The sequence below is a fragment of the Sabethes cyaneus genome, chromosome 2, assembly GCF_943734655.1.
Source record: "Sabethes cyaneus chromosome 2, idSabCyanKW18_F2, whole genome shotgun sequence".
Lineage (NCBI taxonomy): Eukaryota > Metazoa > Arthropoda > Insecta > Diptera > Culicidae > Sabethes > Sabethes cyaneus.
Genome location: NC_071354.1, coordinates 214426181 through 214486212, shown reverse-complemented (window position 1 = coordinate 214486212; position 60032 = coordinate 214426181). Strand labels below are relative to the sequence as shown.

General features: G+C 41.4%; 5 protein-coding genes across 5 annotated transcripts; 2 read left to right on the top strand and 3 right to left on the bottom strand.

Annotated features, from left to right (window-relative positions):
* Positions 1 to 1800: 1800 nt before the first annotated feature.
* On the bottom strand, positions 1801 to 3825 carry LOC128736625 (zinc finger protein 43-like). The gene is made up of 6 exons (XM_053831112.1): positions 3723 to 3825; positions 2753 to 3663; positions 2484 to 2691; positions 2248 to 2417; positions 2040 to 2181; positions 1801 to 1941 (listed from the first exon to the last, which is right to left on the bottom strand). The coding sequence occupies exons 1-6, from the start codon at positions 3804 to 3806 to the stop codon at positions 1801 to 1803; spliced, it is 1656 nt and encodes a 551-aa protein (XP_053687087.1). The 5' UTR covers positions 3807 to 3825.
* Positions 3826 to 4398: 573 nt separating this feature from the next.
* On the top strand, positions 4399 to 5853 carry LOC128734136 (programmed cell death protein 2). Its single transcript, XM_053828170.1, has 5 exons — positions 4399 to 4611; positions 4676 to 4773; positions 4837 to 5137; positions 5196 to 5495; positions 5604 to 5853. The coding sequence occupies exons 1-5, from the start codon at positions 4435 to 4437 to the stop codon at positions 5772 to 5774; spliced, it is 1047 nt and encodes a 348-aa protein (XP_053684145.1). The 5' UTR covers positions 4399 to 4434; the 3' UTR covers positions 5775 to 5853.
* LOC128734137 (probable 3-hydroxyisobutyrate dehydrogenase, mitochondrial) lies at positions 5793 to 12191 on the bottom strand. The gene is made up of 3 exons (XM_053828171.1): positions 11831 to 12191; positions 6304 to 6809; positions 5793 to 6247 (listed from the first exon to the last, which is right to left on the bottom strand). Exons 1-3 carry the CDS (start codon positions 11984 to 11986, stop codon positions 5932 to 5934), a joined length of 978 nt encoding a protein of 325 aa, XP_053684146.1. The 5' UTR covers positions 11987 to 12191; the 3' UTR covers positions 5793 to 5931.
* A 17618-nt stretch (positions 12192 to 29809) lies between these two features.
* On the bottom strand, positions 29810 to 59403 carry LOC128734957 (WD repeat, SAM and U-box domain-containing protein 1-like). Its single transcript, XM_053829375.1, has 8 exons — positions 58858 to 59403; positions 51702 to 51816; positions 39607 to 39806; positions 39302 to 39423; positions 38895 to 38984; positions 38577 to 38814; positions 38124 to 38455; positions 29810 to 30733 (listed from the first exon to the last, which is right to left on the bottom strand). The coding sequence occupies exons 1-8, from the start codon at positions 58959 to 58961 to the stop codon at positions 30564 to 30566; spliced, it is 1371 nt and encodes a 456-aa protein (XP_053685350.1). The 5' UTR covers positions 58962 to 59403; the 3' UTR covers positions 29810 to 30563.
* LOC128734956 (anaphase-promoting complex subunit 5) lies at positions 49124 to 51610 on the top strand. The gene is made up of 3 exons (XM_053829374.1): positions 49124 to 49220; positions 49290 to 49665; positions 49722 to 51610. Exons 2-3 carry the CDS (start codon positions 49330 to 49332, stop codon positions 51600 to 51602), a joined length of 2217 nt encoding a protein of 738 aa, XP_053685349.1. The 5' UTR covers positions 49124 to 49220; positions 49290 to 49329; the 3' UTR covers positions 51603 to 51610.
* Positions 59404 to 60032: the final 629 nt, after the last annotated feature.

Here is a 60032-nt window from a genome sequence, read left to right as displayed (position 1 = left end):
GGAACGATATGAAGTAGTGGAGGAATTTATATACCTTGGTACACTCGTGACGTGTGACAACGATGTAAGCCGCGAAGTGAAACGACGAGTTGCAGCCGCGAATCGGGCTTTCTACGGATTACATAGCCAGCTGAAGTCCCGTAGTTTGCAAATTCGCACAAAACTGGCGCTCTACAGAACACTAATCCTGCCGGTGGCCCTTTACGGACACGAATCATGGACGCTAAAGGAAGCTGATCGGCGAGTGCTTGGGGTTTTTGAGCGTAAAATTCTGCGATCTATACTTGGTGGCAAAATGGAAAATGGAGTGTGGCGCAGACGCATGAATCACGAGCTGTACCAAGTAACAAATATGCTGATATAGTGAAGGTAGTGCAATGTGGCAGGCTGGACACGTGGCCTGAATGCCCGATGAAAGAGTAGCCAAAACTATTTTCAGCAGATAACCAGGAAGAGGCCGTAGACTCCGAGGCAGACCCCGCACCCGGTGGGTGTGTGCTGTCGAAGACGATGCACGTTCAGCTGCTGTTCGTGGGGATTGGACAACGGCAGCCCAGGACCGACGGTACTGGAGGACCATAATTCGTTCGGCGCCGGATCGGTAACGGACCGTTGCCACTAAAGTAAAGTAAGTAATCTTTTTCATCATCGGGCGTCTCTGCTGCGGTTGGCTTCAGTTTGGAGTAGAATTCAATCGTACTCTCCTCTTGAATGCTTTCGGTAGACTCATCGTGGTCGTCTTCAACAAACGTTGCATTGCATCCCTGCTGACGTCGACTTTTCGGCTGATTTTGTCCAGGAAACGATAAGCCTTGTGATCTTGGGAATATCCCACGAACATTACCTCCTCGGATGTAGAAGCTTCTTTTTCTGCTGCTTCCAGATGTATACTTAGGCGCTGGCATAAAAAAATCGAGCATGGCTGACGTCAGGTTTGCGGCCATTCCACAATTCATATGACGTGTCTGAAATCCTCTACCTTCTCGCTGCTGTACTCTCCCCCTTGATTGGAGCGTACTACTTTTGGTTTACGGCTGAACTGGGTTTTGGCCGCCTCGAGATATTCTTGAATTTTGGTCACTGCTTCCGACTTCTCTCTCAACAGAAACAGCGTTTAGTCTCTCGTTTAGTCGTCATGAGGTACCGGAGTCCGGTTACGGATTGTACCTCCACCGGACCGCACACGTCCGTATGAACAAAGTCCATTGGCGCTTTGGTGCTCGATTTCTATTCCTTGGGTAAGGGTGTACGGTTCTCCAACCCGGTGACTAAACCTTCCCTCTCCATTCGAGAAATCCTTTTCAGATCCCGGTGGCCAAATTTCTGGTGCCATTCATCTTTGCAGCCCTTCTTGGGGCTCCCACCAGGCAGCAGGGTAAGCTCCTTCGGTTGTTTTAGGTAGTAGGGGCTTTGTTTGAGCGTTGCTATGGCTGCGGTTTGGTTGACACGCACTACCCGGCAACTACTGAAGTCGAAAAAACAGTTGTATTTTTCTGCATCAGCGACGGAACAGACAATAGGTTCATCGCAGATTCGCAGGTCTATAGAGCTTTCACGCTCATTACCTATATGTTGCAAAATCATATGTTGATGAATCGTAAAATTCATAAATTGATTATTGATTATGAGAAAGCTATTAGAGATGTTTAACTATTAACTGACACAGACTTCAACCTGTAAAAGAATACCACTGAAACACTTAAGTTTTTATACTGGTTCATAAAACTTTTTTTTTCATTTCCAAATATCCAAAAAAACGAAAAATATTCAACTTGTTAACTTATAATTATTTTACAAGAATTACAGATTATCCATCAGATAGTCATCTTCTTCTAGCTTATCAAGGGTCTCAACGGGACCCGTACATTCCTCCATGTGCAACTTTTTTTGATTTCTAGTTGCAAACACAGTCTCACATTTTGGACAGGATTCGATCCGTTTCTGCAAATGTAATAGATTCGATTTTTTAGTTACTGCTTAGCAATAAATTAAAACAACGTAAATAGCCTAGTGGCCATATTCAAACAAATAAGACATACCCGTTTGGCTCTTATCTCTCCAAGCAATACGTTAGGAATTGGCTTGACGCGTACATTGGTTCGAATACCATGCTTAAGTAGCATGTGCTTGTTGTATGCGTAATGATATCGAAAATCCTTTTCACAGCAAATATAGTCATCCCTATGAAATTAAAATTCAGTTTTAAGTTAAATTTACCGCAAGCAATGAACACTAGGACCGACCAACCTGTAGGTAATGCACAGATGAGTTTTCACTTCGTCATCATTTGGAAATCCAGCTAGACACACGCCACACTCCTGATCTGTAGGATTATCATGACGCGCTCTGTGCGCATCTAAGGAACTCTGGTCTCTAAAGATCTGCAGACAAACATCGCAAGGGAACTTGCACTGAATCTGTATGGAGTAAAACAAAAAAGATGTCAATAGTTAACAAAAGTACATCAGTATGTTTTACTTTACCCTATGCACATACTCCATGTGATCCTGAAGTTTCAACTTCCTGACGTAAGATTCATCGCAGAGCTCGCACGTAAAGCGTACCTTATCGTGTACGGTTTGACGATGCAGTTTAAGGGTAGCCGGGCGTACAAAAGCTTTATCGCATTTGTCACACTTGTAATCTCTTCTATTGGAGTGAATTAAAACATGATCATTCAGCACCGATTTTCTGCAAAAAAAAAAAAGAAAAATCTTGCAATTTACGTTGCGTTAAATTTATTATTAGTTACCGCTTGAACTGCAGCCCACATGTTTCACACGAGTAGAAATGAGCTGCGTTGTGACGGTTATTTATGTGAAGTCGAAGATCCTGTTTCGTGTTATGTTTCTTACCGCAGAATGAGCATCCATATTGCAACAGATTTTGATGCCGTTCTCTGTGCGTGGTCAACGAAGCGTTACTCATGAATTGTTTACCGCACGTCTCACAAACTACGGCCTTGTGACACGATGAATAGTGGCTGCTGCGCGACCTACAGCTCAGGAATACTTTCGAACACCCGGGATGTCGACATTCATATCTCAAGCTGTGCGAAAGTTCGTGCTTTTCGAATCTGGCCGGATAGTTTGACTGATAATCACATTGCGAGCATTGCAGAGGCTCAGCCAGTCGTTGGCCTGCATATTTTCGAATACGCTTTCTAACCTTTTTTGGATTTTTGCATTCAACACGATCCGATTCATCCTGATTATATGATTGATCTCCTTCCGGGTGACCTGCGATTTCCACCACAGGTTCAAGTTCATTCTCTACAGGCTCAATTAGCAGCTCAGACAATTCCGTAGTAGTACATTCTTCTGCATAGAAATAGTTATGTTCAAATACTATTTTTTCGAAAGAAATCTCGCTTGTGTCACGCTGGCCCATTTTAGCAATACGGTACTCATGAAACTCATTTATTAAGTCATCCACCAGAGCGTCGTTTTTCGTGCACAGATCGAGATCTTTGAACAGAACTGTTAATTGTTCTGATTTGGTTTGAAATAAGTTTTTGATTGGTTCCGGATTTGATAATTTTAGTTCCACTAGTGAATCCATTAGCAACTGTATGGTGTATAACTTGGAGCGGAATTTGGCAAAAAATTTAAGCAGTTCCAGGCACCTCTGGCATACTTTTCGTGGTAAAAACTTCTCTTTGCTCTTAAAAAACAAAATTAGCGTCGGTCGTTGTAGTTGAAACAATATTTGTATGTACATACCTTTTCGATTTTGAAGGTAATTGATGAAATAAAATCCTGTATGTTTCCATCTAACACGGTATCGACCGTATCCAGTAAAAACATTCTACTTACAGTGGACTCTGTCAGACACAGTCGGCACACAAACGGAAACTTTTGCAAATTAAATATGGTCATTTTCTGTTGAGAAAGCCGCGCGCTGTAGAAGTGTAAATCTCGGCCTCGGGAAAATGTAAACAAAGCGCCCAGCTGCACGGATGCACTAGCTGTCATCAACAGTCAGGTTTACACGCTCATTCATTCTTACTCTAAATGCGGCAAATATACACTCATCAGTTTAGTTAAAATGGTTAAAAGGGTTAAAATCTTAAAATGGTTAAAATTTTAAAATAGCTAAAATTGCAAATCCACATATCATCCCGTATTGAGCTTACGTCGCTTACGTACATTTACGTATTTATCTTACATACCGCTGGTAAAGGTTACGGGTTACAAAATCATGTAAAATTTGCTCGTTTGCCGATCTTTCATTGGTGTAAATTTCACGCAAGTAATATTTTTTGTTCTTTTCATTTTAGCGTGTGATGCGAGTTTATGCTTTGCTTATGTTTATGCTTACGTTATGTTGATTTATTTAGCTCAGCCGAGCAGTTTATCCTGCCACACGTGCTTTTATTTTATAGAACTAAGGCAAATTTTTCAAATAAACTGGATTTTCCGAATACCTAAAATAATGGAGACTGGTGTAGAGTTGGGCTTTGTGGAGCCGTGTGAAGATTGGCTTTTGTCGAACAAGTTCTTCCGAAGTAAAGTTGGCGGTAAACCGGCCTGGCTGGATTTGAAAAATATACCACTTCCGAAGGATTTACTGTGCGAGGAATGCGGAGATCCTTGCGTGTTTTTGTGTCAGGTAAACTGAGAACATTTGCGTTAGCTTCTCAATTGAATGTGGGTAATAATTTTTTATTGCTTAGGTTTATGCTCCATTGGATGAAAGTGAACGTTGCTTTCACCGAATGCTATTTTTATTTGTATGTTTGAGAGCCACCTGCTATAGACCAAATCAGTGCAAGTATGCTAATTTGATGTCTGAAATTTGGTCATTTTTTTAAATAATGCTCTTATATTTTTATAGCAACATCTTGGTATATCGCTCTCAACTTCCTAGAAGAAATGACTATTACGACTTTGATCCTCCTAACGAAGAAACACGCGCGGAACCTGTACCGTCTCCGGTTCCACTGTGCGCCGTTTGTGGCTGTCATGGACCGCAAAAATGTTCCAGATGCAAACAAGCTAACTATTGTGGCGTAGTTCATCAGCGAATCGACTGGAAGCATGGCCATAAAAGCTCCTGCAGCGGAGAAGTGAACCAATCGGAACCGACAAAGATTTTGTTTCCACAAAATGAAATTGTGACAGAGCCGGAAAAGATTGTAAGTTAAACTTTTGGTATTAGAACGATTTTAGCATAAAATTAATTCAAAATTGTAGGAACAAAAATCTAATCTGTCCGAGCAAGAAAATGAGCAGAAGCAAATGGAAGAATACGAGAGATTGTCGAAGCAAGGTAAAACCGGAGAGCTTAGTGAACTGTCGGAAAGCGAGTTGGACAAATACTCTGAGCAAGTGGACGATAAAACGTTTGCCCGGTTTAGAAAAAGAATCGAAGCGGAACCCGAACAGGTTTTACGATACGATCGAAAAGGAAGCCCTCTTTGGATTTCTGATGTGCTGCCCGAGGCAGTTCCAGACTGTGAAAACTGCGGTGCAGCAAGGGTTTTCGAGTTTCAGGTGAGTACACTGTTTGTTTTGTAAAGCATGAAAATCAAAATGCATGGATTGGGTTTTGCTTTTGCAATTCAACCTATAAAAGACGTTTTTAATTAATCTCTGATTCAGATAATGCCTCAACTGCTTAACAATCTCGACAACAGCAACATAGACTGGGGGACACTGGCCGTTTATACATGCGAACAAAGTTGTGATCGACCTGATCATGCATATGCTAAGGAATACGTTTTTAAGCAGGACGTTTCCGACACAAAACCTAGTCAATCATCGGATAATTAAAAGTCAAACTTTTGATAAACATGTGTTGCTGTTTATTACAGTCTATTCGATGAATAAAATGTTTCTCGTATCCTGCCGAAGAGGGATACAGACGATAAATGCACTTTCTGGAAGACGTACAGTTCTGAAGAAAACCGTCAGCATTACCACAGTCGAGTTAAGCTTTGTCGCTGTTTTTAATGAAATCATACACCACGGAGAAGTCTTTGTTGGCAAGTCCTTTGGCCATCAGCGTGCGGTAGATCTGGTGCGTTAGGGCTCCCAACGGGATTGGGGTATTGGAAGTCGTTGCCACGGCTGAGGCAATTCCCAGATCTTTAGTAATCAAACCGGTTGCAAAACCGCCAGCATACTGATTGGCCGCTGGTGCCGTAGCAATCAGTCCAGGGACGGGGTTATTCACTTCGGATGCCCAACACCGACCGGTGGAAGCGTTGATGATGTCGGCAAACACTTTAGCGTCTAATCCGAGTCTGAAATTTTTAGTAAGATTAATAACTGAAGGAACAGAGTTAAAAAAGATTCTTACCTGATAGCTAGGTTCATGCATTCCGCTAAACCGCACATGGAAATACCGAGCATCATATTGTTGCACACCTTGGCAGCTTGGCCCATTCCGTAGCTGCCGCAGTGGGTGATCTTTTTGCCCATACCTTCGAGCAGACCCTTCACGCGGTCGTACTCTTCCTGTGTACCTCCAACCATGAACGTCAGCGTGGCGTTCTTGGCTCCGGGCACACCACCGGAAACGGGAGCATCGACAAAGCTCGCACCAGCCGCTTTGATTTTCTTCTGCACCGCCTTCGCCACGTTGGGATCGATGGTACTGGAATCGATAAACATGGTGCTGGTGTTGATGCCGCCCTTCAGAATACTGTCATAGGTGTCGGCCACGATATCGTTGTTGGGCAGCATGGTTACGACGAAGTCCGAAGCCTTAGCCAAATCCGAAACATTATCGTACGTGGAGGCACCCTTGGCCTTCAAGCCCTCTTTCGCGTCAGCCGAGATGTCGAACACATGCAGCTTGTGGCCCTGAAATGGAAAGCAAAGAATGGTTTGATGAAAGGAGCGATTTGAAAAGGATTTCTTCAATCTATTGGAATCAGAACGATAAATAAGTTCGGTTGAATGGAATTGGTTGGAGAACACGTGGTTGTCAGACGAACGCTAATACGGGATAGAGATATCTTGCTCCGCACAGTTGATCAGCCTAGTCTAGAAGACCGCAGGCGGACGAAAAGATACTCTAAACACCTGTCGGCTTAAAATAATCCCTGGTAGAAAGAAACCATTTTTTTCGTCGATATTGAAATCGCCTAAGGTTGGAAGCAACGAATTGAAATCCTTTTTTGATGGTCTCACTACTGTGGAAAAAAATGATAAAAGTCACCATAGAATAAACGGGAAATAAGTCATGAAGAGTCGACGACGACATTAGAGAGTGGAAGCAAAACTACTCCTGGCAGACAAATTTGTAAACAGATTGCGACTGTTCAGACGGGAAAGTCACGATCAAACAACTACCTCGAAAAAAAAAACAGCATCCATAAGATCAGCTCTTCCAAAACGGAAGTCAGAATCCCTTAAAATCGTTACCTAACAAGACGAATCACAAAACAACAAGATGGAGATGATTAGATGCTCTACTGGGTCTGAAAATAGCCCGACAAGTAAAACTAAAACGCGTTTAGCATACTCCGAAATACTAAGCCAAGTTAATTTGTGTGTATTTCTGGTAGAAAACGACAAATAGCAGTAAACTGAATACTAGCTGCCGTAGTCTTAATGAGAAAGGATATTTGATTGAAAGTAGCACACAAAACTATGGCATTCCCAGATAAGTTTTGGTACTACATCTCTCAAACCGCCTGAGCCGGAAGCGAATATCAGCGGAATCAGGCGGATTCGATCCATCAATCCTCGAAATTGAAAAACATTCAAGGCTTGGAAATGGCTGTTAGCAATTTTTTTCTCTAACATTTTGATACTAATGAAAGGACAAGTTCTAGGACAGGCTCAACTTATAAAGAGTGCCCAAAAAACGACGTGAAAATCAATCACCATCGGAGATGCAAATGCACAGATTGGGAGGTAGGAGCCTTTCCGTCCTGCATTGCAAGACATAGCTTTCATCTTTCGCCCGATGATAACGATCTGAGGTTCGTAAACCTCGCCGCGGCCAGAGGTCGTATGGTCATCTGCCTCGCCTACTTTCCACGTCTGAATATTCGGAAACACACCTGGAGACTCTAGTTCTCAGATCGATATGTTCCAATCGCGGGTCGACATATTAGGACCCGTAAGTAAGACATATTAGGACCCGTGAGTAATATTCGCCGTCACAGAAGAGAGATTCGTCAGTAACAGGACACGCCGAGTTTCTACAAAACAGTGAAGTGCAGGAACTTTGGCATGCCTGTGATGTGCAATGATAGTGTTGGCAATCTGTTTACGGAGATCAGCAGAAACAGGATGAGAATTGAGCGATAGTCATGCTGTGCAGCTACCGAAACGAAAGGACGTTAAAAAGGCAATTAGCGAGCTGAAAAACGATAAGGCTGCTTATGGAGAAGAACGGTATGCCGGCTGAATTTCTAAGCGGGGAGCGACCGGCTGTACGAAACAATCCACCGGATCATTGTCAGGATCCTGGCGAAAGAACAAAGGCCCGAGTGGTTGGATGGCCTCATTTGCCCTAAAAGGTCATCAATTCGACTAAATTCGAAGTCCGGCTGGGAGACGCTGTTAGAGTCAATAGGATCGTAGCACTAGCCTCGCAATTATCCTGTACTCTAACAGCCGGCTGCGAAGTCTGTTGTATAAACTAAACAGAAAGACTAGTTTCGATAATGGAATGTAGCACCCAGTCTTTGCTTTGCTTTGCATCGACTAGACTGTAAAAACTATCGAGGCATTACGTTACTCAATTCTGCCTGTAAGACCTGACCGTCAGCGAAGCCCTTCGTTGGCGAGTACCAAGCTAGTTTTCGTGAGGATCGCTCCACAACGGTTCTGATATTTACCCTGCATCAGTTATTAGACAAGTTCTAGAAGTAAAATTTGCAGACTCATGATCTGTTTATGCACTTTGAGGCGGCGTACGATTCAGTAAAACGAAATGAGCTGTGGCATATAATGCTAGAACATGGTTTTCTGTCGAAGAGCAAATGTGGAAAGGAACGGAAGCATCATCACGAAATCCTTCATGCTGTTTGGTTTTGCAGATGACGTCGATATCATCGGAATCAACCGTAGAGCAGTGGAAGAAGCCTTTTAGCCTTTTCAATGCGAAGCAGCGATATGGGGCCTTGGGAGTTCGTAGGAGTGCAAATGGTGTTGGTGCCGAGATTGAGTTGGTTGGGGAACGATATGAACTAGTGGAGGAATTCATGTACCTTTGGTACACTCGTGACATGTGACAAATATGGCTTTCTACGAATTACGTAGCCAACTAAAATCTCGTAGTTTGAAAATTCGCACAAACTTAGCGCTCTACAAAACACTCATCCTCCCAGTGACCCCCTACGGACATGCATCATGGACGCTGCAGGAAACTGATCAATAAGTACTTGGGGTTTTTGAGCGTCAAATATTGCGATTAATACTTGGTGGCAAGATCGCCCAGACAGCTTCGAGGTACGACGCTGGTGTAATAAGCCAGGCTTCGTATGTTTGAATCTCAGTTGGGCGCACTGTCACCGATAGCACAAGGTTTCGTAGGGAATTATCAAGCGGATTTCATGGGAGCTGGCACCACTGTGAACCAAGTGCCGACCATCCGACAGATTAGAGAAATGATGGGAGTACCACGTGCTACATGCATCATAGCTTTATTGACCTCAAAGCAACACAATACAGTCGATCGAGACCAACTATGATAGATAATGCACGAATACGGTTTTCAGTAAAAACTGACGCGACTGATCAGAGCTACATTGAATCGAGCGATGTGTTTCGTGCGCATCTTGAGGACCCTCTTGAGTACCTTCGAGACGCGGCGAGAGTTGAGACAAGGTGATGGCTTATCCTGTATGCTATTTAACATCGCTCGCAAGGGGGTGATCCGACGAGCGAGCCTCGAACTTCGAGCCCTGTTTTAGGAGTTCAACTTCTAGGCCTCGCAGCCGGGAACTTTGCGATGGTGGAGGAATTTTACGCTGGACTGAAAATGGAATGTAGGAGGATTGACCCAAAAATAAATGCCTCAAAGACCAAATACATGAAAGGTGGAGCCTCAAAGGAGACAAATGCACGCCTTCCACTGAAAGTTGAAGATTCCAATTCTAATCCTAGTTAGGAGATGCCTCCCACAACAACAATCAATGCAAACTGGAAACTTTGTGGAATTCAGTAAGACGAAGCAGCCGAAAGAAGGAAAAATAAGACATAAAACTATCAAATGCCTTTGAATATGCAAAAGTAAAATAAAAAAAAAACTAAAAGCGTTGTAACCTCAACATCAAAAATAAACTGAACAAATGCAAATAGATCAATTAGTGCTACGGATTTCGTGGGACAGCATTGCAATATTTATCAGAAAATGTAAAGATCCAAAATTAATACAATTTTCTGAGTATCTCAGAACTCTGAGCAGAATTTTTAAATGAAGACTTAATTCTATTAATGTAGGTATTTGTTCTTCTGCCATTCTGCCTTCGAAATGCAGGATTCATTCGGCCTCCAATTTAGGGAAAGTTCGAAGCAAACACCTGCAGCCTGCAGGTTAGAGATGATAGCGAAAAATATTGTACGGGAAATTAATGAAGTGTTCACAAGCGATAGGTTTACATACCACTTTAAAAAAATAGAAAAAAAACAGGCCAACAAACACGAAAATGTTTAAAACAATATAATGGAAACGGGTTCAATCTTACAGAACTAATAAAATCTAAACATATACACTCAAGCCGCTTTTCAGGTGAAGGATACGTTTCACGTAAATCAAAACCGCGTAAATTCCAAAATTGGCGTAAAAACCGTGAAAATATCGAAATTTGCGTAAAAATTGTCGCGTAAAAACGTGTAAAAAGCGACTTCAGTGTCCAGTAATTAGAAGAGTTAGTTGACGAAGAAATAACAAAAAAGGATATTATTATTGAATGCTATCATGAAGTTTCATGGAAGAAACAGTATCTCCATAATTTCATTAGACTGCATCAAATGGCGACACTCAATTCTACCGGCTTTGTGTCTGGTCGTATGGTTGTATTAGCTTTAGTCAGGAGAGAAGAATCACAGACAGATTTACGTATCTCCAACCACAGATGAAGTTTTAGATTGTACAAGAGCAGCCAGTTGTGTGGGTGCTTTCCAAGTTCAGCGTAGTTCGAATCGTTCAAGGTCGTGTTGATATTTTTGAAGCGCGTGTACGCGGTTCCTAGGGGTATGCTCGCGGCCGGCAGGCGATGGCGCATGTCATGTCAATTACCTAATTTTAATGTTTCTTTTAGTAAATCATATGTTGCCTCCTATCTCGCCCAGCCAGAGTCAGCCCATTCGCTATCTGCAGTCGGCGCTAACATGTGAGCCAAAATCACTCCCCGACTACGTAATAGAAGTTGATAACTGTGTGCCTAAGTATGTATGCGTGCGTGACCGGGCCTTCAGACGTTCCCCTTCTAAGACTGATACGTCTTTGGCTGCTGACGCACGATAACGAGTAATAACATGATCAACACATATCAACCATATTGGATCAAAATTTAAACAAAAAATGAAACCAAAAACCGGCTTTTAGCGAAATTGGAAAATGAATATGTATGCTAAAAATTAATTTTCTCTTAAACAAATGTTATCAATTATGTAACAGAACGTTCAGTATCATGGATAAGACAAAGAATACTGCACTTTTTATCTATATTAAATCGGTAACTGTTAATTCGCAATAATCGCTCAAATTTTTATCTGATGGAGGACAACCTATCGAGTGCAACTGTTTTACATAATAAAACTAGTTTGCCACGTAGAAAAATTCAAATAAACAGCTCTCTTTAAATCATTAACCAACTAGGGACAATAGTAGCCTTAGTAAATAGTTATATAATAATACTAACCTTCGCCATCAGGTTACTGGCCATAGGTGTACCCATATTGCCCAGGCCGATGAAGCCGACATTCTTCGGTCCGCTACAGAACGATCTCGCCAGGAGCTCACCGATCTGTGCGGTGTGTTTGAGGTTGTTGGAGAACGACAGCACGCGGAAAGCCATTTTTGCACTATACAATATCACTTAACAATTCTGGAACAATTCACTAGCCGGAACGGACGGTGACCTTACTGTCTGTCTGAGAAAGCACACAAACGCTGCCTTTCTCGAGGAACGATTTTTGGCGACTACTTGCTCGACGGGCAAGGCTTGTTGTCGACGATCTGCGCACAAAATGTATACAGGATAACCTAATGCATTGGACGTCGCAGTACGTAAGTACGTAAAAAACACGCACACCAATATTCCATAAAAAATGCCGCCACTTAGTAGTGTGTTAGGTGTATTTTTACTTTCGTTTTCACCGCCGACAACTATACAGGACGTTACTAAGCCGGTTTGGATCAGTTGCGAGGGTTACATGCAAATTAGTGCTGTAGTAACTTGCCAATACATGTTAACAGCGGAACAGCTCGTTACAAACTTTATTTTGCTATTTAGCACATATGTTAGTACCGCTTGAGTAGCCGCGTTACACTAATGTGCGATAATTCTAAGTTTTATAAACTCTAATGATAAGCCAGACAGAAATATTAAAAATGCATGGTGGGTCAAAATTTAATACTAAATTAATTTTTAACAAAAGTTCTTACAGATGTCCACTGTGATTTAAATTGAATATTAGTTGAAATTTGTTTTAAAACTTTGCTCTAATGAGTTATTTAATAAAAAATAAGCGAACCATTTAGCAAAAAAATCAAGTATTATTGATTACCTTCAAAATATTTTTAGTGCTTCTAGGCACTTTTTCGTTATAAATCCAGGAATAAGTGTACCGAAGGTACCAAAACAATTCAACTTAAAATCACACTTTTATCGTCGTTTCCGCACTTTTCCGCGCATTTCAGTAAGTATAAATAAATGAAGCGCACGTCAACATATGACGTACACTTGAACTTTCAAGAGGCGTAAAACATATTCAAAACACTTTCGGATTCCACCCACAAAAACGTGGAACTTTTTCGTCTTTGTATTTCGCTTATCTGCTAGTAAGCCATTCAAGAAATAAACGCCTGCCTGGTATGCAATCTAAGCAAAGCTTTCGGCTGGAAACTTTCGTGCCCATCTCTCGAACCATGTGGTCGAGTTGTTCTATAGCATGTTGCAGTTGAAAATTTATTGCTGCGCTTCATATTTCGCCTTTGTCTTTGAAACTTAATTAAACAAATGGAATTGTAAGATACAGTTATGAAAATTGAAACATTTTCTTATGGCGAGCGAGAGAGAAAGATTGCTATAAATATCCATCATGGCTTTTGGAACTAAAATATAATTCTACAAAGTTAACAAAATATATCCACGCAACATTCATGGAATAGGTACTTGACTTTTAACTTACTTTATCGGTAATTTTTCGTAAGACTTGATCATTGATTCAGTTGTAATGTCGTCGTGGCTGCAGATAATTGGAACATAATACATGATTATACGCACTGTACATTTTACCCCCATAGTGAAATGTTCATTTTCCCCCCCAAAAACAAATTGTGTTCAAATGTTTCTTATAAATAAACAAATACAAATAGTTGATAGAAAATTTGCAACTTGCGATAAATCCCCAGGATATCGATAGGTAAACAACGCTAAATGATACCAATGATACCAAGTCTCTGTTTCGTTAATATTTTTTGAAACGTTAGTTCTTTTACAATTGACGAAGCGACGGTAGAAGAAAGTAATGAAATTTTTAGAGTGTAGGAGCGGAAAGGTAAGGGGGGCGTATTAGTAGCTACGCCTAACAAGTATTCGTTGTGACTTCAACCCTTTGTCCAATGCTGGAAGGTGCATGGGTCGAAGCAAGCTATAATCTAAGATTATAACCAGATTCGAACCCATAGTACCCGCCAGGGCATGTGGCTCGCTGGTACTAATGTACCTTTGAACCATAGAGGCGCTGGACAAAAGGAGGCTGCACAACCCCCTTATTAAACGTGCGACGTATCTTCAAACTCTATCATCTGGTGGGTTGGGTTATTTATAGACACAAATTGTGCCCCTTCCTCGATCTATTGTAATCGAACCACCGAATTGAGAAGATTTAATCTAACTCGTTTTACTCACGGGATGACGTGTAGCGACGTGTAGTAAAGTTGGTAAAGTTTACTAGATTTGTCGGTAAATCGATTAATACATGCACATGCTTCTTAAACATTATTTTTTTTAGTGAAAGTTCGGTGGATGAAAACTATGCATGTTTTACGTAGGATGAGCCCGCAGATTTTTTGTGTGCATAAAGAAACCTATTTGTTTGTACAAATGCGTATTAGGTACTTGATCGGTTTAATGTTTTGAGAAAATTCGGCGAATTGCGACAAGTGAAAATTCAAACAGATTTAGTAATGCTAAGAATAAATATTGTTGGAAATTCCGTTTCAAGTGAAACGCTGACCTGGTTTTAACAGCATTTCTTTAGCAAAATGCGATACGGATGAAATTAGTGTAGTGTATTTGTTGTATGGTTTATGGTTGGTTGCATGGTTGAGTTCTTATATCGTTACTAAATTGTGTTCTTATGGCATTACTAACCGTTACTCGATAATCGAGTAAAAATCTCTTTGTTCACAGATTTTTAATCTTTGTACAGTGAAAATTTCACGACAGCACTATTCTTCGTTCTTGAGCAGCGGTCGAAAAACTAACGGCCAGTTACTTATATGTTAAAGCTTGCTTCAGATAGTATTGGAACAAAAACAATTGCGTGTATTTCAGTTATTTATTATTGAATTCAATCAAGATCTTTTCTTACACAAATATAACATACTTTCCTCATACTTTTAAGAAAAAATAAGAATAAAATTATTCGTCACGGTTTCGAAGGAATTCTTTTCCTGCGCACTTCCTTCGCCCATCGTTTTGGCTATCTTATTCCACCAGGTCTTCATCTGATTGATGTCTTTGACAACTTTTCCCTTTGCCTTGAGTCTCCTCTTCATGATTGCCCAGTATTTCTCAATAGGACGGAACTGGAGGAAATTGGGTGGATTAGGGTCTTTCGGAACAAACTGGACCCCTTTCTCTGCATACCATTCTTGAACGACTTTGCTGTAATGACAGCTTGCCAAATCTGGCCAAATCATCACGAGATGGTGGTGGGATCGAATGAACGGCAAAATTCGTTTTTGGAGACGCTCCTTCTGGTACAGTTCCGATGTCATTGTCTTATTTGTAACCAAAACGATCGTTTCAAAAACGACAAAACGTAAAATTTTTGCCCTGGCATTTGCCCGAAGTTAGCCTTGACATAGGTTTCACCGTCCATCAGAAGACACCCGTCGAACTTGATTAGCACCCGGTCGTATAGCACGGGCTTTGGACATCCTATTCTGTTTATGGTTTGGTTTGGCTGTTTGCTAGCTCGATACGACTTGATTCCTTCCCGGAGTCGAATTCTCCTCACGGTACTATGGGCAGCACCGAATTTTCTGGCCAAATCACGGTCCGACAGATTGGGATTCCTCTAGATGGTCTTCAATATCTTACCACGCAGTTTCCGGTCAACAGTTCCAGTCCGATGATTAGCTTGAGGCTTCCGAATCGTCGTCAATGTCTCCTTATGGCGTTTGATAATGCGCCATACGGTATTTCTGGACAATTTCAGCTGTTTAGCTAGCCTAGATGCAGACCACAATGGATTTTCCAAATAACTGTGCACAATTTTTTCCTTTTTTTCGGCTTCAACGTTGTTTGTTTACAAAATACAGTCGTTTTGCGGAATGTCAAAAATACATAGGTGAAGCTAACAAAATTTCCGACACGTGGGCGCCGAGAACTTCCAAATCCGTCCACCAAGAGCACCACAATAGGCTGTATGAATAAAACAGTTTGCTTTGCTTTTCCCGTGTAAATCTTATGGGAGAGTTTGCTCTAGCTCTTTTATTCAAACGGCCTAATATGAGCAGAAGTTTGTTCCAATTCTAAATGAACCAAGCTTTAGTCAACACTATCGTTTGATTTACTTCGTACTGTCCGTTTGCGGGAGATTTCGAACAAATTTCGTACAAACTTACTTACTTACTTGACTTTCCTTTACTACTGACAATTAGTACTACTGAAATGGAGCGCAAGGTGCAAGTAGACGTGAATATATACTGATTTGAAAGCTGCCTTCAATCGCATCAATCATAGCATATTAACGGGTGGCAACTAAAATTTTGGAATTTTTTTCTTGAGTTGTCAGACAAAGATACATGAAGAAGATCTGATTTACCGAAATTAAAGATACATTATCCATTGCTGAAAAAAAATTAGTTTACATTTGATAACGGTCCGTAACGGGCTGTTCGGCGAAGCTTCCGTTTGATGTTGGAAGAGGAGCGTTGTACGGCGGTCATGACAACTTTGCGAATGCATATCTTGATTCTACCAATCAACTGTTTGTAAGTCGTGGCTCTCCAGTTATTTTTGTGCACCAAGGAAGACAAAATCCCGAAAAAATTTTCGATTGGGCGCACTGAGACAGATTTTTCAGGTTGTGGTTTTTGGGTAAAAATGTCGGCAGTGCGTAGAAGTGTATAACGCGCTCCCGACATGTTTCTTGTTTCGATGTCATTTTAAACAAAACTGGGAAAGCATAAACAAAACAAAAGATATTGACAAAAAGAGGAGAGAGAGATGTATGCGTTAGCTATACACACTCTCATTTTTCTCTGAGCTCATTTGTTGTTGAGTATAGCGGCCGCGAAAAAAATCAAAAATTTTAGTTGCCACCCGTTATTTAATAAAATATCACGACTGGGTGTTTCACAACAGTTAGTTTCGTATTTACGCGACAGTCTAACAAGTGAAACTCGAAGGTATCAATCCCGTTCGCGAATCAATTCGGTATGCCACAAGGTAGTAACTTTGGACCACTTTTGATCATTTTATCCTTTAGCGATGCTACCTCTGCCCTTGAAAGAGGCTGCAAGCTGGTTTATGGTAACGATTTCAAAACCTACTCGACGATTCGTTGTATCGAGGATAGTCATCGCCTTCAAATTCTCTCGGATACGTTTGTAAATTGGTGCAAAGGGAATAACTTGACTATCAGCATCTCTAAATGTGAGGTTATGACGTTCCACCGAATCAAATCGCCTATATTTTTCGACTACAAAGTTGACGAACAGGGACTGAAAAGGGTTGAGGATGTGAATGACTATGTGATTCTCGATCCGAAAGTGACTTTTGATCATCGCCGTACACCAATAAGCGACTCGTCAGTTGGGATTTATTGCACCAATTGGACGAAACTTTAAAGACCCGCACTGCCTTAAAGCCCTGTATTGCGCGTCAGCTCGTCCCCTACTCGAAATCTCGATTCATGCCTAATTTGTACTCCGTATCAACTCTATTGGAACCTTCGAATTATACGAGTGCAAAGGAGGATCATACTTCATAAGATTGGCCCTGCGCAGTTTGCTTTGGCACGACCCGGAAAATCTACCACCGTAGCTCGAGCACCGTCGCTTGATTGGTTTAGATACATTAGAACAGTGATGACCAAACTGCGGCCCGCGGGCCGCATGTGGCCCTTGACGATGATTCGTGCGGCCTGCGGACCGATTTGAAAGATGGTGGACTTAAGAGAAATTTTGTAGCTGATATAGTAGTCACTCTGTTTAGTTGTAATGACTCGTGCATGTTGTGAATCGGAATGCTTTCCGGTTTAAATCTTGTGGTGATTCCTAGAAAATGGTTTTTGTTGTCGCATATTTTACATTTTGTCATGCACAGGAATGACCAGAGATTATTGCGGCCCGCGGCATTCATGGGCGATCAGATTTGGCCCGCACCATTCCTATGCCTGGGCACCACTGCATTAGAACGTCGAGGCAAAATTTATTACCATCAATAGTCACTGTCCGTGGGAGGCAAACGTTGCTTTCTCTGGAGCCTCTTCCTACCATATATTTGGTTTTCGAGGTATTAATTTGTAACCCTATCCGCCTTCGCCGTCCCAAGGTTTCTAGTAATGATGTCGAGGTCGTCTGCGAAGGCTAGGAGTTGGCTACTCTTACTAAAGATCGTTCCTCTCGTTTCGGTGCCCGCTCGCCGGATCACACCTTTAATAGCGATATTGAATAACATACAGAACAGTCCATCCGCTTGCCGCAACCCTCTGCGCGATTTGTAAGAGCACGAGAGTGTCCCCGAAACGGGCACGTAACTCATCACTCGCTTCAGAGCAGCTTTGATCACCCGCGTCAGTTTGTCCGGAAAATCGTACTCGTGCATTATCTGCCATAGGTGGTCTCGTTCAACTGTATCGTATGCTGCCCTGAAATCCACGAAATATGATGCGTGGGCACGTTGTACTCTCGACATTTCTGGTGGATTTGTCGGAGAGTGAAAATTTGACCCGTAGTAGCACGGGCCCTCATAAAGCCCGGCTGATACTGCCCTTTTGCTATTGGGGATAGGCAACGCAACACTGCGCACCAAGTCTGGTGCAGAACAGTCAAGGCGTTCTGGAGTTATGCCGGAACATATGGCATTGGATGGTATTTCCAGCATGCTTCTAATTATTAGGTCTATTCCAACCAATTTATTACCACGAAACAAATGTGTAACAATAGCAGTGTATATTGGTAAGAATTAGTGATGATTTTCCCACTAGGATGCGGTAACCAAAGGGTAGGCCCAAAATAGAAACAGGATGAAGAATTGGTGCCGCAAGGCTACATAGCCACGTTATCTTTTATAAATTTTCTGACATCGCTTATTTCAAGAGCTGATAATTCTTGAACTAAGTATCGTATTTAGAAAGCTTTTGTAGTACGGTGACGGTAAAAAACTCTAAAGAAAAGTTGGAAATGCCATATTTTCATTGTTAGAAAAATTTTAATATATACATTAAGCAAAAAAATTGTCCGTACAGTATGGCTACCAAAAAACAGGCCATACTGAAATAAAAACTTTCTCAGTATTGAAACATGATTTCTTTTAAATTTTCCTACGTCGTGGAAAGTTTTATGAAAAACTTTTTTCAACTGATATGTTTCTGAGATTAATGAAAAAAATTGTTCTACAACGCTTTCTGCGAAAACAGAAGATCTCGAATTTTTTAAATATCGTTTTCATTGCGCCTTGCAGCAATTTTACGAGTCCTACGCAAATTCATATTTTAATAAAAATTATCCTGTACTTACCAAGTACATTGAAAATATGCTTGTCAAGCAAGGAGGGGTGCAGTGATGATGCAATAACGAAACCGGATGGTTCAAATTGCTAAACTGCAATGTGTGGGACACGCAGAAAATAAGCACGCTAATAATTTTCGCGTGGAAATCTAAAAACGCGGAATCTCTGCAATAATATAGTTGAAATTCTGAGACCCTACGGCCCAAACCTGTACGATAATTTTGAAAATTTCCCTTCGCTATGTGGTTCCTAAACTAAACAACCACGCTATTTTTTAATACGATACTGGGCTGACAAGTCAGTTGTCGTATGTTCGAATCTCGGTTGGTGGAGGTTGTTAGAGTCAACAGACCGTAGCACTAGCCACGCGATGGTCCTATTAAACTTCAACAGCTGGCTGCGAAATAAGTCAAATAAAAACTGAAGGTTTAATTTCGAAAGCGGAGTGTGGTATCTAGGATTTTGAAATATTTTATGTGTGCGTTACGTTGCGAGCTTTTAGACTATTAGGATATTTTAAATAATCTTCAGTGTTCGTCAACTAATGTTAATTCTCCCGTAGGTATTGGTGGAAGTTTCTGTTTTGATGTGAAATGCATTCGTTGCTTCGTTTGCTTTATATCTTAGCATCGATTACCAAATTTACAAGACAGAAATTTTCTCTCGCTGACTCTTGTCTTTTCGAAACGAGTTCGAAACTGACACAGCAATCTCAGTGAAGAGCACAGTGATAATTAAATAAACACACGTCACGGTGCTGCTACTGCTGCTGCTGGGGCCAAACTGTGGTCAGGCGGCTGGTTAATGTGGGTTTTTGATCGGATTTTAAATTTGCTTTCGTTTCAATATATTGACTGAAGTTTTTGGAGCATCTTAGTAGAATGAAACCTGAAATTAAATATTTGTTACCCGCCTATTTTTACTAATATTCAAGAGGCCACTGAAATCAGACATGGTCCACATTATAACATTGCTAGTAGGTATACACGTGGTACTTCACTTTTATCGTAGTTCGATTCGGTTCTGACAATTTCTATATATTGTCAGTTTAATTTATTCAGCACTCAACTCTGTAACTTTGCTTCCTAATCGTAAAGTTATTCGACTTTTTAGCCGGACTGTCTGGAGCCAAACATTACGTAGGGTAGTAAATACATTGTATTATTTCTTCTAAATATTGTACATAAAGTCGTAAAAACGTGGAGGATTATTAATTACATTTTCTTCATTACATTGGAGTGAAAAAAGGAAATCCAACCCAAAAACAATATTTGCATTGTTTCTACATTCCTAAACTATACCAAAGTTTCAGCTATCTCCAAGGCATCATCATTTCATCATCAACTGTTAGGAATCACAAACGGGGCAATAAAGCGTGATATTCTCCGTCAGAGTGGTTTCATAAACAACGTGTGATGCCGACAAGTGTTCGAGGTACTCGTTGACTATCAAACGATATCAAAACACTGTCCGATGTGTGAAGAATATATGGTTATTAAAAAAGAGATACATCCCTCGTCTTATCTTATCAGTTGCTGTAGCAGAGAAATTCATCACTCTCGAAGCACTGCAGGTCGTATAAATATAATGAGTCTGGGGCTCATATTATTTCTGACACGGCAGATTTTCTTTAAGAATACCTACAATCCTACTTTTTTTTTCAACAAAAATGTTCATAAAGAGGCAAAACAATTCACTGATTGTTACACTGTGTACACTTGTTCGGCTTAAGTGGTTTATTATTTGCTCTGTTTGTAAGCTTTCTGTAGGCTTAAAAACCAACTGCTTTTACGTATGTAGCAAAGTTAAACCGACAAGTAGAGATTTGTAATTAATTAAACTTGACCATCGAATTTTTGTTGTTGAAATAATCAATGTTTTTATTTTAGATTTAGATTCTATAGACTCCTGATTGTATTGATTGAAACAGGGGAAGTAGAAAAAAATGACTAGATGAGTTTGGTTTACAATGTTCTAACTGCTATATCTGAATAGCTGCAATTAATTATGTAAAGTTTATCAGAAATATTCATTATTTATGATATTATTTATTTATGTAGTTCTCCAAGTTTTTGAACATGTTGTCTACATTTTTTTAATATTCTAAGTAAAATCTTGCAATTAAAAACGCAGAATTACTTTGCCACCGATTTGACTTGTTAAGGCATCTTTAAACTGAGTGTATTTGAAACACAAGAATCAACAAGCTACGAATGAGTCGAGTCGCTTTACCGTGGTTCAGCAGCCAGGTACCTATAGGTAAGGTACATATAATATTACCGGATGGTGTCACAATAACTTCTTTGAATTGGGATGCTGCATCATGCGCGATAAGATAAGCAAAGCAAATTGAATAGAGTTAATTATATACTTTTCAAACGTAAATGGCCTTCTTTAGGAATGCTTACACTTGTTCATATTCAAACGACCCACGGATTAGGCACCGTTGTTGGAACGCCGTGCCGTCCTGATAAGCTGTTTTCGCTGTGTGGCGCAATGTTTCGCAGTTGTAACTTAAGCACTTTGAAATGAATCAGATTCTGTAACCGATATATAATTCCGAAGATATTTTAACAAAACTTTTGAATTTTATTACACCAAAATCAATTGCTGCAAATTTTATTTGCAGGCATAGGCATTTTTCCTAATCTTACTGCATTCATTCAGTTTATAATTCATTCCCAATTGCGAGGTAAAAATCATTCAGTAAAGAAATTTACAACTTTTCAATCAACAATAAAAGTAAAATTAAAATCTTTCGCTTTAACCAGTATGTAAGAGAGTACATATTTGCGTTAGTAGGTTTATAAAATTTTCGAAAGCCTCAAAACTTACCGAAAAGCTGTAAATTTTTACATTTTCAATGTAAATTTTACCAAATTCGACGGGCTCAAAACAAATTTATAAATATCTTGCTATGGCCATTGTTTGGGGAAGATGCACATCTAGTTTATGATTTTTGGCTGCCATCGTTCAATCGTCCCTACCAACTGCTGTTCGGACATTCTCGTCAACATCACAGGCATGCTGCGGGACCTCAGCTGACTATGTAAGCCATGTTACATGTTATTGACTTTGAACCATCAAAGGTGCCATCAGTTTTATCGGAAAACCATGTTTAAGCATAATCCATCACAACTCATTTCGCTTAAGTGACTCGCACGCCACCTTAAAGTCTAGGAACAGAGGCTAAATGTGCAAGATAAAATTGCGAAATTTAGCGAAGATCTGAAGTGAGGTTAACATTTGGTTCCTTGCTTCGCATTTCTCTTGAAATTCGTACTGTTATTCGTCCCTACAGGCTTCATGCAATGTCCTCAATTTATGAAACGAAATGCGGCTTAAAATTTTGCAGTTTTTCCTTTCTAAAACCAAATATATGGTATGAAAGAGGTTCCAGTGAAAACAACGTTCGCCTCCCACAGTACAGTGACTATTGACGACAAGATTGACGGCGATGAACTGGAAATGGCTTCTCTCGCAGCAGAGGAGGACGAGAAATTGGCCCCACCGGTTTTTGCTTTCGCTTGCTGCCAGGATAGTATTTCGTCAACAGCCCGGATGTCATTGGCTAAGCTGCGTCGTCATGAGCCTCTATGTCTGGCTTTCCGTACATTCCAGTCAAGTGCTTCTCTACAGATCTCGTTCGCTTCTCTCCTTAATGTGTAGCGGATGTCGGCCCAATTTCACTTAATTTCTCGAGTTTCTGTTGATATCGGCAGGATTAACATATGCTCGCAGGAAACGAAACTCAGTCCGTTGTTCTACTACTGTTAAGTTGGAGCGATTCGCAGTAACATATAGGCGTAATTTTTGCTAGGGTATGATGCTGCTTCGTCGTGATTGCCTATTCCCGTCCTATCCAACACAAATTATTAAAAATATCAGCGATTTTTACGACACACAGTGCAGAACTAGTTATTTCCTAATATTTTAGTTCGTTGACTGTCATACGCGATCAATCAAAGTGAGCTGAGATCTATTTAAATGCTTTTTTTCATTAAAGAATTCCTAGCAGCCAAATTTCCTACGGTATTTCGTGCGACTAAGAAGAAAATGTCGACTGATCGTTTCAATTTCCGTCATTCAAATGAAAATAACTCACGCAACGCATTATGGCCATTCTTCAGCCGAGAAAACTTGCATGACCAGCAGAAATTTTGGCAGAATAACATTTGTCGTGTCGTCCTACACAAATACATGCGCAGTAATTTCGTAAACATTGTTGTGATTTTTAGTTCGGACGATGAAAAATTTTGATGGACGGATTTTAAAACGATACGACGAATTTAAGAAATAAAGTCAGTTGCGTAATTTCAATAAAATGTTTTAATAATCGCTTTTTAGTGAATTCAAAGTGCACGGATTGGAAAGTAAGTGTATTTAAGTCAAATACACACAAGAACTTTTGGAGTATCCATTAAATTCATCCAACAAATGATGAAAATTAGAATGGCTTTACTTACTACACGGGATTTGGAAATAAACCTTACTATGAACTAGCTGGTTTACTTTGATTCACTGCTGTTTGACGAGCATAGCAATAAAGTATGGGTAAAAGTAAATTTGTACGCCTAGAACAATCTAGGTATAACACCGGACTGGAGTGTCGCAGAAAAAACCCATAAATGACTGGATTGCAGTATTTCTATTCAGCTTTAAATTTCACAGTGTTACAATACTGCATTTCTCTGGTTTTGATAAAATCTCGTACTTTTTTCCTAACCCGTTTCCTCCCAGCGTTGCGAAAACGCAACGCACTATTTGCTCGAATCTAGAGAAGGCTAGGTTTAAGGTATCAACTTGGACCCTGAGAAACAAAGAAAGATTGGAAAAAAATCTCGAATCGACACGAAATCGACATCATTAGGTGCATACCACTCTAGCACCACTTCAAAGTTGTAACAGCCTTATGTTTATGAATGAACGGTAAAATCCATTTCTTCAAGCATTCTACATTTATACATTCCATATAAACTTGATGTCATTGTTGAGGAAGTGATGAAAAGCTCAGTCTTCAGTCCACAGCTACATATTCCTTATCAGATCATTCTTTGCAAATTTATCAGCAAATAGTAACTTGTATTGTATTCTAGTGCCAGGATTGGGCTTACTTACTTGCTTAATTGGCCAAACGTCTTACGACAATGCCTACGCAGTATAATTTCTCCATCTGTTTCGGTCCATGGCAACTGGTTTCCAGTTCCGCGGGCACCCAGTGCTCGCCAGATCTCCCTCCACCTGGTCTTGTCACCTCTCTCGCTGTGCCCGTCTTGTTCCGACCAGATTCGATACGAAAACCATTTTTGCAGGATAGCTGTCCGGCATTCTAGCAACATGTCCTGCCCAACGTATCCGTCCAGCTTTACCCACTTTCTGAATACTTGATTCGCCGTGGAGACGCACGAGCTCGTGGTTCATTCTTCGCCTTCAACCGTTCTCTTACACTCCGCCAAGGATGGTTCTTAGCACCCGCCGTTCGAAAACTCCGAGTGCTCGTAGGTCCTCTTCTAACAGTGTTGACGTTTCGTGCCCGTAGAGGACAACCGGTCTAATTAACGTTTTGTACAGTGTGCACTTTGTACGGGGGCTCAGATTGTTCGACCGCAAGTGTTTGTGGAACTCATCCCCGTCGATTATCACAGCTCCAGCATCCACGTCGTCAGAAAAGCAGATAAAGTGACTGAATTTATTGAAAATCGTGCCCCGCATTTCGATCACCGCTTGTCTTATAACACCTTCAAGCGCAATGTAGAATAGCAGGCAGGAAAGACCAAGTCCCCTGCGAGATTCGAATGGATCCGACAATCCATCCGAGATTCTCACACAGCACTGGATCTCATCAATCGTAGCCATGATAAGTCTAGTAAGCTTACCTGGAAAGCCGTTTTCGTCCAAAATTTTTCATAGCTCTTGTCGGTTTACGCTATCATATGCGGCTTCGAAATCGATGAACAGGTGATGCGTTGGGACTCGGAATTCGCGGCACTTCTGGAGGATCTGCCGCAGGGTGATGATTTGGTCCGTTGTATACCGACCCTCCATGAAGCCGGCCTGGTAACTTCCCACAAATCTATTGGCTATTGGCGATAGTCGATGGAAGATGACTTGGGACAGGACTTTGTAGGCGGCATTCAGGATAGTAATCGTTCGGTAGTTCTCACAATCCAACTTATCGCCTATATTGTAGATAGGGCAGATAACCCCGTCTTTCCATTCCTCCGGTAGTCGTTCCGTATCCCAAATCTTAACAATCAGTTGATGCAGACAGCCGGCCAACTTGTTCGGGTCCATTTTAATAAGTTCCGCTCCAATTCCATCCTTTTCCGCTGCTTTGTTGTTCTTCAGCCGCTGGATGGCTTCTTTAACTTCCCTCATCGATGGGCGTGGCACATCTACGTTGCTTGCTACACCAATGTGGTCACTTCCTCCGCTATCATGGTCTTCCGCCTGCACGCCATTCAGGTGTTCATCGTAGTGCTGCTTCGATCATCGTACGGTCGTCAGTCAAGATACCTCCAGTTTTATCTTTGCACATTTCGGCCCGCGGCACAAAGTCTTTGCGAGATTTGTTGACTCTCTGATAGGACTTTCTTGGGTCGTGAAAGCGGTTCAGCTGCTTGAGTTCTTCGCACTCCTTCTCCTCTGGGTGGCGCTTATTCTCCTTGAAGAGTCGGGTTTGCTATCTGCGCTTCTGATTGTATCGCTCCACATTATGACGGGTGGCTCTACGCAACATTTGTACCCGCACTGCGGTCTTCTCAGCCAATATCTGCTGGCACTCCTCGTCAAACCATTCGTTACGTCGATTCGGCGCCACACGGCCTAGGACGTTCTCCGCTACGCTGTTAATGGCTGTTTTCACGGCATTCCAACAGTCCTCAAGAGGGGCTCTTCCGGCAGCGCGCTTTCGAGAGATAACTCGTAATATTCGGCGACATCCGGTTGCTTAAGTCGCGCTAGATTATACCGTGACGGGCGCCGTTATCGTATGTTATTCACAATCACAACAGATAGTTTTTGATCTTTACCATCACTAAGTAGTGATCCGAATCGATGTTAGCGCCCGGATAGGTTCTGACGTCGATAATCTCTGAAAACTGCCGACCATCTATCAGAACGTGGTCGATTTGTAATTTTGTCTGGTTAGGGGATATCCAGGTGTACCGATGATAGAGGTTATGCTGGAAGAAGGTACTACGTATGGCCATTTTCTTGGAGACGCCAAGGCAGCCGTTTGCCAGCTACGATTGGGCTTAACGCAACTCAATATGTTCCCCCTCAGCTTTCGGTCCCTAGTTCCGGTTTTCCTAAAGGTTCTTTGCCCCCTTACCACACCTAGGTTTTCCTTATAACCTTTTAGAACATTATACACTGTTGATTTTGGCATTTTTAGCAGTTTCACCTGCTTTGATCCAGACGGGGCGTGCCGGTGAAGCACGAGGGGCGTCCAAATTTACTTTTAGCAAGGCTTTAAGATCAGTTTTATTGTGTGGTTACTTCTTATGGGAGTACCTAAAGCTGTTTTATTGTTTACAAAGTTGAAATTCAACCAAATATGTTTTGATTAACGTTTGGATACAACGACAAATTTGAAGATCACGCATTAAATAGTCTCCCCAGTGAAGACTGCATTTTCAGTCGTTAAAAATGTTGACTTTCATCCAAAGCACAGGCCTTATGATCTTTAGCATGTCTGAAATCGCCTTCGAGCGCTAAAAAAGTTATTCCACACCGGCACTAAATCACAAACTAAGATAATGCTCTATATTTAATGGGATTAAAAGGAAGCGATATATGATTATAACTTACTGATATCAGGACGAAGCATCATGAACGTGCTTTACGGCACGAGTTTGCAATTGTCCACCATGGCAAAAAAACTTACTAGCTATAGGTTAGGAAGTCTAATCCCACCCACTATACTCGCCAGACCCACACAGAATGCAAAAACCGTCTGCCAGTCAGTTAGATCAATGCAAGAGTACCAAAAATTGATTTTATTTGAACTTTTTCTGACATGGAAATCAATTCCGATTAGAAAGATGGGAATAAGTTGTCGATAGTGATTTGCTTGGATTTGGATAACATGTTACGTCGTTGATACAGTATTATTTTTTGTTCGTTTCCAGCTTAAGTTTGGTACCTAAGGGGAAACCGAAAGCGGCTAACGCTATTGTGTTAGTGAGACAAACGCTGTACTGTACACAACTGATCCGCAGCCAGTCGCACCGACTACGAACATCCCGAAATATGGTTTGTTTTCTTAATCAAGACATTTCGATTCATTTTATGATTTGCAGCAGCAACTGAATAATGCATGGGATCTATAGGTTGGTTAATTAATCCGTTTGCATTGCAGGTCAGTTTTTGATTCTTGTTCAGCTTTTCGTTTGCTTACTTCACCCTAAGCTTATCGATGCGGTAAAAACTGAAAGCTTTTTAGAAGCTCATTGATGTGGCGAAACTTTCAGACCATGATACGTTTTATAAACACGTAATGATCCATATGATCAACTACATTCGTTTTCCATAAGCAATTATGTTTTACTGAGCATTTGTAGATATATAGCGGATCGATACATGGAATGACAAGTTTTAGGAAATTACAATAACACTGGAGGAGCTGATTACGTGGCGGATTACAAAACAATACATGCTTCGAACGGTAGCCATTTATCCAGCCATCTTTGAGCCACTTTCGGTTTCCCCTTAATATACACATACAATTTGTCACTTAATGGAACATTTCACGTGAATAAGGGAAAACCCTACTGTGTAGAAATATCTAAAACCACATTGTACCCTCAAAGGTGTGGCAAATATTGGCTTACTGACATGAAGGGCTGCTTCGTGCGTGAGGGACGAATAAATTATCCATTTAACGGTGGATTGGGGGGTTTATTTTCGATAGACAGTAGTCGTCAAAGCGACAAGAGTGATTTCACAACTAGTAGTGATTTTGGGGTGATGTTTTTTGATTTGAGAAAATAGTATTATAACCTATGATACAGTCATCACCAAGGAGGTTCTTCAGGCTGGACATTTAATTCAAAAGTTGCGTATAAAAAGGTGCCAAAGTCATGTATTCACTGTTAGATGGATTAAGTTTGATTCTACATCAATGGTATTCGGACGTTATACTTACCTATGAATCTGTAAATCGATTTGACGATCGCACCATAGAACCGATTACATTAGGCTGGCTGGGTGGCATGACTAATCATGGAGTGCAGAAACCGGCAACAATCACGAGCCAATGTACGAGCCTTATCAATCGTACAGGCAATATGGCTGACATAGATATATCTCATATTTATTTGGCAATACGGTTCTACGATCTAACTGTCACACATGTTGTAGAATTTACAACCATCATCTGAAGAAATATCAACCTGTCATAATGGAATACACGACGGAAATTTACCATCTTTCGTGTAGCCTTCTTGGAGAAGGTTTGTTTGAACTTTTAATAGCACACACGGTGGCTGAAATGGGTTCATCCTTTTTCCATCTGTACCGTTACAGATTTCAGAATCTGTCTCGGTTGGCACATAGTAAAGCAAGTTTTACCTCGCACCATTGGACCTTCCGAAGCGTATAATACACCTTACTGGTACCTACTTACCCGAATGATGGGGATATCTTATCAATTATCACATATTTGTTCATTTCACAAGTGTGGCTGGCGTTTTAGGATTGGTTCCCGGGCACTGAGCGCGGGTAGAGCTGGTGGCATCCGAGGGGGGGCCGTAGCAGGAGCACATCTATAGAGTGCTTCTAGTCGAATCTAACGGCTCATTCAGTTCCAAAACGTGGAGAACACAGGTCGTTCGTTGTCAGCTGGACGTAGAAACGTAGGCTAGAGTGTTGACTGAACAGTTGATCAGTCAAGTCAAGCGAGTGTCGTATTTCGTGGTTTTTTAGGGGAAAACCTTTCAAGTAGTTGGTGACAGCCACAGCAGCAGCACCTTATTGTGATTGCGTACCTGAGCGGTTTCACCGAAAACTGACTATCGTGTACAAGGGAACAGACGGCAGACGGGAGGTATCGGTAAATAGAAGCCGCGATGTACCTGTTCTAGCAGATTATGTACACAAAGTACAACCACCACGTTGTTGAACCCATTCTCACAACGGAATTTGTTTGTCCAGCGGACTAATAAATGTGCGGTGGCGAAGAGGAAGTGCACACGAAAAGCGCGGTTTGGGCGACACAGGCGGAGGTCATTGGGTAAAGTGGGCGCTAGAGTGCCGTGCAGGTATTGCCCGCGCTGCGCTGCTGCCAGAGATAAGCGCGATGGAACCAATTGCCGTTTGAGGGAGGGAGCTATGAGTGCGATAAACATGTGATAACAATATGATAAAATGGAAAATGTCTCACCGCATTCGATAAAGTCGAACACGCCGGCACTGTGCGCTAGTTTGCGACTGGCCTCGGGCGGATGCGGATGCGCTCATTACCTCCACGTTGTCCTCTACTGCGTCGTGCTGCTTGCCTGGCTGCCTGTCTGTCATTCCAGTAGGGCCCGGAACACGCTTAGTTCAACGACATTGGGACAGTGTTTTCTTTTTCGAATATGAAAATAAAGAGAGCTATCCGTCGACAGTAGGGATATGATTCACTGTCATGGAATTGCTCTCTTTATGTACAATTCGATATTCAACGTGTTTTCCTCCCGTGTGTTCACGTGATGGGTTCTGTCATCATCGATATCGAGCAAAGAATCGAACTCACATACACTAGGCTTAAACACACTTACAAATCGGTATGTATTTCTAACGTGAGCAAATCTGACAGATAAAAATATATTTAGCAAATCTTTTTTTTTTTCTCTTTACTTCGCTACAGTAAAAAAGATAAAGGTTTAGGCACTTGTAGATTGAGTTTTTTTTCATTGCTGTAGCACGTACTCTGTTTCATCCATCCAGCATGGCAGTACGCGCAATGTGTCATAATTCACCATTGCATCATCGTCATCATCTCCGCGCTAACCCCTCGTGGCTTTCGTCGTTCGTTCCGTTATCACGCGCTGTCGAGAGAACCTATTCTAAGTCCGTCCAACATACACAAATCAGTTATCGATACTTTCGTGCCCAGCACAGGGAAAAAATATCTGCACCTTCATTTCATTCTGTAAGTCCGTCACCGCATTTGTCGTGTTGTCTGGACAAACAAAAACATCTAAATGAACGGACCAAATAAATGGCTCTTTCTCTACACTACCAACACTGATTAACACCTAAAAGCTTCCCTCGCTCAGCTACTGTGTGCAAGATTTTTCGAAGGTACAAATTGCTTGCCATGTTATATATTATTATCACAAAATAAAACTGTCCAAACTTTGACTGCTACTCGAACAGTATTATATACACATAAAATTGGTACCTATAAAAAAGACTTCCATATGGAATGGAATGGTGCCGAAACCGTGGAACGTGTGCATACAAAAGGCTGCTTCTATTCAAAATTATCCAAATCCAACGATTTGATGTATTCGTCGATTTTCTGTTTGAGTTTCCCATTTTCCACCAGCTCGTCGGTGGACAGCACCATGTTGGTCATGGGCGAGACGATCTTCTCGCGGCTGAACCACTCCTGTATGGCAGCCCGTTCGTAGGTAAAGCCGTCTGGTTTTGACCACCGCCCGGGGCGATAGGTGAGTGATGACAACGTGCGACGGGAAGAACCGGAACCGAAAATCGTAGTAAGAATAGAAAAAAAAGCGAATATTAAAATTATGAAACAATTACACTGCCATTTATGGTCACAGCAGGCTAGCTATCGGTCGAGCAGCTTTCTGTTAACCCAATTTTATCATGTGATTATATAACTATTTTTTTTATCCTCCATTATGGGGACAAACTGCTTGAAAATGAGACTAGAATAATTGAGCTGTAACTTGTCCGAAAATCGGTCGTTGAAGAAGAAATTGTTAATTATTAAAAGTAGTCCAATTTGTTAAAGTTTAAGTTTACTGATTTGGCACCGATATTCCCCGGAGTTGTGAAAGTGGCGATGATGAGGCATTTTCGTTGGGCCAGGGGAAGAATTTCGATAATCATACTGATTAGCATTGTTAACATGAAATCCACAGTGAATGAGTGAATCTGATAACAGCGATTGCTTCAAACGTGTCGCTGCTTTTCTGACTTATTTCCAAAACAAAAACCATAAATTCATTATGATGAATGAGAAAATTTACACTTCGTATCGGTTGCATATCAATTACATTACATGTCACTTTCTAATAGAACCAAAAAACATTATTTCGTCACGTTGCATGCTCGTTTTGAGAATATTATTCTAAATGGCAAAATACTGTTAAAATAGTCCTTTTATGTTAATTCTTTCGCATGTGCATCTTTGCTTTTTATTTTGTTCTTGGTTACGTCTTTATTTACTAAACTATGTGACATGTTTTTTGCTAGAAATACCTGTCTTTGTTTCATCACAGGTAAAAACAAAAGATTACGCGTCTCCATTAGATACTCGCAATTTCATTTCTTCACAAAAATTGTATCTTAAAAATATCGTGAAAAACTAATGTCTGAATATAGTTAGTAGAGCTTACTATATACAAGTTTACAGTGACAAATATCTGGCCGTTTCCTCCAGAACCACTACGCAAGGGTCGGATTCGATAATTTTAAATTTCACAAAATACATTAAAAACCTATCCGTTAATCATGGAAGGAAGTTCAGCACGCGCACTAGACACATTTAAAACTACTAGCCCAAATTAATAACTGCGCGATTATCGAAAAAAATAGTTGCGAAGTTGATGCAATGCACGAGGCTCAAAAGAATGTAATGCTGAACTCTCATACAGAAAAAAAATACTCAGAAACCGAACACCTCAGCATTAAAAACATTAACATTAATGGTTAGTCTTGGATCTTGGTAAATGATTACGATATATTAGAATAATAGAACGTCCCAAATAGGGATAGTCCCGGATTCTGGTGACTTGTCCTGGATTACCAAGTGTCCCGGAGAGAAACCCGCGTTGATTGAGTTTGTTGTCGTGCCAGTTCAGTTGAGTGTTGAAACTCTCAGAGAAAGATGAAACAGTTTTTCTGAATATAACGAAAAATTTTTCAAGAGCTGCATTAATATATAAATTAGTACACTCAGCTTAACCCTCTAACGGGTAAGGCCGTCTGCAGACGGCCTTCGCTTTTGGAGCTCCAGAGCCGCATAGGAAATTTGTTTTGATTCGACAATATGCAAAATGTGTTCAGAACAGATTTCTTGACATTTTGATATTAATATCACAACATTCTGAATATGCATTGAAAAGTTATCATTTTTCAAAAACAAAAATTCCGAAAAATTTCGAAAATAATTAATTCGCGAATATTTCCCTTTTTTACTTTTCATGAAAAAGCAAATCTAGAACACAATGATTGACCTTAACATTTTTCTATGAGTAAATTTCATGCTTTATATCAATTTTGTAATGTATTTGAATTGAAAAAATATCTTGGTAGAGCGTTAGACATGAAAAACGAAAAAGAGAAATTGGACTTTTTCTAACCTGGCGCTCCTGCAGATAATTATATTGGCATGAAAATCAGAACTTAAGGTTCTTTTGAGTGTACTTTCATGATAAAACAGTCATTAGCTTGATCGCATCGTTTTTACGATGTTGCCCGTTAGAGGGTTAAAAATATTCATAATTTTGCATTCAATTGGCACTTAATAAATTTGTCGTACAGTAGAGAAACAATTTTCTTTTTATCCAATATGTCCCGCATTTATTTGGAAATAATCTGGTCACATTTGAACGAATTTAAATTAAGAAAACTGGGCACCGTTAAATAGTAGGGGAGATAGCTGCAGTTTGAGACCAATTTTGTATTCGGTCCACAAAACTTCATCAGAATGTTTTAATTATGAGTGTTATACGTCATTGGAAAGGTTTTTTATTGTCTACTAGCTGACCCGACAAACTTCGTATTGTCACAAATTAAACTGTGTTGTACATAAATCATGAATCTCGAATGATCTTTGTCACAATATCGAGTTTTGCAAGTTTCTAAGGAGTTCAACCTTAGATGATTCATTTTGGCAGTTACGTAACTAGGAAAGCATGGCTAGTTTAATATACAAATTACAAATAGGAATATTCGCCGTGATTGTATAACATTTCGCCGAATACCATTTCGCGAAAAACCTTAAGCGGAATGTACCATTTCACGGAAAACTTTTTCGTGGAAAATACCATTTCGCAGGGGTGATCCTCTCATTCAGGTTTGGCATGCACTTTTCGCTTTGATTTTGCTCTTTTGATTACTGTATGTATGTATGTATGGATGTACCACCTATCTTAGCAGAGCAACTGTTCATAGCAATGGGCCTATTTTGACAAGGGGAATTGTACAAACATAACGATTGGTCTCGCTTATCAGCTCCTGTATGACTTCTAAATCTAAGTAAAATCTAAGTTTTCTAGTTTAACCCCTTGAAATGAATTGGTTTTTTTATTTAGTTTCGCCTGTTTACATGCGCCTGTGTTTTGAAAATAACGCAGTTTCGCTCTTTACTATCGCCTATTTATAAAACGATTTGCAATTAAACCTGTTACTTTATAACAAGGAAAGGGCCTAAGCTGCAAATTGTCTTGTGTTTTGATTAAACACTTCTATCGCCCATCACTAAAAACTTGTTTTAAATAATTTTATCGATTAAAACAGAAGAAAGGATTCTTGCTATGGATATTATCAGTCTTTTTAAAGCTGATGGTGTGATAAAACGATTTGTTTACATTTTGCTAGTTGCGCCCTAATCGCGAATCACTCCGGAAGTGTCCCGGAGAGAGACCCGCGTTGATTGAGTTTGTTGTCGTACCAGTTCAGTTGAGTGTTGAAACTCTCAGAGAAAGTTGAAACAGAATTTTTTTGAAAATTACGAAAAGTTTTTCAAGAGCTGCACTAACGAAGAATATTTAAATTAAGTAGGGGAATGTCGTCGTGGTTGGGCCGCCTTTTTGACATTCGCCCATAGCTTCCGCTTCAAAAAGTATTTTTAAAATCTAAATATATCGTTGGAAAGGTCTAAGAATAAGGTATATTTCTAGAAAATCTTGAAATGATTGCTTAAAAAATAATAAAGTTATAGACATTTACGCGAAGACAAAAAATGTTGTCACAGTCGGGCCACGTTGTACAGGTTGGGCCACCGCTCTTAATCTAAGAAATACGTATTGAAATTCTATGTAGAGACATCAAAAGAATGAATTTCGTGCGCAACGGCCCTTATAAGTATAAATGTCCTATTTTTAATAACATCTTTGCGAAATTTTTGGTGATCTTGTAAAATCAATATTACCTACTACAATCGCGTTTCCCGAAGTGTACTACTGCAATGAAAAATCAACAACAATCTAGGTTTTTATTATACCAATTTTGCTTTATTTCATCACATTTCCCGCGACTGACGTTCTCTAGCGAAAATTGCGCTTCTGTGCTTAAAATTATGGTGGCCCAACCATGACTACACAAGTGGCCCGACCTTTACAATAAGCGCTTTTGTGGCATTTACCCCCTTATGTCCTAACTGGACGGGATTTTTCAATATCTTTCGAATAGAGCACAACACACTTAATAAATTTTCAATATTTATCCCGATAATAGCATTTCATGAATCATTTCTGGAAGAAAAGTTAACTGCACCTGCAAAACTTTTTTTGTACTGATTCAATCAGTGAATTCAGTACGCGTGTTTTGAATACACGATTGAAACTCACAGTATTGTGAAAAGTTAGCTGTCACAGTAAGAAGTTTTACATTGCTTGTATATACGTATCACGAGTTACTAATACTGAAAAAATCGTGGTGGCCCGACCATAATAGTGGCCCGACGATAACGATATTACCCTACATTCAGCTTAAAAATATACATAATTTTCCATTCAATTGGCTCTTAATAAAGGATAACGTGGCTAAAATCGCTATACTGATTTTAGCGATTTTAGTCACGTTATCAGCCACGATTTGCATGCAGCAACCATGGTGAAACCCGTCAAATCGCTTGATGCTTTGTTCGTACTGCCAGCCCCACCCCGTAGCGAAGAAGTTGGATAGATCAGAGAAACCGACTAAACGGTGAAGAAATACTTGACCAAAATGGACATCTTTATGCGGAAGCGTCAGTCGAGACTGGCCGTGTCTGAGTAGCAGACAATCGCCCAGAGAACGGCTGAAGGTGCTCGTGAAAAATATCTTTCCAGCGAAGCACGATGTCGTGGTCATAATGGGCGACGAAAACTATTTGACGCTGGACGCGACGACTGGCAAAGAACGGAGTACTTTACGTCCCCATCACAAAGATAAGTGATGACGTCGAATATATATTCCTCCCAAGGTTCCCGAAGAAGATCCTTCTGTAGCTGACGATCAGAAAGCAGAGAATGTTCAAGCCGCTGTTATTTTGTTCAGGGTTTACGGTAAACGAGGATTTATGAAGATACAGTATGAAGTACCTGCCGGAAATTGCCGCCTTCAATAAAAAGTATCGCGCAAAGAATGTGGTGTTTTGGCCGGACCTGCCCTTGGCTTATCAAGCCAAAAGATCACTAGAGGAGATGAACCGGCTGAAGATAAAGGTGTTATCGACGATCACCAACTCTCCCAACGTTCCACAACTGCGATCAATAGTAAATTTCAGGACGAAAGAGTTGAATAATATGTTAACGTCTATTTTTTGAACAGCCATATCGGATTTTCCGGTGAACAGCTGTAAAGCCAACCTGGCAGGGCGTCGAAGCATTTTTATAGAATGTTTAATAAACGTAGGATTTGAAACGTTTCATTGAATTATCGTTTGTAATTTTTTTTATCGCAATCCGAAATCAATTCATTTTTTTCAATACATACGCTATAAGTGCATCTAAGTATTGGATAAGGGGCGAATACTAAAAAGTGATAAACCTGGAGCGAGCAGTGATTTAAGAAATGAGGGGGCGCCAAATTGGGTTTCCGCCTAGGGCGCCACCATGTCACGCTACGGCTCTGTATCTGAAATTAAATAAAGACGGCTGAAGAAGCAGTTGAATCGTAGGGTTTGGCGCGATAGATGGAAATCGAATATGGATGCAACTTTGTCAAACGTCCCCTGGAGACCGCTGAGAGCCTCGTATTTGCTATAGAGTGTACGGTGATGTGACATCCTCAGCAGTATTTTGAAGAGATCCAGGCCGCACATTAAGGTTGATGCGCTCAAGAATTTGAGGGCAGTCTCTTTGTCCTCGCAGAGTGTCAGTTACTAGCAGCGCTTTAGCAGGGATCAGCAGACAAACGCAGAAAACGGCGCTGGAAGGATTCGATTCGTTCAGAACTGTTTTTGATAGTTCGAGTTCTAATCCGCAGAACAATACTCCAAAGTCGATCTGGTCAGGGAGCAGTATAACGCTTTTAGGCAGTAGAAGTCTATGAAATTTTTAACGATCCCACAAATGAACCCTAGAGGCCCTAGAGGATTTGTTGACGATATAACATATATGCAGTCTGAATTAGCTTTATATCGAAGATTACACCTAGGTCTTTGATATGATAGACTCGCTCGATAGTGCTCGAGAGCAGCGTGTAGTTGAAAATTCTATTCTATTTAAGGTGCACCAATTAGCGAAGACATTCAGCCAGCGTTGGAGAGTGAGGCAGTCTTCAGTTTAGCGGATACGGGAGAATATTTTTAGATCAATGGCATATGATAACCTTAGTCCTTCAAGCACGAGGTTCACGTCATTGAAATACAGCAGGAATGAGCGGTCCGAAATGACTACCCTGCGGAATACCTAAGGTGGCACAGAATGTGCTGGATTTACAATCACGGATGGCAACCATCAGCTGATGATCTGTTGCAGGAGAGTTCCGCTTATTCCAAGTCTTTCGAGTTTAGTGATTGGGTTTATGTGACTGAGCTGAGTCGGTTTGCGTCATTGCAGACATCTTGTCGACGATGTGCGTAGTATAGTAAGGTACAGCAAATTAGCGGTAGATCATCTGACCCGGGATTGAACATTGAAGGAGGACTTCAGACGCGTAACGGCAGTGCAGGTCATCTCGGTATTTATACCCATATCACTCAAATAGGCCAAACTTTTGAGCAAGTAAGCTACATAGTTTTGTGAAATTTGAGGCAGCTTCATCGCGATAAATCAGAGGCACGCATTCCTTGCGTTGCTCGTTCACAAACTTCCAGACAGCTTTGGGGTGCGACCTGAGTTTTCAAGCGTTGATATTGCTATTCTAACGTAGTGATGCTGTAATGAGAGCGCTCGGTTTTTTACTCACAAAATAAATAAATGAAATGACTAAAAAATAGTATATGCGGATTTTTTGTATTGAACCATTATCTTAAGTTTTCCAAGATGATGACACATTCATACATCCATTCTTATTTATATTTGTTTGTATGTTCCGCCATAACTTCGGAATGCCTGTCCCAAATAAGAAAAAACGGGGCACGTAGGTGATAGGTTTTGGTGACAGTTTAGCAAAATGAGAGAAAGGTCAAGAGTAGAAGGAATTGATCGAGATAGAGATAGATAGGGAGAGATAGAGTAGAAGAGAAGATAGATCGCGAGTAGGGGAGACAAGCCAAGAGTAGGAGAAATTGATCATGAGCAGGAGTAAAGTAGAAGGAGAGAGAGAGAGAGAGAGAGAGAGAGAGAGAGAGAGAGAGAGAGAGAGAGAGAGAGAGAGAGAGAGAGAGAGAGAGAGAGAGAGTAGTCTGTCGATAAATAAGAAATTCTTAAGGACGCTTAAGCCCAAAGCTTTGCTTTGGTATAGCTGTATTATTACAGAATTACAGATACCGGCTTGGCACAGCCTACTTTTGTCCCATACAAACTGTTATGCTTCCTTTGCTGCCACATTAAGCAAACCTAGTAAAATGTTAATCGAAAAAACTTTGTGATAGCCAATCAGTGTTACTAGTTACTACTACTGTTCCCACTAGTTATAATATTTGTAGTATGTCAGACAATTACAATAAATTAACAAATTTCGTACTTACCTTCCGCATACACCGGTTCCTTCATAATCTCGTGGGTAATCGGACAAACGAACTCCAGCGGAATGTCACTAGCTTTCGTGGCCAACGTAAACAACAGCGACCGAATGCCGGTGATGTGCGAATCGATCGTCAGATTATCGGTAAGATCCCAGATCACCACCGTGCGATCGTTGGATCCGGACGCGATCACCGATGAATCACTGTTGACAGCGAGACAGTTGACGTAGCGCGTATGCTCGGAAAGCGTCTTCAAGCATGTTCCCTGTTGGTTCCAGATTTTAATTTTCTTATCAAGACTGCTCGATATCAAGAGTGTACCAGTACTGTTAAACCTTAAAATACAAAATTAGAACAGACGATAACAGACTTTGAATGACCGTTCCATATCGATTGGCCAATTGGACTGACTGATAACGGACATAATTATTTCGCCGGCCGACTTTCATACCATACCTAACACAGGTGACCGAACTGCCGTGAGCTGCAATGACTTGAACGCAGCTAGCATTCATTACGGCGGTGCTGTAAATGGTCGACTGGCCGGCGAAGTGTTCCTGAGGTGTCGTCGGTATGAGGCGAGACTTTCGGCTTCGGTCTACGTTGGCGGGAATGTAGAACAGACGCCAGATTTTGATTAAATGATCCGTTCCGCAGGTGGCTACCGTATAAATTAGCGAACAGTTATCGGTGGCTGTTGGGGTTAAATGTAATGATTGACCTGTTAAGCATTATGTTCGCAATTAGGTATAGTGATTTGCAGTCGATACTCACGATCGGCATGTATCATTTTGCAAAAATCGGCGGAAAGAACACCCATGTCGTGAGCCGCATCGATCATACAATCTGCCTTCGAGATTTCAGCTAGAAATATTTTTGTTGTTAATTAAAAGTTTGGAATCAAATATAAGCGATGCAAAACGTTGTAATAAATCATTACAACTTATTGAACAGTGATAAAATATTTCAAACCTTGAAATAGCATGCTCCTGTTGTAATAAAACAGAAAGTATTTTCTATCGTCATAACATCATGCAATACTAAAGCATATGACACTTGATGTCGAAGGTAAATATTTTATCACTGCAATAATGGACTTCAATGCATACATTTGTGAACATCGGGTTGCACGTTACGACACACAGTAATATAGGTGAAACTGGCAAGCGCCATTATCTAACCTTCAAAATCATCCTCGACAGCGTAAAATCGAACGTTCCCGAGCGTACAGGCGGTCAGCAGAATGCTCGAATCACTGGAGAAGGCAATGGTGTGAATTGCCTCGTCATGAATCTTCATATACCTATACGGTTGGATCGGGAGAAGAATACAGCTATAGCAACGTTTGGCACTTTCGAGACACGTTAACACGGTGTTCAAATTGAGACCATTTTCGTGCCCGATCGGATCGGAAACATGTGATCATGACCGATAGCAGGTTTTTTTAAATGTGGAGCGGTATATATAAGTGAAACGAAAGTCGTACCTTTTGAGATTCTTATCTGAACCCCAGACGCATATGGATCCGCTATCATCGGAACTGACAATCGAGGCACCGTTCGGACTGAAAACGCACGCACGAATTGATTCACTGCCTTGCTGCGTTAGGACGTGTGTTTCCTCGCCGGTAGCAAGATTCCACAGGATCACGGTGCCGTCCACTGAAGCCGATGCCAGCACAGCGCCCTGTAGAATAAAGGAGTGCTCAATTTATTATTTCAGCCCAAATGCTACTTTTATAAACGCGAAAGTAATTCCAATCAAAATCTGTGATTTAATAAATTTATTATTTCAACATCTGGTGTTGATTCGTTCGTTTTTCCACTTATGAGCAAAAATTTTTAGCTGGTCTGAAAGTTAGATTTCAAACTGGATTTGAAATTAGACGTACAATTGTACCATGAAATTGTAATTTAATTAAATTTGAATTTGAACTTTAAGTCGGACATAAATAGGAATTAAATTAGACCTGGTATATTGGGATTAAAGTTGCACATGAAATCGGACTTGAAACTGGGCTTGAAATTTGACCTAAAATCGGAGTTGAAATTAGAACTAAATTTGACTAGAATTTGTACCTGATATCGAATATGTGGACTTAAAATAAAGCTTCAAATTGGACTTCGGATCGGAGGGGAAATTGGAATAATTAACATGCAATTAGGATATTATAATTGAAGTTAAATTTGAAGTTGGAATTGGACATAATATTAGACCTGACATTGGACCTCAATTGGGCTTGTAATTACTCTTAAAATTAAACTTGAATTAAATTGAAATTAGTCTTTAAGGCTGGTAAATGGCTTGGTAATGCGTACCATCGGTGCCTTGTGCACTGGGCATAAAATAGACCCCACAGTGGTTCACAGCCTCTTACCTAGCAACTCCTACCCCAACCTCCTCGTGGTACCAGCCGGGATACGAGCAACCTCGGGTGGAGATCGGGTAACCGACCCCGGTGGAAACCAAGGTCGTATGCTGATAGGGGAGGAGGGCTCCTTCGAGCTACGTTGGCCCTCCGGCGATACTGTGGGGTTGGTTGCGGGCTTTGCAAGCCTGAACCACTAAAAAAACCAAAGCAATGGACTCCGTAAGTAATAATAATAACTCTAATCGGAACAATCGGCAAAGACCCAGGCGACGAAAACGGACTAACGATTGGAAATTAGGAACATGGAACTGTCGGTCTCTAAATTTCCTCGGAAGTACCCACGTGCTTTCTAAAGAAGTGAAGAGCCGCAAGTTCGACATCGTAGCGCTGCAGGAGGTATGCTGGAAAGGAACGATGGTACGTACGAATAGAGATGGTCATACCATCTACCAGAGCTGCGGCAATACACACGAGCTGGGCACAGCTTTTATAGTGATGGGCGAGATGCAGAAGCGGGTGATCGGGTGGTGGCCGATCAACCCCCGAATGTGCAGATTAAGAATCAAGGGCCGATTCTTCAATATAAGCATAATTAACGTGCACAGCCCTCACCTCGGAAGTACCGATGATGACAAAGACGAATTCTACGCGCAGTTGGAGCGTGAATACGACCGCTGCCCAAGACATGATGTCAAAATTATCATCGGGGACTGTAATGCTCAGGTTGGTCAGGAGGAGGAATTCAAACCGGTGATTGGACGGTTCAGCGCTCACCCGCAAACGAACGAAAACGGCCTGTCGGACTTGTCGACTTCGCCGCCTCCAAGAACATGGCCATACGTAGTACCTTCTTCCAGCATAACCTCTACCATCGGTACACCTGGAGATCACCCAACCAGACAAAATCACAAATCGACCACGTTCTGATAGATGGTCGGCACTTCTCAGACATTATCGACGTCAGAACCTATCCGGGCGCTAACATTGATTCGGATCACTACCTAGTGATGGTAAGGATACGTCAAAAACTATCTGTTGTGAACAACATACTGAAGCAACCAGAGGTCGCCGAAAACTACGCGTTATCTCTCGAAACCGCGCTGCCGGAAGAGGGAGAGCTGGATGAAGCCCCTCTTGAAGACTGTTGGAATGCCGTGAAAACAGCCATTAACAGCGTAGCGGAGAACGTCCTAGGCAGTGTGGCACCGAATCGACGTAACGAATGGTTTGACGAGGAATGCCAGCAGATATTGGATGAGAAGAACGCAGCGCGGGTACAAATGCTGCGTAGAGCCACCCGTCAGAATGTGGAGCGATACAAACAGAAGCGGAGGCAGCAAACCCGACTCTTCAAGGAAAAGAAGCGCCACCAAGAGGAGAAGGAGTGCGAAGAACTTGAACAGCTGTACCGCTTTCACGACACACGGAAGTTCTATCAGAAACTCAACGGATCTCGCAAAGGCTTCGTGCCGCGGGCCGAAATGTGCAGAGATAAAGATGGAGGTATCTTGACTGATGACCGTGCGGTGATCAAAAGGTGGAAGCAGCACTACGATGAACACCTGAATGGCGTGCAGGCGGAAGACCATGATAGCGGAGGAAGTGACCACATTGATGCAGCAAGCGACGAAGATGTGCCACCCCCATCGATAAGGGAAGTTAAAGAAGCCATCCAGCGGCTGAAGAACAACAAAGCAGCGGGAAAGGATGGCATTGGAGCGGAACTTATTAAAATGGGCCCGGACAAGTTGGCCGGCTGTCTGCATCAATTGATTGTCAAGATTTGGGATACGGAACGACTGCCGGAGGAGTGGAAAGACGGGGTTATCTGCCCTATCTACAAGAAAGGTGATAAGCTGGATTGTGAGAACTACCGAGCCATCACTATCCTGAATGCCGTCTACAAAGTGCTGTCCCAAGTCCTCTTTCATCGACTATCGCCAATAGCCAATAGATTTGTGGGAAGTTACCAGGCCGGCTTCATGGAGGGTCGGTCTACAACAGACCAAATCTTCACCCTGCGGCAGATCCTCCAGAAGTGCCGCGAATTCCGAGTCCCCACGCACCACCTGTTCATCGATTTCAAAGCCGCATATGATAGCGTAAACCGACAAGAGCTATGGAAAATTTTGGACGAAAACGGCTTTTCGGGTAAGCTTACTAGACTTATCATGGCTACGATGGATGGGATCCAGTGCTGTGTGAGAATCTCGGGTGGATTGTCGGACCCATTCGAATCTCGCAGGGGACTTCGACAAGGAGATGGTCTTTCCTGCCTGCTATTCAACATTGCGCTTGAAGGTGTTATAAGGCGAGCAGCGATCGAAATGCGGGGCACGATTTTCAATAAATCCAGTCAATTTATCTGCTTTGCTGACGACGTGGATGCTGTCGGCAGAACATTTGAGGCGGTGGAAGATCAGTACACCAGACTGAAACGCGAAGCAGAGAAGATTGGATTGCAGATAAATACGTCTAAAACGAAGTAGGGTAAGGAACGAGTTAAGCAGTGTTACCTATTTTAATCAGTTGAACATAAATGATCCGAAAATGCACTTTTTTATTCATATTTTCAAAATCTTTTGATAGGATCATCTTCACAAATCACTTAACCATACATTTGGTTCACACAAACACAATTTACTGGGTTTCCGACAAGAAATATGATGAATTAAAAATTGTTGTCCAAAAACGTACATTTTTCAGCTGCTCTTCAGCAATCGCCACCTCGCTACTAACGAATCCATCACATTTTTCAGCACTGATTACAACCACTCTAAAAGTCAACCACTCAATTGTCACATACCATATTATTCACTCTCTTTTTTTCTATTATCTAAGGCTTTGTCACTAGCCGAAAGTTTTATTATTTTCTAACAAAACTGAAAACAAATTCTGAATTGACGGAACCTGTTCACCACTAGCAGCAGCTGCAGCACAACTGATGAACTATCGTGTTGCCAAGACACTGTTTCGGTTCTGGAAATAAGAATTTTAAGTTTGAAATTACCTGAAACCTCCTATGGTGAAAACGTGGTTCAATACTTTCAAGAGAAATGTATGTTCATAATTAATTTTTCTTTATTAAAAACAACACAAAAGACAGCTTTTTCAATAATTTTCGAAGATTTTCTCAGTGATTTAATGAAGCAACGATGTGTTTCAATGTTATTTGCTTTGACAACACTGTTCTAAAGTTAGATCGTGTGCACTTCTATGTTTGCCTCTTTTGTTCTCCCACCATCCTTATGAACAGCGAGTGAGACGTCAAACTCGCAGTTTCCCATAAGAACACCAGAGAATAAAAGAGACGACGAATACCGTTTGCCGAACGGTGCGGTGAGTGTATGCCCCGATAAACAATTTAGACAGATGGCATTTTACGCATATGCCGATACGCTATGCCGATTGCGCATCAGATGCCGATTAGTAGGTCGCGGATGGGAACGCGAACTTACTGAATAGGGGGAAAAGTTCGAGGGATTTTTTAACGGGACGTAAAAAAATTCAGATTTCAGGATTGCTGAAAACAGCACCCTGCGGGTGAAAATGGGTTTGGTGTGTTCAAAATTAGTTCCACCGCTCCAACTTTTAAAGCGAAAAATCAAAAGTTTAGCTCAACAATAGTGTCTTCCAATGGTAACAGCTTGAAGAACTAAAGATAGCAAGAAGATTGGTATGCTGATATCCCCCACTTAGTCAACCCATCGCTTGTAATAAGGTAAAACAATCAGTGACCCGCTTAGACTGCTTAAAACTAGTTCTTTACCCTATATGCTGGCGGGCGGGACCGAGCGCGACAGGGCCCGCTTGGGCAGTACCGTGGTAATCGACGGGGATGAGTTCGAGGTAGTCGACGAGTTCGTATACCTTGGCTCACTGGCAACAGAGGACAACAATACCAGCCGTGAGATTAAAAGGTATATTATCAGCGGAAGTCGGACTCACTACGGACTCCACAAACACTTGCGGTCGAACAATCTGAGTCCCCGTACAAAGTGCACACTGTACAAAACGCTAATTAGACCGCTTGTCCTCTACGGGCACGAAACGTGGACATTGCTAGAAGAGGACCTACGAGCACTCGGAGTTTTCGAACGGCGGGTGCTAAGAACCATCTTTGGCGGAGTGCAAGAGAACGGTGTATGGAGGCGAAGAATGAACCACGAGCTCGCGCGTCTCTACGGCGAACCAAGTATTCAGAAAGTGGTTAAAGCTGGACGGATACGTTGGGCAGGACATGTTGCTAGAATGCCGGACAACTATCCTGCAAAAATGGTTTTCGCATCAAATCCGGTAGGAACAAGACGAAGAGGGGCACAGCGAGCGAGGTGGCAAGTCCAGGTGGAGCGAGATCTGGCGAGCACTGGGTGCCCGCGGAACTGGAGATCAGTTGCCATGGACCGAAACAGATGGAGAAATTATACTGCGCAGGCCTTGTCATAAGACGTTAGGCCAATTAAGTAAGTAAGTAAGTAGTCTTTAAATAGGACATTAAATGGAAACGAAATCGGTTAGAAATTGCATTTCAAGTTGAACCTGAAATCGGAGTTTTAGTATTGGTATTAAATTAGACATGAAACTGGACTTAAAGTGGGACTTAAATTGGACTTTAATTGGGCTTAAAATCGTAGGTGAAATTGGAAATGAAGTAGACTTGAAGTTGTTCTTCGATTGGGACATTATATTAGATTTAGAATTGGAACTTGAAATTGGACCTCAGTTGAACTTGAAATTAAGGTCAGCAGCGATTTTCGGTTTAAAATAAACTGTATCTGTCAAGAATAAATAGACATAGTAGAATTAAATTGGATAAGCTTTTTTTATTTAATTCCAAGATGTTTTTAACAAGCACCTTTAGTCGCTTCTTCTGGGTGATTGCCTGCTGCTCAGACACAGCCGACCTCAATTGACGTTTTTGCAAAGAAATGTCCATTACCATCCAGGTACTTCTTCACCGTTTGGTCGGTTAACCCAATCTTCCGGCAGAAACCGCGGAAGGATGAGGCCACCATGTACTCGGTCTCCCTCCTCAAATTCAGCTGCACTTTACAGTCGCGCAGCATCGTCGAGCTGAAACTAGGCTTACGTTCGACGCTCTTACTTTTTTCCAGCTATATCCGGCGGACATGAAGTGACTAACGATGTCCAACTTCTTCACTCCGGGGTGGAGCTAGCAGTACGAACCAAGCATCGAGCGTAGTTGCTTGACTGCTTTTGCCATGGCTGCTGCAAATCAATTTAACTTTGAAATATATCGCAAACCTAATTAGGTACAGTCAACTTTCATTCGTTGGGCTATCTTTAACTGGGCTACGATTTAATCGGGCTCCCGTTAATTGGACTATAGTCTATCTAAAACGAAGTCAAACGTCATTTCTGACAGCGTTAATTTTTTTTCGAAGTGCTCATGGATGAATTATTTTAAGTGCAAAAATTAATTTAAAATAGAAAATATTAAAATAATATTCGGTAATTTATATCGTTATATAAAAGTTTAGTTTCATACGATTGAAACAAAATCAACCATCAAACAACTTAATTTATTTAAAACAATAAGAAATATCTCAACGCGTTCGTTTTATCCATTCAGCTTCAATAATGTTTGTGCGTAGAGCATAAGCGGCAGGCTTCAGCTGCATCTTGGTGCATGAAACGAATTAAGCAATCAATTGACTTGACAGCCATTCCTCATACACCTGGTCATTCATCCAAAGGTCAAGGTCTGTGTTAGACTGTTAGTAGTTATAGTTCCTGTCAGATTATCGATAGCCGCTGCTAAGGTCTGGAAATCCTTATCATCCACATTATCACCTTCGTATAGTGACCATCGTTTGGCAAATCGTTTAGTAACTTTCTACAAGAGTTTCGGATGGTTTCAGTAGAAATTTCAGTCCAAGAAGATGCCAACCACGAAATGCATTGCCGAAGTGTGATATTTTTCAAGCGTTCGTCAAATGACAAATGCCCGTTTTCAAGAATCAACTTCAACATCAGCTTTCTCTTATACTTCCGCTTTATTGCATTGATGACCGATTAGTCCATCGGCTGGCACTCCGATGTCACATTTGGAGGAAGGTAAATCACTTCAATTAGCCCATCGTCACTGCATAGTGAATCGTCAAGATTGTAATGACTGGTGCAATTGTCTAGCACAAGCAATGCCTTAGGTTCTAGACCATGCTCGGTTGAAAATTTTCTCAACGCTGGAACAAATTCGTCATAAAACCACTGTCCGCTTGCGACAGTTTCATTGCACGTAATGATAGATCGTGTAGCTAAGAGTTTGATGAACAGTGCTGATTGATCTGCGTTGTAAGCCTGTGATCTAGCTGCATATCCTTAATTTTCTTTTGAAGAAGGCTTTTGAAATTCATGAAAGCTTGGTTATCTGCGGAAGCCTTTTCTCCTGCTACAGCTTTTACCCGCAATCCAAAACGTTGTTTAAAACGATGCATCCAGCCGTCTGAAACAGAAAATTTATGCACTACGTAGTATCTACGGTTTTTTAACATTTGGAATAGTAACTCTGCCCTTGTTTTAATGATATCCACAGTCAACAGAATGTTGCATTGTCGCTACTGCAATATCCAAACGTACAGAGCCTCTTCCAGCAGAGGGAACGTTTGTTCTTTCAACGTTTTTTCTGTTATCCACATCAAATTCCTTATATTTGTTCACTGCAGGTCGAATTTCTTCCTTCTTATGGATAATTCTAGTTGCAGTGGAGGATCCTACTCCATATTTTTTCGCCAGAGAATCATGGGTTCCACCTCCATGTCAACATGCTGTTCTTCCGTTTGTTGGTCGTTTTCGAATTCGATCCGTCCATTTTTAGTCTGAGGATCATACATATGTACATAGTTTAACATGCTAATATCTATGTACATTTTCCTATAAAATTCTACTGTATACTTACCTGACAATCTAGAATTAAAACTACAACGAAAAGCTTAAATTAGTACTTTTATTTCACTAAATATTCTGTCAAACGTTTATTTATCGATTTCGATAAAAACAATAAGTCGGTGTATCCCTCGATCAAATTTTAGTTTTGACAGTTCAGCCCAATTCTAGATAGAATTAACAAAAGGGCGAATGTCGCAAATGTAAACAAAACGGGTAAGAGTTATTTTTTGCTGGACCAGCATAGGAAAATCAACCCTCACTCGGTTTATTTACGCTTGCGACATTCGCCCTTTTGTTAAGCTTATACTGCATTGGATAACTTATAACCAAAATATAAAAATGTTAGCTTATAACATGTTTTGTTGAAAACAGCAATATTCACCTTACGCCGTTTTCACATGTAGGTGTTTCTCGCTTTTGGTAGTCATAAACAACGCAACAAAATCGAAATTTCTCCACAAACTAAAGTAAACTAGTTACGCAGTTCATGGTCGTGCCGAAAGGAATAGAAAGAATAATAAAAATGATTTACGCTCTTAACCTACACTCAAAATAATCCACACGTCCTTTCCACGTGAAAAATCACGTAAATTTCTCTACAGGGATTTACGTGACTTTCAGGTGATTTTTATTGGAAAAAATAATAACATCTATCTGATTTACACGTTAACGCATTAGTATGCGTGCGAACTACCTGAAAATCACGTAAATAGTACAAGAAAAGCTGGGTGGAAAATATTCACATAACTTTTCAGGTAACTTCGACGTGAAATATATTTTGAGTGTAGGACCTCTTAACAAACAATGGGAGCAGTCAAATATAGCAGAGGGTTAGCTACGATAGTGTTATTTTCAGGCGTATGAAACTGAAGGGTAAAGAAGTAGCTAACATCTTTTTACGCTTCCTACACGTCCGACACAAAAAGAAAAAAAGCAAAAAAGTAACTTTGTTCGGGAGCTTACCAATACTGATTCATCCGAGGCTGAAGTTAGAGCGGGCTACTCACAAATACATTTTGTCCGAGGCAAAGTTTGTTGTGGGCTAGATGAGATGTTGGCTACACGAAAAATGTATGGGAATGACATTTGTGACAGCGGGGTGGTTATTTTACGTTTCAGAATTACAGTCAAAAAACCAACGACCGAACGAAGTCCCAAAAAACAGGAAAGTTTTTCTTAAAGTTCTAAGTAAATTGGAGAACAAAATTTTTTTGAATATTTTCTCGTTTATAAGATTATTAACTATACTCGTTAACGAAATTTTACAAAATCAGATAGTTTTTATTTACATCCGATAGTATTCAAAACAGTGCTAGTGAAACAGAGAATGATATATATTTGCCTCTGTAATTATAAATTATTATAAAAACATGTTATGTTTAAATACCTAAGGCCCCGTACAGAGTAGCGTTGACAGCGACGCGACACGACACGACTTCGCTCTCATGTTGCTAAATGCACAGTCCTGCTTCGGGCGAAAAAGGGCTGCGCGTATAACTACAGCAAGAAATGTCGCGTCGCGTCGGATGTCGTGTGCACTCTGGCGGTACCCTAATAATTAAAAAAAAAACGAACGTCGCTACGGGGCTGTTTCTCGAATAAACTGATGAAACCACTCTCCTCACCTGTTTATTTACTCTCATTGATCAAACGCACAATCACCGCAATGCACAAATGCATGCAACACTCAACGTATTGAAAAGAAACGTCAAACGCCCGGTCAAAACATTAAAGAGCAGTTACGGAATAACATATTTTTATCAAGCTTCGCGCACCGGTAGGCGGATTGTTCGTGTTTTTGCGCAACAAACGACAAACAGGTACCTAATAGTGAACATATAATCAATATTTTGCATACATTTTTAATCAGTTTTTGTCCCTATCGACAGCACCCTATAGTTCAAAGGCAGTACATCGAACGTCGTCAGGATGAGCGCCAAGAAGGAACCGGAAACGGTCGGCTTTTGGTTGCCAAAGCAGAGCTCGGCCAAAATGGACATTCTTACGCCTCACAAGCTAGCGGTGGTTTTCCTGGTCCAGGAATATCTGACTGTTAAGAAAGTGGCTGAAGATAATGCTGAGATGAGGTTTACCGCCCGCGATAGGCGCCGGTTTTGTTTGCTGCTGCTAAAGTTGATTCAGTATCCGGACATGGCCTACAAGGATCTGTACGGGTTGCTTACCTCACCGGTATATGGCATTCAGCGAGCACATTTGGAGGAGTTTGAACGGTGTATGAAGCTGCTGAAAACAGTCGGCATCGAGGTTAGTGGGTAGCGTCTGCTGTTGAGTATTACCAATTTACCCCAACTTGTTTGTAGGTTCTTTTTGATTTGTATAATGTAATCGATAAATTAATCAGCGATAGTGGCAGCAGCTATCAAATTGGAATTGTGGGACTTTACTTTCGTCGAGTGTATATTACGTTGGTTAAAATGAGTTTTCCAGAATTTATGGCATTGTACCGTAACTCTGTCGCTTATTACGAAAAGGGTGTACGAGCGGTTCAAATCTCAAGCAGTTCGTTTTCGAACAGTGAAAGTTTTATGAAGTTGGAAGCTCAAGCGGTTTATAAGGATAGAAACTCGGCTTCCAAGTGGTCTAATAAGCAATCGGAGTTATTCGTCGCACAGCAGAGCTTGCTATTGCAGAACAACGAAATTAATGCTCTAAATCCTAAAGACATGCAGAATAGATTGAATGAGATTATACATGATCATCCTCTTTACTCGCAAGCATACTTTTTGAGTTATTTGAACAGCGTTAGAGTAAGAGACTTTTTCAATGCTGTCGACGCCATACACAGATCGTTCGACCGAAGCGCACTAATCTCGATGGCTCTTGCTCAGGATAGCAAGGAATATCAATATTCTGCTTTGAATTTAGCTATTTTGCATGCTCAGTTCAACCACAACGAGGAAGCGCTGGCAAGTATCAAAGAATGCATAATGTTGGCTCAAGAGAACAGTGACAAAATATGCTTGCAATTGGCTCATGCTTGGCTGTGCTTGTTGGATGCAAGCAAGCCACAGTTTTCCGAAAAGAATATTGCCAATAAGGAGTTGATCACGCTGGTACATTCCATCTCGCTCGGTATTCAGTCACTTGTGAAATCATCAGCTTCAACCGGCTACACACCGGCCAAACTGTTTGAAGTGTTACTTAAAAGCGATATTCTTAATTGTCAAACGTCGATGATGGACCTGATTGCAAATGGCATTGCGGAACGTGCCGCTTTGTGGGCCATGTATGGTAAAAACGAAGTATCGTCGCTTTGCTCTCAACTATTGTTGAACTCCGATCTTAAATTGCTTGGAAAAACCTACAATGGGGAAGGCATTTGTCAGGCGCTTTGTTCCTTAATTATATGGTTGGCAATTCAGGGAGAATTCAACCTTGCTCTCACAGTTTTAAAACACACGCATGAACGTTTTCCACGCTACCCCCTATCGAAATCTTGGATGACAGCTGATTATTACATTACATCGATGCAAGCTATCTTCCGAGGTGAATGGACCGATGCTAGCAATGCCTGCTACCACCTGTACACTCTGGATAAGCATCTCTCCTTGCTTCAACGTGCCCATCTGGCATTGGCTAGACTAAATCTGAAATCCGCAGACCAGATGCTACGCCAACTTTTAGAAGATGACACGATCGAACCACTCACTCGCGTCAGAGCCCTCCTTCTAACTGCCCATACGCTTACCTCATCGCCAGAGGCGTCAAAAATGGAAGTCGTTAACGTACTGAACGAAGCATTGGCAATTGCCAACAAAAATTATCTGGATTACGAAAAAGCACTCATAGAGATGCATTTCGCGCACGTTCTGATGCTGCTAAAGTTGCCACACCAAGCATTGAAGGCGATTAAAAATTGTCTGGAAAACATTCTCGCCAATGGTGGCATATATGACAAGGCAAAAGTTTTGTTCCTGTTTGTGAAGAGCGTCCTCGCAGTCGAGATGGCACCGGAGAATAAACTGGCCAAGATAGGGAAGTGCCTTCCGATGCTGGAAAAGTCGGTGGAATACTTCCAAAAGCTGGAATGTTACGCAAAAGTGAAAGATGTATACATTTTTCTAGCCAACTTTTATCACACCCTGGAAATGCCCGAGGAACGCAATAAATTTGCCTTCAAATATCGACTAATTGAGGAGCAATATCCCACGGCTCAGGAGTATCTAAATCTGTTCTTTTAGGTAATAAAAGCCGGTTAAATTATTATTATACAAAAAAAGGTTTGAAATTGCAGTCTATCCGAATGATGTTCTTGTTTCGTTAATGAGGTAGGTACTTACCTTCGGGGATACACGTACACAGGTTACTCCGTACTTGTGTCCTTGTAGAGGCGAAAAAGGTTCCTGGCAAAATCCACTGCCAGCTATCCATCGCCACACTCGAACAGTTTTATCGCTGAAATAAAAAAAAATCACAGAAATACCTGCCGATTAGATTGACATTTTCGGACTTTCTGGGGCAACTGGATTTAAAAATCAAAGTTGAAATGGAACTAGAAATAAGACTTAGAACTGAGCTAGAAATTAGAGTTGAAATTGAACTTGAAGTCGGACTTGACACAGGGCATTTAATTTGACTTTTTAAATTTGAATTTGAAATAATTTGGGCTTGAAGCTTTACTTTTAATAGAACTTCTTCTTCTTCTTCAGCATAGAGCCGGGGTGACTCGTGCTGTTTCAAGCACACGTCTCTATTCAACTCGGTCTTGGGCTACTCGTCGCCAATTTCCTAGTCGTCTCAGAAGTCGCGAATCACTTTCGACCTGGTCGAGCCATCGTGCACGTTGGGCCCCCCTGTTCCTGGTGCCGGTGGGGTTGTTGAAGAGGACTATTTTCGTCGCACTGTCATCCGGCATCCTTACGACGTGTCCGGCCCACCGTAGCCCGTTAACTTTCGCTAGATGTACAATGGCAGTCTCCCCAAGCAGTGCCTGTAGCTCGTGATTCATACACCTCCGCCACTCTTCGCTTTCAGTTTGTACTCCGCCAAAAATCGTCCGCAGCACTTTCCGCTCGAACACGGCAAAGGCGCGCTAGTCCTCCGTGAGCAGCGTCACAGATTCAAGTCCATAAAGAACTACCGGTCTAATAAGGGTTTTATACATTGTTAGCTTCGTGCGGCGGCGTACGCTTCCTGATCGTAGCATTTTACGAAGGGCAAAGTAGGCCCGATTTCCCGCTTGGATGCGCCGCTAGATCTCCTTACTAGTGTTGTTGTCCGCGGTCACCAGCGATCCCAAATACACGAACTTCTCTACCACTTCTAGTTCGTCGCCGTCAACGGTTACCGTCCGTGGGAGATGCGCGTTTGTTTCCTTTGAGCCTCTTCCTTTCAAGTATTTGGTCTTCGACGCATTTATTTTTAGCCCAATTCTCCTAGACTCCGCTTTCAGTCTGACGTAGATTGTCTCCGCCGTCGCAAAGTTCCTGGCTATGATATCGAAGTCATCTGCAAAGCCTAGAAGTTGGCTACCCTTGGTAAAAATCGTGCCTCTCGTTTCGATGCCCGCTGGTCGGATCACCCCCTCAAGAGCGATGTTGAACAGCATGCAGGATAAACCGTCACCTTGTCTCAACCCTCGCCGCGTCTCGAAGGGACTCGAGAGTGTCCCAGAGATGCGTACGAAACACATCACTCGATCCAATGTAGCTCTGATCAGTCGCGTTAATTTGTCTGGTAAACCGTGTTCGTGCATTATCTGCCCTAGCTTGTCTCGATTGACTGTATCGTATGCTGCTTTGAAATCAATAAAGATGTGATGCGTGGGCACGTTGTACTCTCGACATGCGAGATCTGTCGGATAGTAAAAATTTGGTCCGCAGTTGCACGAGGTCCCATGAAACCCGCCTGAAAAATCCCTACGAAACCTTGTGCTATCGGTGACAACCGGCGTAACAGGATCTGGGAGAGAATCTTGTAGGCGGCCTTTACCAGCTTTATATCGCGATAGTTGCAGCAGTCTAGCCGATCACCCTTTTTGTAGATGGGACAAACGACTCCGTCCATCCATTCCTCCGGTAGTATTTCCTCCTTCCAAATCCTTGAAATAACCCAGTGTAGAGCCTTTGCTAGCGTTTCTCCGCCATGTTTATAAAGCTCTGCCGGTAGGTGGTCCTTCCTAGCGACTTTATTGGTCTTTAGCAGCCCGATTTCTCGTTTGACTTCTTGTAGATCAGGTGCTAGGACATTACTAGCTTCCATGAACTCCTAGGTTAATTTCCGTTCCGCCTCCTTCTGCGACTTCGCCATTGAGGTGTTCATCGAAGAACTTCCTTTATCTGTCGACCACCTCGCGCTCGTTTGTGATTAGATTCCCTCCCTCGTCCCTACACATGTCAGGTTTCGGTGTGTAGCCCTTCCGAGTGTGGTTCACCTCCTCATAAAACTTGCGCGTGTCATTAGCTCGGAATAGTTGCTCTAATTCTTCACGATCTCTGTCCTCCTTTTGGTGCTTTTTCCTCCTCAGGATCGTGGTCAACTGGTTCCTAGCTTGTCGGTATTTGGCCAGGTTCTCTCTAGTGGCAATACTTAGATAATTTTTCCAAGCTGTTTTTTCCCTCCACCGCTTGTTGGCATTGCCCATCAAACCAATCATTTTGTGTACTGCGGAGCTTAATACCTAGTGCCGCGGTAGCGGCCTCTTCGATGGCTGAGCGTATTCTGCCCCAACCGTCTTCGAGGTTTGAAGCACGTAAGTCCTCGAAAGAAGGCAGTGCCTCATTCAGTATTCGCGCGTAGTTCTCGGCAGCTTGCGGGTTATCTAGCTGCCTGATGTTCAGCCGAGAAGGGTGGGTTTTTCTTTTCCGTTTTACCTATTTTAGTTCTGTCCCATTTTGTTGTCTTTCGTCCCATATTTCTCCTTTTATATCCCGTTGGACACCTTTTTTTCGTTTCCTCTATCGATTTTTTCTCGTTATTCTTTTTTTTCTCTTTTTGTTTCGTGTTCTCTTTCTTATCTCGTTTACCCTCTTTTTCTCTCTCATTTATGCTTCTCTGTACAGTGTTTCCTCATTCTATATTCCTTTCCTCTGCTTTTCCTGTCCCGTTTTTCGCCCTTTTTCTAGGTTCTGAATTTCCTTAGTTCCGTTTTTCGTCTTTCTCCTTCTGTTTGCCCTGTTTTCAGACCTGTGCCTCTTCTATTCCTGTCTCGTTGTTTTGTTATTTTCCTGCTCCGATCCTCTTTTTTCTTTTGTTTTTTTCGGTTCCAGTTTTCGTTTTTTCGCATTTTAACTCGGTTTTCATTCCGGTCATCGTTCTTTTTTTCGCTCGTCTATTTTTCCTCTTATTAAATCCTGCTTATATCGTTTCCTGTCACGTATTGTTTTTCTTTTGCGTTTTATCCATTTTATTTTTCGTTTTCATTTTTTCCTTTATTTTATTTTATTTTATTTTCTGTTGCGTTTTTTTTTTCGTTTTTTGATTTCGTTTCTCCTAGTCCTAGTCCGTTTGTCCTAGTGCTCTCCTGTATTCTCTTTTTCTGCCCAGTTTATTTTCATTTTCTTTCTCGTTGTGTCTTCTTTTCTCTGCATTTGTCTTGGTTTTCTTTTCCGTTCTTCATGTTTTTTGTCCAATCTGCTCGTTTTTTGTCCCCCTTGTTTTCCTTCTTTTTCTGTTCAATTTTTCCCCTTTTTTTCTCTTTTTTGTCTTGTTTTTTTCCTCTTATTCTGTCACATTTTTTCTTTCGTTTTTCTTTTTGTTTCATGTCAGGTTTTATTCTTTTGTCTCTCGCGTTTTCCTCGTGTTTAGACCGACTTAACCGGTTTTTGTCACTCTTCCTTCCTGTTTCCTTTTTCGGACTATATTTAGATCCATCGGTATTCCATTTGTGAATTACTGAGCAAATTTACTAACATTTTCATAAAATACTGTTTGCTGTTTATGTTACTGGGCTCATGTGATATGAATTTCTAAAGTAGGTAAATATTCAGGAAGCCCGATTTTTCAGATATAACAATAACGAACAGGGGTTTATAGACGAAAGGCCCTTGCAGGCGATTGTGGAAGGCTCGAACGACACGCGAATGTCTCTGTTGGCGTATTTTTACGGCAGTCATGGGTTAATCGAAATTTGAATCTTTCCGAGAATTATTCCAACACTAAACTGTCCTTGGTAGTAGTAGTAGTAGTAGTAGAAGGGGAAAGCCACCATCATTTCAAGGACTTGCCAATGTATGTAGGTAGAGTTACAGTAGATCCAAATTTGATTATCAAATGAATTTCGCACTAATGCTGTTACAGAAGGGCCAAAAGGGATTGGGCGGACCCATAAGCAGAGGCACTTGTGCGCATTTTGGGGTCATACGAGTCGCCTTCCAGCATTAGGATCCTTCCATGTAATAATCAATTTCGCTTTACCAACTTTAACCCACGTGATGATTTGTTTGTTTTGAATTGAGAAGTGCCTTCTGACCTTAAGGATTCAGGTTGGCAATCCACTACATCATCCAGCCTTCCACATTTATGATATCAATAATAATACTATTAATAATATGATATTAAGATGAAATGTGGTATATATGGTTATATAATGAAGTATGGAATATAATAGAACAATCTCACCAGCAGTCCTTCGTATGAAATAGAATAGCGTCCTTTGAAGTTCCATAAGTGCTTCTAATACTTAATTTAATTTTTTCATTCTGGTATCCATGTGCAGTATTAAAACTCGTTTTGGCCAAAGTTTTTACTTAATAGCATAAGCTAAAACGAAAATAAAATAATTAAATAACTAAATTAGGCTTACCTATTAGCAAGGCCGTGTGGCTCCGCCGTCTGCCCAAAACCCCGGTTTTGAGATCAGGCAGCCGGGAATCACCCAGCATCGCACCTCCTAGCTTGGCTACTCAAAAGAGCATTACCAGGTATGGCCACGTGGAGGCGCTAGGCAGGGGCTTGGGATGGCTAGAGCTCCAACACTAAATTGTCCTTGGTGGAGCAAAACTGATTTCTCTGAACTCCAAGCTCCAAGCATATCGAAACCAGAAATTTACTATGAGGGGAACTCAGGGTAAGATATTCTCTGAGCACAGCCTAAGTGTTTGTCAGGAAAAACTCTATTTTTCTCCACCTGGCTGTTGTTATGGTTGATAAAGGGTTGTATAATGCGTACGGTCAGTACCTCGCGTACCTGTAGGCATAAAAAAGACCCCGTACTGGTCCTCAGTCTCCTGTCCAGCAATTCCTATCTCCTCCTCCTCGTTGTACCAGTCGGATAACGGGCAACATTTGTGAAGATCGGGTAACCAACCGCTCAGGAAGTGCGATAACCGAAGACCAGAGAAAGCGAATTCCGCGCAGTAGATTCTATTGTGGGGACGACACATCTCTACAGTTATGGCAATAAAGCAGAGAAGCACTAGGATTCTTGTGCACGACGCCGGACGACTGTGCGGTGAAATCTATTATCTTCAAGAACCCCACAGGTTGAAGCCGACTTGCGAGTGTTGAGTCGCTCAATGAATTAACGAGGAGTAGCCCAGGACCGAGTACAGTCGAGTGAGATTCTTGATACAGCACGAACCGCCCCGGCTGTATGCTGCTAGAAGAAATAAAGGAGGTCTTCCAACAAAACTGATTGGGCTGATCGTGCGGTGCTACCCTTGATGGTGCAAAGTCAAGCGTCAGAATAGCGGAGGCCATAGTCATAGATAGCGGACTATCGAATTTGCTGTTCAACGGTCCATTGGAAGTGATAGAAAGATAGGTGATAGAAGCGATAAGAGAATGGCAACCCAAGATCGACAAACGTGAAGGCGGATCCTGAATTCTACACTGATTCGTTAATCGGATTGTCACCGCAAAAGAAACATGTAGGTAAGTTATTCACATTGGCACTGACCTTAGAAAGCAAACTAGAAAAGGTACCCGCCTACTCCGTCAAACACATAACGGCTAATCAAGTGTAGGTGACGTAAATTACATTTTTGATAGTTTGTAGCGAAACCCAATTATGGTCAACATTCTAGTTCAATTGTCTAGGTTTCGATTGCTACTTCTGTAGGACGGCAGTATCGGACAGATTCTAGACCCTTAAATTCGGTTCAAGGTCATTGGCGAACAAGAGTTACGAACCTTTAGGCACAAAGAAGACGTCGTTGTAACAGATAAGGACGAGAGCAAAGGTCCGACATTATTGCCTTGCGGGCTTCTAGCGTAAGTGGCGAAGAAAAGCTTAAGAGAGAGCCGTCGCTATATTCACTTTAAGATAGCAATCGGACAAGTGAGAATGGAAAGGAAAGTTCTGCCCTTGTTGCGATCTCGTCCAAACGATGTTGACATGTTATTGAGAATATTTAACAAATTTGATTATAAGCACTTCATCTTTTCGTAGTTTGGCGACATATTTCCAAAAAGGAAATTGGATTTCGTTTTGGTCTATCTTCGTTTGTTTTTTCAGGCAGCTTCGAAAGCAAGAACGATTCAATCATTTGTATCGCATATTGATCAGTAAATATCTTGAATTTTACAATTTGAAACACTGTAACGTTATGAGTATAGACGACTTCTTGGTACGTTTGCTCTAATCTTCCGTATTTAGCTTTCGATACGTATGACACATAAACGGATTATCCATCTTACCTTGCTATCAAAGACAGGGTAACCTATTTTCCGAGAATGTTGAGCCCTTATTTAATACCTGATTAAACCTGATAAAACTGACTACTACCGTACCGACAAAGTTGAAAATAACTGCTTTACTGCTATTGTATAAATAATTATATCATTTTCGTCAGTCAAATAAAAGGAAAACTGTCATTATCTATGTTTCGAATGAAAGATCGATCTATCGTCTGACCGTTCTAAAAAGTTATGTTATGTGTTTGGACAGTCTCGTACGGTCATTAGAATGTAAGCAAACCCGAGTTGCATTCACCGGAACCATGGGTTTGCTTTCACCGAGTGGGTGGGTGGGTGAAATCAATCGCTCAATCGCTTTGCCACCGACATTGTGACAATCCATCCACCCGCAGTGATAATGGTGATTGCTTCGGGCCCTCAAATTCACAGCTCCACTCAGCATGCTGTCAGGTGTATTGTATATACCTACATATACCTGTCAGAGTATGGAGTTGGAAATAATAGCCTGCTACGTTACTAGACCGCAGCAGCACAAAGGATGGAATTACCTTTAAAAATAGCAAAAATGCATTACTCGTATCGATTAAAGTGCTTCTTATGGTGAATAATTTAGTTTGGCTCGGAGTGCATGTCGTGTTTTACACTCCGATTGATCTGGGAATAGTGCAGCTTGGACACGTAGTCTGCAGTATGTTTTTCAAAATGGGTTTTGCAGGCGCCAAAATATCAAGTGATCTGAATTTGTTATGCAAATAGAAACACACACTCTGTAAACATAATCCATCATACGAGCCTTTTTGTGTAGAACAGCAACAGTTTGTTTTTCATTAGTGCTTGACCTTGGTGCAACAAATTTACCTTGACCCGCTGACTAGTAGAGAGTTTCCAAAAAAGTCAACCGACGTGACATCGCTTCCGTGGCTCGCTATCTTTTGTAGAATCTTGGTCCTGGAGCCACTCATGTTCACACGTTCAGCGATTACAAAAAAAAACAAGAGTCACTGGAGGCAGTTTATATGTATCTTTAGCGTTTAGCTCACTGACAAATGGTTTCACTTAGACGTGGTGTATTACTATCGCCAAATTCTCTCGCAGGTCTTATCTATCAACAACACAAACGCACGATAACGATGAGATGTTTTTTTGCAATAATCTTGCACAAGTTCAATTCATGCCGCTAACTTCTACATATACCTAGTGAGAAAAGTTATTATCACTACGTTAAAACACGTCACAACCGATGAATGGACGATACATGACTGTGCCGGCGTGTTAGAATTATGATCCAAACTGGTGAATCACTTCGTTGATTGATGTCTGGATGAAAAAAAAAACGTCACAATATCAACAGCAAATGTTCACTATAGGTCTTACTACTGCTACATTGTATTAAAAAGAGCTCACTTGTTTGTCGTCTAGTGCTATCATTTCGCATCAACTTTTTCTGCACTCACCGACCCACCGACTAATCTGTTGCTGCTAGGATAATAAAGCACATTGCTTAACTGCTGCAACTTTGTTGAAACCACAGCATATAACGTAATTTCAACCTGTTGAAATCCTTAAAGCAGAACCAATCCGTGGTTTTGTTTACATTCTAGTCTTCTATAATTTTTTTGCGATAGTGTTTGTAGTGAGTTCCTCTGGTCGAAGTCATGCGCAGTAAGGCAGAGCTCTGCTGTGAAAATAAACAGTAAATAGTGTGGAATAACAGAATGAATCAAACGAAATCATCTCGAACACAAGTCACATGCCTTTCTCGGAGTTCACGAGTCGCTTCGGATTCCTTGCTGAATTTATTTTTTGACTCTTTCGTCAGGCATTCTGGCCACCTGTGCCGCCCACTTCGCTTTGGTCCAGAGTGAAGTTGGATTTGCGTGAATAAGCGTTTCCTACGAATAATGGAATTACTAATAACTGGCAGACTGTCCAAGTCAAGATTCCTCGACTTGGGAAATCCATTACGGAGGGTCTTCGTCTTATCAGGCTCTCTGATGGATACTACCTTTTAGAACCACATATTTAGTACCACT

Bases quoted from the DNA above. Each gene is read 5' to 3' on its own strand.
- LOC128734956 (XM_053829374.1), top strand. From the start codon at position 49,330: ATGAGCGCCAAGAAGGAACCGGAAACGGTCGGCTTTTGGTTGCCAAAG. The intron at 49,666-49,721 runs GTTAGTGGGTAG...ACTTGTTTGTAG, and splicing joins TGAAAACAGTCGGCATCGAG to GTTCTTTTTGATTTGTATAA.
- LOC128734136 (XM_053828170.1), top strand. From the start codon at position 4,435: ATGGAGACTGGTGTAGAGTTGGGCTTTGTGGAGCCGTGTGAAGATTGG. The intron at 5,138-5,195 runs GTAAGTTAAACT...TCAAAATTGTAG, and splicing joins TGACAGAGCCGGAAAAGATT to GAACAAAAATCTAATCTGTC. The intron at 5,496-5,603 runs GTGAGTACACTG...TCTCTGATTCAG, and splicing joins CAAGGGTTTTCGAGTTTCAG to ATAATGCCTCAACTGCTTAA.
- LOC128734137 (XM_053828171.1), bottom strand. From the start codon at position 11,986: ATGGCTTTCCGCGTGCTGTCGTTCTCCAACAACCTCAAACACACCGCA. The intron at 6,810-11,830 runs GTTAGTATTATT...TTTCCATTTCAG, and splicing joins CCAGTAACCTGATGGCGAAG to GGCCACAAGCTGCATGTGTT. The intron at 6,248-6,303 runs GTAAGAATCTTT...TAAAAATTTCAG, and splicing joins TGCATGAACCTAGCTATCAG to ACTCGGATTAGACGCTAAAG.
- LOC128736625 (XM_053831112.1), bottom strand. From the start codon at position 3,806: ATGTTTTTACTGGATACGGTCGATACCGTGTTAGATGGAAACATACAG. The intron at 3,664-3,722 runs GTATGTACATAC...TTGTTTTTTAAG, and splicing joins TTACCTTCAAAATCGAAAAG to AGCAAAGAGAAGTTTTTACC. The intron at 2,692-2,752 runs GTAACTAATAAT...TTTTTTTTGCAG, and splicing joins TGTGGGCTGCAGTTCAAGCG to AAAATCGGTGCTGAATGATC.
- LOC128734957 (XM_053829375.1), bottom strand. From the start codon at position 58,961: ATGAGTGGCTCCAGGACCAAGATTCTACAAAAGATAGCGAGCCACGGA. The intron at 39,424-39,606 runs GTACGACTTTCG...CCAACCGTATAG, and splicing joins TCAGATAAGAATCTCAAAAG to GTATATGAAGATTCATGACG. The intron at 30,734-38,123 runs GTAAGTACGAAA...GGTCAAAACCAG, and splicing joins GGAACCGGTGTATGCGGAAG to ACGGCTTTACCTACGAACGG.